At 28.3% G+C, this 60,385-nt stretch overlaps 1 protein-coding gene across 4 annotated transcripts; it reads right to left on the bottom strand.

The window, feature by feature from the left end:
* Window positions 1-4,435: 4,435 nt before the first annotated feature.
* On the bottom strand, window positions 4,436-59,386 carry LOC132919581 (myb-like protein AA). 4 transcript variants are annotated; one of them, XM_060981287.1, is made up of 19 exons: window positions 59,028-59,386; window positions 53,903-54,004; window positions 24,222-24,707; window positions 14,389-14,523; window positions 12,361-12,507; window positions 12,105-12,260; window positions 11,663-11,797; window positions 11,375-11,473; window positions 11,107-11,265; window positions 10,104-11,042; window positions 9,007-9,596; window positions 8,694-8,933; window positions 8,262-8,378; window positions 7,358-7,547; window positions 7,182-7,273; window positions 6,863-7,114; window positions 6,271-6,426; window positions 6,007-6,174; window positions 4,436-5,937 (listed from the first exon to the last, which is right to left on the bottom strand). In XM_060981287.1, the coding sequence occupies exons 1-19, from the start codon at window positions 59,044-59,046 to the stop codon at window positions 5,707-5,709; spliced, it is 4,413 nt and encodes a 1,470-aa protein (XP_060837270.1). In that variant the 5' UTR covers window positions 59,047-59,386; the 3' UTR covers window positions 4,436-5,706. The 4 variants fall into 4 exon arrangements, with proteins under 4 accessions (XP_060837270.1, XP_060837272.1, XP_060837271.1 ...); XM_060981289.1 differs by lacking the exons at window positions 53,903-54,004; window positions 59,028-59,386 and adding an exon at window positions 43,865-44,060; XM_060981288.1 differs by lacking the exons at window positions 53,903-54,004; window positions 59,028-59,386 and adding an exon at window positions 43,869-44,060.
* Between the last annotated feature and the right edge of the window lie 999 nt (window positions 59,387-60,385).

Genomic DNA, 60,385 nt, shown 5'->3' with positions numbered 1-60,385 from the left:
TTCACATTATATCTAATTATACCACCGTCAAACACAATTATATTATAATAACACTGCAGGGTTAGTTTAGGTTAATCTATTACACGTGATCTATATATATATATATATATATATATATACGTTATGGACCAAGTAGAAAAATTGAACATTGTAAACACTGACCACCGTAACTGGTCATTGTCTACAATGCACATAATATTTGGGCAATGTGAATTATAAATATTTATTTTCCATATAGACTGGTCATAGTATACAATGCTAAAACTGGTACGGTCATTGTGTAGGTATAACAGGTAGGTTCAAAAAGTATAAGTTTATTTCAGTACCTTATCATAAGAGACAATTTGTATCGATTTTAACTGTGAGAAATATAATTTAATAATCAGGTTAAATATTTGTGAACTTACGCGCCCTTTGACTCATAAACGTGCCGAGGAAGTTGATTATGTGTTATCGGATATTTTTACCACTTTTGGTTTGATTTGTTTTGGTTTGCAGTGGAGACCGGAAATTACAAATTAGGAACAATCAAAGGTAAACTATAACATTATTACAGTAGAAATCAGTTAATAATTTGCAAGGAACAGTTTTTTAGTATTGATGATTTACCCGATATTAAATTATCAAGTAGCTAGGCTGTTTTCCAACATAGGAGACTGATGTTATAACTGCACTTGTGGTAAAAAATGCGAAATAAGGAGATGCAAGTAAAAAGTTGTTAGAATTATATGTGTCTCCAAATTTGATGGCAATACGTCTCAAAATAAATAAGTAAAAATTAATATTAATAAATAAATAAAAAATTTCAAATATTAATAAAATAAAATAAGTATTACTCACATTTAAACCTAATATTTTTATTATTATATTAAGCTTGTTATTAATTTTTTGCACTTGGCATAATCAGTCTGGTCATTGTATACAATGTCTAGTCTATGTATATAATTATCCACATGGCTTGAAAAGCTCGGGTATTGTATACAATTTCCGGTCAGTGTTTACAATGACCATTTATCCACCTGGACCGTAACATATATATAAATACACGACTATTTTACCTATTTAATTTTTATTTTTAGTGTTACTTGTATTGTCCTAATCTATAGTGTAGCGTGCTCAGCTTTTTTGAAAGTGGGGGATATTCGATTTTGAATTGTCACAGACCCTAATTTTTTTTTCTTGTAGATAATATATCATTACAAAAATATCCAATGACACCCTGATCACCCCCACCCGTGAGCATGCCACTTGATCTATACATATATACAATCAATATGATATACAATATATAGAGATGCATTATAATCCAATGTTGTATGTTGTAATTATTATAGACGTGTATGAAACTGTCGTTATCCTACAATGAACCAATGAATATTATAAGTGAATTATGTATATCCAACCTTTGAGAGCCACGTAGGTAATCCTCAGGAAATGGGTGTCACATTTTTTTCGGGCTAATGGTGATAATATGAATGCTGTTCGAATTTGTTCAAGACTCGTTTCGGCAAAATTTAACACTATAGTATGTACCTAATATGCACTCGCGTTACACTGTTACAGCGGCCAGAAAAGCGTTGGTAAAAGATCGAAATTAAAATATTCTTCGCACACTGCACAACACTAGTTATTAATAATCGCACGCATACTCACGGATGGTAATACGATCAGTAGGCCCGAAAATCGTCGCGAATCGAACTTAGCAAAACGGACGCAGGGAAAACGAACAGGGCCGTTGTCATTCGCCAATGACAAGTATTACCGTAAGACTGGTGATGGTCCTGAGTAATGAGAATGACAGAAATAAAATTTTACGATATTTCGTCAGTAGAAGCTTATTAGAATTAACCGCAGTTGACGATTCATGGCAGAATCACGAGTTTATAGAATCTCACTGGGTATAATGTACGAGCGGATTTCGCGGACGTGAAATTATTGCCAAAAATATATTTTACATGCGAAATCCGGTGAGATTCTAGCTTAAGCGGTTTAGATCACGATAAGCATTACCTAAAATGATCACCGAACATATAATATATATTATTGTTTAAGATATGACTGACGGTAGACGGGTATTTACAATACTTTACAACGGGCGGTATTAATATGATGAAACGGTCGTTGCAGGATTTTTTTTTCAGAGCTTTTTCCTCGTCGCACACGGTAGTGTGTACTATAGGGTGGGTAGGTACCTACCTAATTTTTTAGCATTTTATCATTTATTTGATTTTATAGTTTTGAACTTGTCGCCATAAATAAACGAGCTAATCAGAGCAACTCTATTCACAACTCTAATAGGTATAGAAAAGTACCGTCTTGCCGACGTGAATAATAAAATAATAATTCCAGACGTGAATCTCGATCTGTATAATAATAATAAATAATTTTTATGTCTTCGTTTGCAAGTGCGTAATATGTTTATTATATATTAATAGAATACGAGTATTATAGACAGTCTATAAACATAATATAATAGTGTTGCGAAATACGGTGTAGGTACTGACCAAATTGGCACCGACTGCAAGCTAGGATACTGTGATCCATCACCCTTTTCTCTAAATGATATAAATACACTTACCTGAATTAATCTACTTAAAATTAATATGAATTTTAAATGAGAAAGTTATCGAAAGAAAGTTATTTTTCTCTCATAAATTCACGAATCTATTTCTTATAAAATAACTATACAGTTACCATAAATAATACATTTGTAATTTACAGTAGGTAGCCAATAAGAGAGTTTACGTTAAACTAGTTAAGCAGCTATTTTATATAATATTTACTTTATTATATATTTATATAGTATTATAACATTATTTTGTTATTTACCCTAAAATTATGTACTTAACATTCTATGCCTTTTTTCACTAGTCCTCGCCTGCAGGTACCGTCAACTCCGGTCCGACATTACGTGTCGCCTGTTTCCCGAGAACACATGCAGACGCATGTAGTACGCACCACGCACAAAGCCACCTATATAGTATTATACAGTATACACAGCTAGGTTCCTTGAAAGATTAGACAGTTTCATGGAAAAAAGCGCAACTATAGCCGTTATTTAAAAATTACTAACTATTAATTGTATCTTTTACACTGTAGGTAATTCAAACTTAGCATTTAATAAATAATTGGACCAAATCTATAACTATGAAAACCAATTATAGCCGAACATGCAATATGATGAGAACCTAAAATAGTTTTGGTGAGTTAGAAATTGCAGCACTGACCCAAATATTGAAATATGTATTGCATCTCAGCCTTGCAAGACTTAGATCTGTGACTAACTATACGGATCTGTATTAATACTATTAAATTATTATGGTTTATAAGGTTTTAGGTACCTAATTTTGATTTAAAAAATTGCACTACCCACTCATCTCACTCTACACCAACAAAGTTTGTCTTCATGGAACTCTGTATTTATTATCAATTATCATTCGAATAATAATTATTAATTGTCGTATGAAGTGCGTAGAATATGTACTGACTAGTGCGGAGTGCATCACTGTGATTGTCAATGTCAAGTATAGGCTACTAGGTATAGTATACAGAATTATAAATAATATAAAAGAAAGATTAAAAACAAATTAAAAAAATAAATTTTCAATTCAGTGGCAAATTAAATTTCAATTAACCATCGTCATCGTAGACTCATTTTCCAGATCAGAAACAAACTCATTCCTGTATGCAGACTGCGTTAAGTACAAAAAAAAAAAATAATAATTCGGTGCGGTAAGAAAGTCTTAAGTAGGTAGGTACTGTTCAGAAAATTTGCAACCGTGGTACTGGTTAATACTGTTAATAATTTATATATTTCACACCACTATGTATTTCGATTACGCACATATGCAATATGCTCATACGCGCTAAAGCAACGGCGCATTGTGTCATCGTTCAAAATCAATTTCATAATGTAAGTACTTACCACATCTCACCGGCACGCAAATACACAATGATCTGGCGCCCTGACATATTATCTTTAACTTAAAAACAATTACTTCAACAAATAATAGAAAATATTGTAATAATCTAGGTATAATGAACGCATATAATGACATAAAATTTCGATGAAAACAAAAATTATTTAAACTGTTATTGAAGTGTGATAATATGATGATCCCATTTCCGAATTTCTAATTAATATTATTGAACTACATTTATAAAACTAAAATTCTAAACGTTCTTATTTCTTGTGTCAAGAAACTTTATTGTTATTGATATTATACTTAAATAATTAAAATATTGATGTTTGTTTCCCAGTGTAAATACATACATTACACAATGTAATAAATTGTAGTTATTTTAAATAACATAAATCTTTCAATTAAAAATAAAAAGTGAACGATCACATCAAAATGTATATGTACCTATGATACGATTTAGCTTTAGCAGATGGATAGGTGATCTTCAATAAAATATAATTAAATGAACAAAATATGCTAATTCTGTTTTATTATTAGTTACAAATAATAACAATTCATTACGATAATAATATATAGGTATTATAATGGCATAATATGATAGTTAATAAAATACAAATAGTGTCGAATTTTTATTACATATTATATTAAAGTCGACAATTTATGTATTCCAAAATACATATTATTATTATATTTATTATTATAAATGATAATAAAGTACATTGTATACATTGTGTATCGTATAACTTACATAAAATAAAATATAATAAGAATATATTATGAATATCTACTTCAAAAAGGTTTGTAAATTTCAAAATATAAACTTAAAATATGACTTATTTTGTGGTTATACTTAGTACCAAATAAAACAAAAGAAATGCAACACACTAGTTACTTTCCAATTTTTAACAACTTAAAAAAAAATTAATACAAAATGATTTCATAATACAATGTTATATGTTATTAGCTATTACATATAAATTATAATACAATAAGTAAAACTAAATAATAATAAAAAAAACCGCTAAATACTATGTATCAAACACATGTTAAATGTGTAAAAAAAAATTAAAGCAATATATAAGACATAAATACAATTTTAGAGAAGCTAACATTCTCAATAAAAACTGAATCGTGTAAACAATTAGGTAATATTGCAATTATAAAATTAGTTTAGTAGACTTTTACTGCAATGGTGGGATTTTAGATGAAATAATTTATAACTTATGGCAAAAAAAATTGCAACCAAATAAAAATACAGCCAGAAATAAAAAAAAAATAAAATCCAGGAATTTGAATATTCTTTGTTATAAACAAATTATAAAAATTTGTTGATTCTTTAGTAATATAAAACACGATTACAATTTATTAGGAACCAAACATATTACGATTTTACAATGGCTCATCTGAAGAAAAAAAGAGATCTACATAAAACATAAAATTACAATATACATGCATATAATACCACATTAACTATGTTCAATAGTAATATATGTACAACTTGTATTTAAAATACAACTGAAAAAAACTAATAAAAAAAGTTGTCTAACTTTCACATTTTGGAGCCAAATATTAGTCTTTAAACAGAGTTTTAACAGGTAACAAAAAACTAATAAGATTAAAAATAAAACCAAAATAATAAATAGTTATGTATTATAAAAATAATAATGATAAATATATATAAATATAAATATGAGTATACATAGTGACATTATAAATAAACAATATTAATGAGTATAAATAATTAATAAATTATATTTTTTTTAAATGGCTGTTAACGAGTAGATCATGTATTACTCGGTGTCAACACTACACCATCACTGAAGTTAATCATTTTCATGACTGGCTCATAGTCTCCGGCTAAATAGAACAGATCATTATTTACATAAATATTCTTCAACCGTTTAGCATCCTTTTCAATAATCGAACTGAACTCTTCTATTGATACCACTTGACACCCATTCATAATGCTTTGTACATCATTAATGTCATTATGAGGTGATTTAAACAATGCTCCCTATAGTGTTATACAAAATAATAAAAATTCACTGTGATCATAATAAAAACTTGAGTATATTATACTAACTGGATATGGTAGATTTCCAGTAAAGTCATTGGCAGTCTCTTCAGGATGATAAAACCAAAATACTTTTACTTGCATTTTTTCTTGGTTAGTCTCCCACATACAGTCGACTTTACCGATAAAAGGTCGATCCAATTGACCAGAAGACAAAAACACAGCACAATCACCAATCTGATTACAAATAAAAAAATATATATTATATAATAATTGCAAATCAATCAAACAAATCAAAAATATATTAGAATTGTACACAACAATACAACATACACTTATGGTTTCGTCTCCTCTACTGATGGACCTGTAAAAGGTTTTTTTATTGCCACCACGACCTGGACGCTTATAACTGTCACCTGACCACTTCCATATTTGTTGATCAGACAGAAATGCTGGTACATCACTGCTTTCAACTTCACTGGAGTCATTCTAAAACATTTCAATTATATTAATTTTTATAATTTCTAATTTTCTACTACATGTTTTTACTTTTTACCATAACAATTACAAATAATGTCAGTTTAAAATGTATAATTAAGTTCATTATACTTTACATTTTATTTACTTATGCTTATATATTTATATATATCCAATAAGCTATAACACGCAAATAAAACTAATTGTTAAGTAAGCTCCGCTTTTGAAAAGAGAACCAATGTACGAAATGTATTTTCTTTTGTTACTCATAAATTGTCTTTAACTTTTAATTTGGTACCAATAAATATTATTATTATTATTATTCAATAAATCAATATAATTATGTGATTCAGAGAATTGAATAATTCTACATTATTAAATTAAATTGTTAAATAATTAAATATTAAAATTGGAGATTTAGTTTTTAATTAATAACGATTTTACATACTTCTTTAGATTTACAATCATCATTATCATCGTCGTCATCGTCATCTTCAATGGTGTCTTCAATAAGTCTTTGAGGGGATAGAGTGGGTGGCTCAGATACAGAAAGGTCTAGTTCGGAATCTCTATGTCGCTTATGCTTTTTGTGATGTTTTTTATGATGTTTATGCTTATGTTTGGTTCTTGATTCATCGTGACTGTGTTTGTGTTTCCTATGTTTGCGTTTCTTTTTTAGTCTTCTTCTTTCATGATCATCCTAAAAATTCAAATAATAATTAAAAAAAACAATTCACACAACTATATAATAGTAACGAGACACTCACATCGACGGTAGTTATTTCTACATTCGGTCGACTCGGACTGACGGGTATGCATTGTCGTTCAGCGAGTTCGACCGTAGTAGAACTATCCCGTTCTGAAACCACCAATGAACACAACATATAATCCAAAATCCAAAATTACCCATCACCATTCATAATTATAAGTACTAAATACTAACCTTCATTAGTAAGTGCAAGAGAATTATCAGAAGACTCTGAAGTTTGACTTCTCACTGGAACAGAACTATATGATGTTTCCCTTTGCGGAAATAAAGTTGCATCATCTAAACTATCTATACTGTCTAAAGATGTATTTGAAAACATTCTCTTCTTAGGGATCACTGCTGGCTTATTGACAGTACAGGGAGACTATAAAAAACATTTAATGATCATTAACTTCTCAAAATTATATATAATATAATGTATGTGTCTGTGTGTATAAGTGAATGTATATTTTTGAATACATTATACACACACACACACACACACACACACAGAAATATAATAAATATAATAATAATAAATAAAATATAATAAAAATGTATGCAAATATTTCAAAAATTAAAAAAATGTCTGTTTCAAAAAAATATTAGTTTTTAAAAATATATACTATAAATGTATTTGTTGGCTTTGTCACTTAGAATCATTTTTAAATACCTATGAAAATAATAAAATAGTAAACTTGAAATGTATGTTTAATAAATATTTATATTTTAAACTAAGTAACTGCATGAAGTGTTTTATATATTTTTTTCATTTATATAAGTAGGTACTTAAAAATTTTATTTTATTTTATTTTTTACTTTTATTTGAAAATCGTTTTATTGATATAAATTTACAAAAGAGCATAGTTATTATTGATTAATATTTCTATGGACTGAGAAATTATTTTCAGTTGCATTTATAACCAGATGTGTAACTTATTCTAAAATGAGTTAATTTAGTTAAAATGATAAAATATGAATAAAATGTACAGTGTACTAAAGTATTTGAAATCATTGATATAAAAAAGTTAATATTAAATAAAATTCTATAAGTATATTTGTGTTAGATATTATTTGATATATTTTAGTAATTACTTACCACTCTATGCAATGCATCAGCTATTTGACGTTTTTTACACACATATTCTGGCAAACCTAATATATCGTCTTGGTCTTGAATCTCATCATCTTCATCCTCCACGTCCCAATGTTTAATCTGTAAATTCATCAGTGAATTAAATAATTAATATTAAAACACAAACAAATCATTTTCAGTATTAATAGTTCATACTTGAAGGTTTAACATTTGTTATTTGAGAATACAATTATGTTTTAATATGAATAAGTAGATTTTATTTTAACTAATGAATTCAGAATTTCTTTAAAAAAATATATATATTTAATGATTGATATAAATATTTCTGAAAAAACTGTTAAAAAATTTTAATTTATTCCAAGACATTTGTTAACAATATTAATATATTATTAACTTAGATATTGTTATATTAAACTTATAATTGTAATAACTTACTTTAACTTCAGCTTTTAACTTGGGTTTTATTTTGTACTGGCTGCAAGACGGTGTTTCTATTTTATTAATTTTAATTGTTGAAACACTGCTTAACAAGCCTGGTGATAAAGAAAGTTGTTTATCTTTCTTTGGACTTTGAGACAGATGTTTTTTAATGACTTCATCAAACGGATTTGGATTTTTTCTTGGTCGGCCAACTTTTCGTTTCTTTAAAGGTGGTCTAAATTCATCTTCACTAGTCTAATAAATAAAACAATGAATTAAAATCTTTAAAGTAGAAATACAATTAGTTCAATAGAAATATATTGCATACCACATTTGATGATGTACAGCGTTTTTTGACAATTTTTTTCTGATAGAACTTATCATCATCCAATAATTTTTGATTATCAGACAATTTAACCCCTGATGAAACTGGTGATAATGTGGGTGGGGTATGTGTAGAAATCTTTCTAGGTGAAAAAGGACTCCACGGTTCCAACACCGGAGGAGAGAGATCTGAAGATGAGGAACTAGAAGTCTTATGTTTGGTATTTGAACTGCAATCCAATTTTAACCGTTTTTCTTTTATATCTTGTTCATTATTACCATTATTGTTATTTCCATCATCACATTTCAATACTTTTTTTGGACGACCTGGTCCACGTTTTACTTGACCGGACGATGATGATAAACTTGAGTCAGACATTTTTCGATTTTGAACTTTGACATTAGAGTATTTAGGTGACTTTTTGATTGTATCTAATTTTGAGTTAAATTTTAATTTATCAACTGACTGGAAAGTATTGCTACTCTGAGAAAATGATTTCTTAGAGTAAACTTTTTTAATGCCGTTTTTATTTATTGTCACTTCAAGTGGTTTAGTGTTATTTTCTTCAAACTCATAACTGCATACTTTTTCTTCTAAAGTTAAACAAAAACATATGTAAATTAATGAATTTACGAATACATACTCATATATATCATGTAATAGAATTTGAGCTATGTATTATTTCGCTACTCACTAGCATGTACATGTTCAAAATTATATATATTATTTTATTTTTAGATTTATTATGACTTTACTAATGAAATATTAAAAAAATGTATTGAATAATTTTGCAACTTAAAGATTTTAATTTTTAATCCATATTTTTGATTTTAGAATTTTTAATACATGTTTGATGGTTGTTATAACTTAAATAATTATATGGTTAAAACCTTGATTATCAATGTGTAGAGAAGAAAAATTAACTTACTATATATTTCAAAGTAAAAACATGAAAATGTAATACAAAAAAAAGTCCTATCTTTTTGTTTTATAAGCAAATCTTTGCTTAATTAATTGCATAACTATATGCTAATACTTTTTTAAACTATTAAAGGTCAAGCCTTAATAAAATGTAAATATAACTTAATTACCACACTTACCAGTTAAATTATTATTGTTTGAGCAACTCTTATTGGCATTGTCTTGTTCAGAAGTCTCACTAGATTTTTCAGTTTCCAAAAACTGTTCAGCCAATAAAAGCAAATCAATCTTGTTCACACCTTTTTCTTCTGTTTCCTCAGTAGTATTTACATCAGTATCAAGTGTTTGAACATTGTCCTGTTCTAAAGTATTCGACACAACTTCCTGAGTATGATAACTATCCAATTGTTCACTAGAATTTCGTTTTTCAAACTGTTCAATGCTGTTCAACAACAGCTCCAGTCCAGTAATATCCGGTGTATTAGAATTTTCGACTATAGACAAAACAGTAGTTTGAGTAGTGCTTTCAGTCAAAGTCTGGCCATTATTTGTACAGTCTTGTGCGCTCTCAGTGAAATTCGGTTCTTTGCTCTCTTCAATCAATGGATGAAAAGTTTCATCTTCAGTTTGAATATCTGTTTGATTGCTAGCATCATGTGATATAATCGCTTCAGATTCCGAGAGTTGTTCTGGTGCTGGAAAATCTTGTTTTAAGTCTTTTTCTGGTTCACTAATAGTAGTGTTACAATAATCCAATGAAATTGACACATTTTCTTCTGTATGTCTTGAAATTGTACTCTTCTCAGTAATAGATTGCTGTACTAGTTTTGTTTGAACAGTTACAGACTCAGATACTGTTTGTATATCGTTGATTTGATTTTGACATCCAGCTTGCATTTGAGTTGCAATAGTAAGCCCCGCGTGTGGCGGTTGAAGATGACCTATTAGTGGTTGAGCCACAATAGCTGATTGTTGTTGGTTGAAAATTATCATCTGATTTTCAGGTGATGTCAATTGTATTAACGGTTGTTGGTGTGTACTGTTGTCGGTTAGTTGATGATGAGTGTTTATGAGGGCCGGAGGAGTGGAAGAACTGACTTGTTGAATCAAAAATGAACCTAGACAAAATCATAACAAATTATTTCACAATCAGAGAAACAGTTCGCAAATAAAAATATTTACCCGAACTAGCAATAGACGTGTACTGCGGATGGTGGTTTATGATCGGTGATATAGTAGTCATCTGCTGCTGTGGTTGTTGGATTAGAGTATAACCTTGATTAGGTTGATGGTGATTTTGTGCTTCCGACTTGCAATAATCAAACGGCATAGCCATTAAACCTACGTAATAACATTTAAATTAATGAAATATCTTAGTTCTGCGTAACAATTAATAAATAATAATTTGTAGCGAATATATCCGCACTTGTAATTATTTGTTTTTACTAACCAGCAATAGAGTTTTGAGGTAAAAGAAAATATTGGCCGGATTGATCTTGGACTAGTTGATATCCGACCGGTTGCACAGTCTGCTGTTCCAAAGCAGGAGCTTTACAAAAAATATATATATATATATATTATATGAGACACTTTTAAATTATTCATAATACTAAATATAATATTGGAAGAGAGAAAAATCATTTCGAAAGAAATTTAATATGAATGAAAAAACGTTTCTAGTGTGATAGAGAATAAGTAAAATAATCAAGTAATATTGTTTAGCGTGTCTAAAGTGTACCTCTTAACGTAGTGTTTTGAAAACTCCATTGGCTTCCAATAGTGTTTTGAGGAATGCTACAGCTCCCAGACGATGGCCATCGGTTTATACCTGTTGTTGATCCAGTCGTCATGGAACAATCGTTGTAGGACAACACTAATGGACATAAACCAAGTTAACATAAATAATATAACACCTAGTTCCAGTGGTTTATTTATTATTAATTAGTTGTATATGAGCAATTTAATTCGAATGGTTAAAATAATATTTAATACTATAAACATTAAGCACTGTATAATATTTTTTTTGTTTTTGTTTTTTAGTAATCAAATATTAATTTGTAGAAGGATCTTAAATGTGGCCACATATTGTCTAGACATAAAAATGTCTGACTAAACACCACTAATAGTGATGATACAGTTTTATATTATAATAGTTTTAAATACGTCTGGCGTCTGTTTACCCATTGTCTGCATTGGAGACTGATGAACGACTTCAGGCATAGATACAGTTGTTGTAGTGGTCTCTCGTTGCCTTTGAACTTCCGTGTTAGAAGAACTTTGAGTATACCTTTGTCTGGCGACGGCTATGCCCACCGGTATATTTCCACTAACGCCAGCTAAATCGAATTACGTTCATAAAAAAAATGTTAAACGGAATGGGAAGGGCATATATTATGATGAGTTAACATGCAGTAAAATAACAACTTAATAGCGTACTTTTGATGGTTGTTGTTTGACTGCATTGAACAGTGGAATCTTTTTTCTTCAACACCAGCGCTGGATTGGTCTGCGACGCATACGTAGTATATTTGGTCGAGTTAATAGAGTCTTCATTTCGGGTTGTTGCTATCGGAGTGGGAGCAACTAGGTACATTGGAAGAACAAATCAAATATTGAATTACAGATATTGCAAATAATAAAAATATACACTTTTAGATCTATATAAGTAATATATATAATGTAGATAATAGAAACACGTATAGTAAAACGTAAATGTTGGTATAATAATACCATTATTTGTATATAATTTATATTCTCTTTCAGTGTTTACTAAAATAATTATGTATATAAGCTGATAAATTATCGGGAAATAAATCTATCCGGTTTCCATTGTACTATGAACTTCCGTGGTTAAATTGATGATGCTAAAAACAAGATTGAAATCCGTCATTCGCATTAATTCTCACCACCCTCCCGACCCATAATACACAGTTTATAACACACAAACGTACTGCTATCTATTGATTACTGTATACGAAATATTTAGACAAAAAACCGACATGGACAAAAATTCACTACAAAATTTTAAAATGTGAACATATTATTATGTATTAATACTATTATTATATATTTAACACATTTTTCTATATTTGAAATTGGTAAATGATTATTTTTCGGGAAGACTCAAATAAAGAATCGCCCAGTTACGGAGAAAAGTTTTAAAAGATTTTTTTAATTATGACTCATGAATTATTTAAGTAAAACCATAATACCTTTATTGTTCGATTAAACGTATGCGTTAACATACAAAATGTATTCAATTAATTTATAAATTAATGGTTTAAAACGGTACAATTATTATTAAATAAAAGAAAGTAAATAAATATTGTACGTACATTGCAAAAATATAAAAATAAAACGATTTAAAAAAAATAAATGCTTATATACTTACTTTTATAGCTTAAATACATATATCTATATAAATATTTATATTTTATACAACTTAATTTAATAGTGAATCATAAAAACAGTTAAATATATTAGAATTACTTTTCGTAAAGTTTTTATATTATGCACTATAGAGGGCAAATATATAATCTGTGTGTTATTATTATTTTTTTTTTAAGTGACGCTGTACCAAATCAATCGGAACAATAATCGGTTTTCGCAAATGTTTTTTGCATTTAAATAGTGTAATTTATATTCTTATTTAAATAAAAATGTAAGTATTTAATTATTTAGTAGACAAACCGGAATATTAATACTCAAAATGATGAGTTTTACTTTTACATATTAAGTTTCAATTTATTATTATCTATATTTTTTTAACAACAATAAAACGATACATTGTTTTATTAGTATAATAATTTGTATACAATGGAAAAATAAGATAATAAATAATAATATTAAAACTGAATTATTCTATGTACAGTACACTACAGTGTTGTCCGGAAATGTCATCATTCGACGAGGGCAACTGCATTATAATAAGCGTGAAAGATAAACGTCTTGGGTGACGTTATAATACTCAAATCACGAAATCATAAAAAATCAAAGTGACTACATTTGCATAATTCACATTACAAAAGCAAAACGAAAATAATATTCGTTCATACTAGAAAGATTTTATTCAGCTAAAACACCAAGTCAAATAAGCATATAATATAAATAAATAATAAAAATAATCATTAAAACTAGCGGCACATCAACACACCAGTAGAATAGCATTTTTTTATAGTATAGGTATTTGAAAAATGAAGAAGACAGTAAACGTTTTTTTACTGTTACGTTTTGTAATCAAATAATAACGAGTAACGACTGCCTACAAAAGACATTTATTTTCTGTTAAAATATTAATAGTAGCAGATGTCATCAAAAACATATTTGTAACTGTGTTTCATATAGTAGACCCTATTTCAATATTGAACTATTTATTATGTTATTGTCTCGTTATTTTATACTTATTAATAACAATATCTACAGGTATGGTATAATGTTATATTTTAATTACAACTTCAATCTTACCTATCGTCAACGGTTTACTGGTTACTAAAGCGTGGCTTTTCCCAATCGGCCTTTTTCTTTTTTTTGATTCTTGTAACGGCAACCTGTCTGCTGATCCATTGGGAGCAAGTTTCACCAATTTCGGCATTTCTTTCACTGTAACCAAAATATTAATTTACTGTTTAATCAAATATTGAATACATTTTACACGATCAATTTAGTATTTAAGTATAAATCCAAAAAAACCTATAAAAAATTGAAGATCTGTGAATATAATAATATATATATATATATATATATAAAGATGAACTAATGAATCATGATTTATGAATGCTATGATTATCGCTTTTAAATGTAATTAACAGCTGCTGTACCCTCTGTAGGTATACACTCGTCAACTATTTACACAGGCATTTGTCGAGAATGTTCGGTTTTTATACACCATGTTTTGAATTTTCCACTACAGTTAATTAAAGTATTAATATTAGATTGAAAATCTTTAATTTTTTTTTAATAATACAGTATAAGATAATTAAGATAATTTTTTTCAGAGAAATAGAATTGTTTAAAAATATAACTTTATTTGATGAACATTTACAAAATAACCATAAATTATAAACATATAACATACATGCATATAATATATTTTTAATATGTGTAAAAGTGTAAAACCCAACCTTAATTTGATAAATACATATTTAGTTAAAAATCAAATGAAAAAATGTAATTTAACATTGAAAATAAATAATTAACTAAAATAACCATCAATTAGTAATTATTCTGTCAAAAAGAAACCTGCTATTATTGAAATATATATTAAACCACTTCTATAAAAATAAAATACATGTTACAATAATGTTTATAAATAATTTATTTTAAAAATATAAATAACATCGAATATTCAAAATTACAATATCAAAATATTTTAAAGAATGAATACAATAATATTCATTTTTAACAAGGTAGTATTTGAGGTATATTTGATAGTTATATTATGATACAAAATATATTTTATATTTTTCTTTATGTTTCGAGATTGCCGTTTATAAAATTTTCTCATTTATTTTTCTTAAAAAATATAATGGATTTTTTATTTTTTTATTGAAGCTTCAGAACGCGAATCCTTCAAAATGCAAACATCTCTCACATTTTAAACGATTGATCGAAACACCACCAATAGAAGGCTTCAGAGGGTAATAAATTACGGGCATGACCGTTTCGACCAGAAACGTACGCTTCCCTTTTCGACTAAATTTAAAAAAACCTCGATTTCCCTTTTCAGCCAAAAACATACCCTTTTCTTTTCGACCGATTCACTTTCCGGCCAAAACAAAAAGTTAAATATATTATACTTAACCTCATATTATTAATTATATTTTAAATAATTTACTATCTTTTATTTTACAACATTTTAAACAACTTAAATTTTTAATAATTTTCTATTTAATACAATTATTTATAACTTTTAAAAAAATGGATTTTATTGAAGAAAAAATTATCAAAGCTCTTTCTTATTTTTGTTGATAAAAGAAGTATTTGGAATACATTTTTCTGCAACAGAAACGGCTGAAGTATTCGTGTAATTTGTAAAAAAAAAACAGAAAATATATTTACCTCGCATAAATATTAAATACACGCTATAATATTATGCTGCAGAAGAGCTACTCTCAGCATAATAAAATATTTAAAATATTTATTATTAGATTTTCTGTTATTGAATGTAATCAAACCAAATTAAATCTATAATCACGTGAGAAGGTTTAAAAGGCAATTTTTAGTTTCGTATACTTTCAAGTGGAATGGGGTTTGTCTCACCCCTAAGGACGAAGACAATTTAAACCAAACCAATAAAAAAATAATAAATTTTTTTTCAGCTGTAAGACTAATACAGTTTATATAATGATTATAAGTAGGTACAATATAAAAGTATAATAAAATAAACAATAATTTGGAGAAAAAATTCACAAAAAAAATACAACTAACGTTTAGGTACTCGTACTCATTTTGTATTTTCGTAAATTATAAACTTAAAACAATCAAAATTCGAAAATTAAGCCATGATAACGATTATTATTTACAATAAAATTTATTGTATTTAATACAATAAACCGTAGTGAAAACGCCATCGCCATCTCCGCAAACCTTATTAAGACCCTTCATGAGATACGTATACAAAATATTTATTAATATGTGGTATACTAATATATTTTGATTTGTTTTATCGAAATATATATGTAATATATACTAGATTCCAACATGGTAAATTCGTAAACACCGTAATATACGTATGTCATTCAATCGCGATTATTGTCACGAAACGAATTGCGGTTCGAGGCAATACACAATCACGCGCACTGATATGCAGCAACTCGCACAGCCTCGTAGATAACGCGCTATACAATCACCGAATGAAACGTAAGTAATATAAAGTAACGAACGACAGCAGCGAAGTTTGACGAGCGAAAGCGGTGGCGGCGGCGTGGTCGATCGGATCTCCGCAGGGCGGAGAAACGGGAATAAAATCACGAAAAGGGGGCGAATAAAAACAGTGTTAAATTACGTTTTGGCACAAGCTTATCAACATCAGTTCGCCGGATGACCTCGACGCAGTGTGCGCAGGCACACTATCGCACAATTTTTATCGTCTGCTATATATTATATACGATACCTGTACGTTATACTTAAACATTTAAGTAATATATGCGATACCTACTTTTATGGGCACTACAAAAAGCATAAACGGCGGATCTCCTCAATAGCAGACTATAGATACAGCTAAACAACGGTGGATGAAAAACAATGTATACAATAATATATACATATTACATAGGTACCAGCAATATATTAACAATTATATTATTTTTCTTATTCAAATTTTACTATTATACTTTATTTAAGACAGTACACGGTAATAATATTGTTGATAACCAAAATTGAGATTATTTTATGCGCTCGCTATAAGGAATTTAAATTATAATATATTTTATATAATAAGATTGTGTATAGGTTATGTAGACTGGTTCATGATAAGGGGCCAGAAAAATGTTTCCGTGTCAAGTGAATTGGAAAAAATGATATTATCTTTAATTTATATCAACATTGTTTTTTTTCAAATACGTAGCCAGACAAGAGACAATCAAAAATCGAAATAGTATTGGAAGGTTACAGTATAGCTTTGCTACAGTATACAAACAACACGAAATACGAATATACGATACCTTCAGGTTTAAATTTTTTACCGTGTCTCGCAATCGCATTATTACTATTATTTTTATTGAACTTTTTTAGGTTAAGTACTGGGATAGCAACAGGGATACCTATGACTATTTTATTACTCTTATTCGATTTACATTTTTGCTTAAACGGATAAAAATAAATAAGTAAGGTAACAACATTGACATAATAATTTTTTTCCATACATTTTAATTTTTTGGTACTACGGATTGATCGAAAATTTATCGGACTACCAGCATCTATATCATACTATTTTTGCATATTTTGAATTATATTTTAATTTTTAATATATTCATTTTGTACATTAAATCATTAAACTCTGCATAATATCACTATTCATTAATGTATACAATATTATCAGAAAAAAATAAAATAATATAGGTACAATATAATAATCATAAATTCATAAATAAAGCGAATAGCCATTGTAAACGATACAGGGTTTTTTTCCAAAGTAATGGAAAACCTACATATTTTATATAATTTTATTAGTAAATTAATATATTCTACAAATATACAAATAATAGTGATAATACATATAATAAATAATATTTACCATCAGTCTTAACTACTAATACTACTATAATTTTTTCACTTTATAGTCTGCAACAGACTATAGCTATGTAGCTAGGTAAATCCACTTAGAACGTACCATATAGTAAAAATTACTCTATTGCGCACAACTCAAACACTCAACACCACTGTTTAGGACCCGATTTCCCGGCTACTACGGCGATTTTCTGACCTTAAGCGACCGTGAATATTGTTATGACGGTTGTTATAAATAGAACACACCATACTACTAGTGTACACAATATTTATATATTTCTATACGCCACACACGACACACATCAGCCAAAATAGTAACTTACTATACTTCACGCGATGCAGTTTTATACTATTAAACGTAAAGAAAAATGCCGTTTTAACAATCTATAGTACAATTTTATATATTTTCGTTAACCGTTGATAGGTATTAGTGTATTACTGAGATTATAGCAGCAATGGTCGTCATTATACTATTATAATACACATCACAGTTATTATTATTATGTCTGCTGTAAGATTCCGATACGGGTAGTTTATTTTTGAAATTAAAAATTCTCTCCAACTGGAATTTTTACGTTACTCGTATTAATGATACTTGTTACATGTTAATGTAACTTTAACTTTATCCGATTTGGTGGTTCGAAATGAATTCGATATCAACAGTATTTACGCGTACTTAAACATTAAATTTTGTATTAGAATTAAGAATCAACCACAGGAAGTTGCTCCGCTATAAGTATTAGTTTATGATATGATTACATACAACATATATATATGAGTTTCGTTTGATAAAAAGTAATTAAATCCATTAACTATAACTGTACATAGGCAACGACAATTAAATGCAGATATTTCTCGATAATATTTTTTCAATGTACATAATAAAGTAAAACTATTTAATAACCAAATAGTAATTTTCATTTTTGTCATTAAGCCTAAACAGAAAACATTTAATCGTATAATTAATAAAAAATAATTCTTGTAATATACACATAATTAAATTAATGTAAAATAAAGATGTGGGTACTACATAGTATAATATTATAGTTTTTTAGTAGCCCCACTACTACACTTTTTTAGTAGTAAGTCATACTGGCATTTAAAAATTATTTTAAATCATTGAGTATATGTTTAATTATAACAAACATTAATAACTGATTAAAAATGAGTTGTAGGTACACCATGAATAACAAAAAATATATTTATAATATTTTGTAATAATACAATATTTTAATTTTTAAATCGCATTTTACTAATATCATACAATGTACTATTATACTCTGTCTCAAAGTAGAATATACCAGGCAACGACCGATTTCCGTCCGGTGACTCGCATCTCCTATACATAACGGCTAGGTAGTAATCGGTATAAGGGGAAAAATTGCGCAGAAATGGTGTATTCTACTTGGAGATAGATGGAACTGTTTATCGTGATGTTATTTAACCATAATCTAAGTAGTTATTATTTCTATTATTTAGCAATCCAAAAAACGTAAAACTTATATTTTTGCACAGAATTTTATAAACTTGGAAAATACAGCTATTTCAAATGTTTTTTTAATTTTTTTATGGAACAAAATCAAAATGATTATAAATAGACGAGTAGTATTAAATAGGAATAGTATCATCATGGTAACCGGTAGGTATAGTTATTTTCAATATTGAACTGATAAAAAAATAGATAAAAGCATTTAAGAAATAAGAGGCATATAAACGACCGCACCGGATGAACTAATATATGGGTTTCAAAGTTAAAAGTTTAAGCCCGCAGCTACCCACCCTATATATGCGTACAGCGTAGATATAATAATACATAATAGCACACTTGCACTGCGTATTTTGTACACGGAGATCCGATTTCGTTTATTATTGTTTACACACAAGCCACTGGGAGCATAGTAAAAAAAAAACGCGAAAATTATCATTGTTCAGCAAAATATCAAATGTTTGTTATCGTAAAAATTGTACAACTATGATAAAATAAATAAAAATATCAACAACAATATAATATTCCAAGAAACTAAAATATATACGCTGTGTGTAGTAGTCGTAACGTAATATTGTAATACTATTAAGGCGCGCTAAAATAATATAATAATAATTATTATTATTATATCAAACATTTTATTATCTCCCGAAGTTGCCGCGGCGCAAACGAGAAAAAAGATTTCGCACGGCCTTAGCTAAACATTATATCTCGTGCTCGTATGTTTTATTATATATGTATATATTGCGATCGAACGGTTCGGCGGTTCGGCCTATAATCGCAAAAACTATGCAATTACGCGGACTTGTAGATAAACAGTCCGGAAAACATAGTACGCGCGCTCACAATACTTAATATTTATTATCACCACCTATGAATATTAATATCATTAAAAATCGGCACGGTACAAAAATTCGTAATATCATAATATCATTTTGATCATACCTATCGATTATTCGACAAACGAACGATAAAATAATAATACACGGCTATTTGTTTAGCGTGCACGACCGACACAATCATTATATTTCGTGAGCAAATCTCAGAAACACTCGGAAAAAAAACCCCTTAACCAGGCTAGTTAAAAGTATACCTATAGGTGTGCATTAAAGACCGGCTCGCTGCAGCTACGACGTCTGTTGTGTCGTGTTTAAAAGTTGAACTCGAAACAACTCTGGAAATCTTTCGGTAAATTGTAGTTAGTGAATATAATACCGTGATTTTTATTATTGTTATAATTTTTATTTAATGAGATTTTAACATAAATTATTGTATCTTAACTATTAACAATACATAACTATATAAATATTATAATAATTACAAATACCATGATTACAAACGCCAACAGACATCAATAAATCGTATACGATACACGACAGACGACGGCGTCGTGTCGTTTCTAAGGGCGATACTAACAGTTATACATAAATATATACATATTATATTCTAAAGTTCAAATTTTGTATACGGGGCGTTAATATTATTATAAGTAAGTTATAGAGGCATGACTTAAAGTCTTAAAAAAAATATATAGATTTTATTTTTTCTTTAAACATAATATTATATGATCGATTAAATATAATTTATGTTGAATACTTAAATTATATACCTACTATACGTATTATTAAACCAGTGGTGTAGCAATGGGGGGTAGTAGACCATGGTCCCCTCCATCGGCTGTATATCAACTTAATATAAAAATGAACTGATATTGTTAATTGTTGATTATGTTTTTTTAGTATTTTGGGTTTCCCCTCCCCCCACATTTTGAAATCCTGGCTACGCTACTATATTAAACTAACTTTTATAATTTAAGTAGGTATTACAAAAAAAAATTCAATGAATATTATGTATTAGTGATAAACTGATAACTAATAAGTCAATGAAACGAAATTATAGTAAGTTGATCAAAATAAAATGTTTGTGTATTAAAATTATTTTGATCAACTAATAATCCTCTTTCGATTTATTTATAAAAATTACACGACAATACGATAATAAGCTTTTTAACAGGTGAACACCAAACAATTTGGTAGGAGAAGCTATTCACCCTATACCCAATGCGTATATATATAATAATTGAAAAAAATCCATATGGACGATACGTATTACACGGTCTCAATTTCCATTTGTCAAAGATAAGTTTTGTAAGTTTTTTTAAGTTTTTTAATCGAAATTATTATTATTATGTTGTTACTTTGTCCAGTATCGTAATTTGAAATAAAAATAATAATCTATTATTAAATAAGAGTACTACCACAAAATGATTCAACAATACGCAGAAATTGCAGAGCATTGCAAATTCAAAAGTATACAAACCAAAAGTTTTGTAAGAACTGTACATAGTGGTATCATATTCAAACGAAACTAATGGAAAAGTCATATATATATATATATTCGTATTTATCTCGACATACAAGAATAGTAGAGCGGTGGGCTTTACTACCGCGCGTATACCAATTACCCTTTGAAACCACGGGCGAATGGAAAAGTAATCGAAAATTTAACCCTTGGCCGTATAACTAATAATAATTATTATTATTATCATACATATTCGACGAGTTTCCTGCAAAACTTATATCGCTTGATACGCATATCAATTGTATATGTGTATTATATATTATAGCCGAAATGAGTACCTGGACATATTAAACAAAAAATATAATACCACAAGGAACAAATGTTATATAACCTTGATTTTCGGCGAGCACCTATTATAAACGTGAACTCTTCAAATTCAAGGACGACTATTGATTTTTCCCACCAAGCATTGCCGTCGTACATTGCAGCGACGCTGGGGACCGACCCTAAAATAGAACAGAATCTGGCGGTGGCGTTATATTAAACCGCCGTGGCGGTACGCCATAGGGCACTGGAACGCTATATATGCTTTTACGTCGAGATGAACACCCCACGATAGATTTCCGTACAACTCGATAACTTAATATTTTATACATATGTGCGTATATTTAAGTATGGTCGTAACCAAAACTTTTAAAATTTAGCTCCTCTATCACTTGAGGGGTTTAGCAAACGTGTAAACTACGCTATGTATACACCATATGTTTCGTGTGAATCATCTCCATTAATACAAGTTAAATATTTGATATTATATAGGCCATTAAAAGTTTAACTTATTATAGGCATATATATCTTTCCGATGAAAATACGCTGAAATTTAATATACCAAGAATATCGGCAATATTCAAGTGATGATTATTGAAAAGTATAAATATTTATAAATAATAATTTGTAGGGCGTCATTTCAATTTTTTTTTTTTAATACGCATATTTTGATACTGTAGCTCACAAACCTTGTCTAAAATGTATTCATTTTTCAGGGCCAAAAAATGTTTAAGAGGAAATCAAAATAATATTTGATTTTAAATACGCAAATATATATTATATACGCGGTTCAACTGACGATACTCGTAGTACTAGTTCTATATAATTATTATATGTTTACTAATTAATTATACGTTAATGTTTGATAGGATGCAACCGATTATTGGTTTGTTTATTGTGTGCTGAGTGATAAGTTTCGTTCAATTATTATAAATATATGTATATTTATAACGTAAAACTGTTCATCCATACTGAGAAGAAAAAATATTATATTATAGGTCTAATCATAAAATGAAGAATAATATTAGCTTGATATTATCAGAACAAAAAACAAATAACGCTTCGTACAATACTATGTTAAAGACATTAGTATACAGTGCAACAAAAAAAAGTACGTCTGGCAACCAATCATATTAAACATATGTATATAATATATATTATACATTAGGTACATAAGAAGTCATAAAGTGGTCGTAAACTCGTATGGTTGCATGTATCTCTCGCGGTGTCACAAACTTGCCCCTCTGGATAATTTTTTGATAATACAACCCCCCGCCCCACCAATACTCAATCACACGACGACAAGAAAGGCTTAGGGAAATCACAGATTTAGAATTTTTTCTCTCGTCGTAAAATGAGCAATTCAATAAACTTAATATTACATATTAGTTTTTGGTCTTCCACTCTTGAAACGACGAAATTTTTAAATTCCGTCGAAAAATAATAATTAAATAAACGTATAGGAAGGTACGTCAAGTAATAACGGATAATATAACGATAATGGTTGTAAAACGAGACGACGGCGATGAATTATTATTATTATTATGTTAACGGTTCGTTTAAGAGAAGCGAGACCAAAGAAGGGCGCACATCACGAGGGGCAAATGTGACACACGCCGGTGGGGCGGCGACGGCACAAAAGTCTGTGTCAGCCATTTTGTCCGTCCGTATTATTCATACATATTATAAGCATTGCGCATACGCAACAGCCTATATTATGTTCGTTAAAACCGCACGCACCCGAGCGCGACCATACATTATAATACCAAAATTATTAAAAAAAAAAAAAAAATCAAAAACCCAATTTCGGCTTACTTGCGTCGTTGGTATTTTTATGAATTTTTTTTTTTTTAAACCACGATATCCGTTATTCAAAAAAAAAAAATTGAGTAAAAATTCAAGGCGTGGCGGCGAGTGTGCGAAAAAAAAAATAAACTGAATAAAATCGAAATTAAATTACTTTTGCCAGCGGCGGACGTCCCGGCGACAACGGTCGATGATTGTTGTGCGGACGAAACGGCTACGATCGACGGCAGCGTCGACGAAGCGGCGGCGATAGCGCGCACCACGGAACAATTGATGGCCGCAGAGACCGACTGCTGCTGCTGCTGCTGTTGTTGTTGCTGCTGCTGTTGCTGTTGCTGCTGATTGAGATGGTGTAGTGGGAGGAGGTGATGGTGGTGGTGGTGGTGTTGTTGTTGTTGGTGCTGCTGCTGGTGCGTGACGGCGGCGGCCGACTGAATGCCGGTAAAGTGCGCCTGCGCGCCAACAGAATGCGGCGGCAACGGGGCGCCGCCGCACGAGGGCGCCACCGAAATGGTTCCGGTGCCCGAGGCGGCGGTCGCCGTGCTAGCGAAAAACGAATACATCTCGAACCCGGTGGCCGTGGCGTTGGCCGCTGCTGTTATGCCGCTGCCGTTTGAACCGCCGACGATGGTGCTCCGGTCTGCGAAACAACATTTTAAGTTTTATTTTTTTTTTTCATATTATAATATATACATACGAAAATAATGCGATAATTATTATAGTGCGACCAGCACGTGCGTTTAAATAATAATAGTAATAGTAATAATAATATGTAATCTATAAAATTCGTAAGTCATCTCCAACAAACTGAAGTAGTCACCCGCCCGAAACCGTTTAAATCGTTTGAAGTCCTTTTTCTCTCTCTTCCTCTCTCTCTCTCTATATATATATATATACATATATATACATATATCTCGTCCTCTCCACACGACACCACGACCGAGTCGAATTTGGTTCGCGTGCGCGATTCTGGATCGATGACGATACACCGATTAATCGAAAAGTATCGATTTTCGTGTTTGATACATCGATGTTTATTAATATCACTACAGTAACTTTCTATGTAATTGGAAATTTAACTTGGATACTTTTTTAAATTATTATTATATAATATTTAATGTTTATGAATTATAAAACGTCTAAGATCCAGAGTAACTATATTCATTAAATGACTACCTTTAATTGTCTACCTTACTACAATTCGGTAAATTATATGCAATAAATATATAATTTATATGTTATAAAAATTTACAAATGTTCTACATTTATACAAACTTGTATATGCGTTATTTAGTGCAATATATGTTTGTATAAAAATAGATGTACGGAGTAAGAATATTGTTTTCGAAACAGCTATAATTATTACGATTTAACCGTGTAGTAATCGATGAAACTTTATACAAACATCGATTATTACTTGCGATCTCTGTACGTAAGATTCTGGACCGACAACAAAAATATGTGGAACGTCCTCCGCCGCGTTTGCCCCGCATGTTTTTTCTGGCGACAGACATATTTATAATAACATTGAGTTACGACATAAAAGAAAATAATATTAAGTATCGCGAACAGAATGCTAACACCAGTGTGTTTTTCTACGTTTAGTGTACCTCTTTAGATACTAACCTATATCGCTCCTATATAGATATTTGAATTTATAGTGTTTTACTCAACGAATTGATCCATACAAATACACACGTCAGAAGTATCTGAAAAGTATATAATATAACACTATATCACCAATATAATATAGTTTTGATTGTATAGGCACATTTAAATTATTGAATATCTGAGTAGTATACATGTACATTATAAGGGGTTGTAGCATAATATTGTTCATACTTAATTACATATTACAAATATTAAACTTGTTTATGGATATGGTGATATTTTAAATATACAAACGACTATAAGAAAGACTGCAGGTTAAACACAAACGTTCAATAAAGTTCTATTAGGAAAATAAAGTTAATATACGCAATAAACTTGTACTATTGCATGAGCGTTCAATAATTTTTAGTTTATTCGTGTATATGAGTTACCGTGTAAATAAGTTATTGATTCCATTCGTAGTCTAAACATAATGTATTGGCCACATTAAACAAATTAATTTACTTTATAAAATTGCATTATGCGTATGATGTAATATTTATTTTCATATATGAATTCATTGCAGGGTATTTATGATATTATATAGTAATATAACTATTATTACTCTTAAGGAATGCATAATAAATTATTTAATTGATGTTGTTATGCAATGAAATCATAGAATATTTCTTAAAATTTTCCTTAAAAAAAGAAAAATAGTTTTAAATAATACTGTGTTTATCTATTTTTATTATATTGTGTTTTATATTGATTATCTTGTCAAGAATAACTGTATGAGTAAATCTAAATAGGTATATACATATAATATACAACAATTATTTCAAAAGATTGATGATAAAAATTAATCTAGTCATATAAATATGTATATGTAAATATATATAATATGCATTTGAAAGATGATTTTAAGATAAACTTATATTGACGAAATCGTGACTACTTAAAATCACACTTGAAGTAAATTCCTCATGATCGATGAACTAAAAAATTTTAAAAAAACCATCGCAATTAAAGCTGATGATGTCTTAAAGGTTATCGTGACCAGATTATATTATATTTTAATAGCAAAAAAATTTTAAAGTTCAGATAAATCTAAACTTCAAACCAGTTTTAAAAAAATACAACTACACTCTACTGCAGTATCAATTATACACCTCATATACATATCAGCTCCTGGGCATTAGCCTATTGGCTACACATGTATCTAACGATGACTTTCTAAATTGCAATTAAACAAAATTGCATTCAAATTAATAAATGAGTACCTAATGATTAAAATTACAAGTATATGATTTTATAGTATTTAAGATACATTTCCATCGTCGATACATAACTGAACAATTACGTAAGTACAGTTTTCCGCATATACTTTTGGAACTAAACTTGACACGTATAAAAGAAAATATAGAAAATAAAAAAAGCTTTTGAAACGACATTTTTTGAATAGAATATCTCAAAAATCCTCAGGTTATTATATAATAATAATATAATATTGAAAAATTAATAAAATCAATAAGCTCAAAATTAATTTTGTAAACGAGTTGTTACGAATGCAATATACGGTATAGTAATTCATTCATAATAATTATGTTTTTATTAAGTACACATAATACTTCTGACTTCTGGAAAACAATATTATTAAACTCAGGCGAAGACGTCATCACATGTGCCGTTTATGTACTGCAGTATACCTTATACGCACTCTACACCTGCCGCTGTTACCAACCTTTTACTTTTTAGAAAACACACTCTACTCCAGTCCCCAATAAAATGCAGGCACCCTTATATTCGTTAAATTATATTGTTTTATTTATAGGTACCAATATACTTACATATTTATAGTATTAACTATATAATATAGTTAATAGTTATTAATAAGTATATTAATTAAAATCTGGAGTAGATAAAATACCGAAGTACCCAACAATTTTATAATGCTTTGTATATTATGTTTGTTTTTGGTCGATGCCTTATATTGAGTTATATAGTACCTGCAGGATTGTACGCGTAGTAAGTTTCATGTACCATTTCAAGAAAAAAAACACATTACTATATCATTAAAAACAATGTATACAATTTACTCGATTTCCAATAGTTTTTAATATATATTGTGAAATTAAAATAAAAATATTCTTTTTTTAAAAAATATTTTTTATCATTTTTTGTAAGTTAAATGCATACGTCAATATATGTTTCTATGCAACGAACTACTTATCCGCGGTGTTTGTCGTTGACGTATCAATATTAATATTTGTTTTATTAAATATATTTCATAATAATATAATATTTTGACCAATCAATAGGTACTGTGTTTAATTATATTGTTTTTACACACACACACACACACACACACACACACACACACACACACACACACACACACACACACACACACACACACACACACACACACACACTAATTTATAGATATTACATATTATTACAAAACGAATAGTTAATAACATAATATGCATAAAAATATTTTATTAAAATTATAAACCTGCAAAACACTAATTCAAAATTATGATACATCATCCAAATTTTAGGAATCACTGGTGTACAATGAACCTACATGAATAAATTCTCAGTTATTATATTATTGAATGTGCAATATTATAGAAGTAGAGGTAGAGAAACGTGGGTCGATGTATATACATAAAATTTATATTTCACTATATTGTAATGTGTAATTCAAGTGTTTCTATTATTTTCCCATAGGTAATAAAGAAATTAATTTTATTCACCACACTAAAATGCCTCGTTATAGAAGTCATATTAAAGTTTATTTTACATTTAAACGAACCACCATTCGTCCTTCTTCATACATGAGACCAATGAATATTTAATCTGTATATTAGCGCGATTGCGTTTAAAAATCACAAGCGAACCATTTCTTCGAAGCGCAGTTAAAATGCAAAAAATATTGGTTTGAATCAGTTTTAATTCACAATTGAAGTTTTTTCCACAAATTGTGTATTGTGCCTATATGTTTAAATTATATACTAACATATCAATATACACACATAAAATGTTAAAATTGAATACGAATTGACATAATTATTGTATAATATTATCTTTAGACGATATTAATGTATGACTACTTTTACAATTATTATAGACAGAGTTAAAATTGCTTCAATTTTTGCTATACTTCTGAAAAAAATCTTCCAAATGTCCATATTTTAAATCATTTTTTTACTTACGTGTTGCCGTATAGGTACGTATTAATTTATTCATAAACAATATTGTTTTCTGTGATTTAAATATCAATCTACAATAAGAAGAAAATAAGAAATACATTCCGATTCAAATAATTAAAAACTACACATTTGTAATCAAACCATAATTTTTACGATTATTTTTAACAGAAAATAATAAAGATAATTCATTAAATATTTATCATTCATACACACATAATATGCACGAAACACAAAATTACACATAATATTATATCAATATACTGAAATCATATTACATATATACTATTATATATATATTATAATATATAAAGCTAGCCGAAGCGTTCGCTTGATATATCAATATTAATAATAATATAATTACCGTATTTACACTGAGCAAAACGATAATAATTATATACCATATACATTTTCTTATTTTCTATAACATATAAACCACTACAACTACACACACATCTTTTATTTTGAACGTTATACACACAGATGATACGCATGAACTGTACATATATTATTATATACATCACGGGCGTTATATAAACGCGTCGGCCCATCAAATGTCGTAAATCAAATTGTCGATAATACGAGGACAAGATCTGTCGCCGTCGTTTAGAATACACAGACATGCCACTGAATATATATACAGGATGATTCACCAAACATACTCATCCCCATTTTTCCTTTAATAATGAATTTATTTAAAATTTTTATCTTTAGGATTCTTAAGTAAATTTTTAAGTACCATATTTTGAAATACATAATATTTAAAGAACGTCCTGCACCAATACCAATATTCTTAAGTTAACTTCTTTTTTTCAAATAAGGACTACTCTTTTCCTTGAAAATTATTAAATAACCGATGATTTTTTTCTTTTTTTGAAAAATGTAAACGAATAGTTTCTTAGTTATTAAAATGTATTAAATAAAAAGATGAAGTCCTTAAAAATGGTTTTACAAAAATATAAAATAGATATAATATTTAATAACAAATTATAAAATAATTACCATAATTTTCAAAACCATCATAATATAGTGCAATTATAATCTCAACCTATTACTGCGGTACCAATATTATATCCTAATTAGGTACAAATGTTAATAACTTGAAAACAACTCTTTCTTATTCAAATTTAGATAAGTACATCAAAATTTTCAAAAAAGTCTTCTACATGATAATAAACAGAAAAAGCGGTTGATTCTTATTCGAAAAAAATATTTTTATCGCCATTGAACTCCTTAAATGGTATAAGTAAACAAAATAAAAGTATATCAAAACATGATACTCGAGTTTATTTGAAAATCGTAGTAATCGTTTTTAAATGAAAAATTGGAATGATTGGTATATCACTCTGTATATTATGTATAATAACATGTGTTTATCTTATTATTACCATCCGTCCACCAGCAAACTTGTGCCTGGATGGGCTGGATGATTTGGAGACAAGAATGCGTATATGTACAAAAGGCAGTGTAATAGAATGGGTGGGTACCTATGCCTTTAAAATTACGGACTACGAACATAAAACCATAGGTATATTATATTAAACGAATCCGAATTCCAAGTATCCGTGATACGATATAATGCGTATATACATCTATTATTTTTATATATTATATATTATACCGTGTGTTAACAACCCAAATTAATAGAGCTCTCCGCACACACCCACCTGCGTCGTCACCAAGTGAATAGTGCGGCATATCTTTGGTACATACGCAGTGATGGCCACACATTTATACGGTTTATTGGACGTTTTATCGATACGCCCATGTGTTTATTGCATGGTTTTAAAAATCAAATAACACCACATGATGCGACAATATATTGCGCGAACGTAATCACTCAACAAATCTATACGTACCGCTCGACGTCGAATAACATTGAAAACGTTAATAATATCTGTTATGTCGGCGCTTTTATATCTAAACAATAATATTATATTTTGTATGTATGTAATATATTTGCCAACGTGAAGCGTTCACGTTCAATTCGATAGCTTACTTGAAGCATTTTAATATAATTATGAAAAAACGTCTCACCCGCATTTGTTGTCACCGTAGTCGTCTATTAGTGTGTAACGTGGCAAATTTACATTCAACTTTAGATTTAGTTTATTTGGTATCGTACCATACCATATCACGATCTAATGAAACGATAAGAATTCTTAAAACAAATTTGAAATATGTTATCAAGTAGTATGAGATTAATTTTCCATTATTTTTTAACCAAAAAAAAAATATATTAAAAAACTGTTAATAAACTTAAATTTCCAGAAAATCAAGAATGTTAAAAAAATCGATCTTAAGAAGATAAGATGACAAATTCAAATCTGATTTCAAAATTCTTATTACTACACTTGATTAATCGATATGTTATTGGTAGGTAATAGAATACATAATATGTCATCTAAATGATCATGTATTGATAGTATAGATACGTTTGTAGAACATGACAAAAAATCACCGCATTCAATCACCTAAGAGAGCGTAAATATATCACACCCTATGTTGGGTTGGCTCCATCATATATATGAACACAGAAAATTTGCTTTCAGAAATCCTAATTCTATGTTGTTAGATTGAATGTAAATACTATAAAGTATAATAGTATACCTACAGTGAATTTATATCTATGAACAAACTTGAAGGTAACAATAATATACCAATGACAACTATATTTTATCAGAGGTATTTTTTCGATATTTTCATTTCAATTCTAAAGTGAGTTTTAAGTGTATAAAACATTATTATTTCAAAATGATCAGAGACAATATTGTATAGGTATATGTAAAACATCAAACGTCAGCTTGATAAAGTTGATGGCAATATGGCATAACTGTCATTTTTATATCACTTATATTCGTATCAATATTTCAATAACTACAAATTCCATACGATTGATATTAAATAATATTTTAATATAGTCATTAAATTGATAAAAATACAATTATTAGTTATTACTATGTCATTATATGTATTATGATGAATATATATATATATATAGGTCAAAACCAATAATTTTATGTATGGTCGTGATAAGGGAGGTAATATAGATATATTATAATATACAAAAATATAAAATAGTCTAAAGACGAAGTGAAAAACTTTCGGTAATTTGTTAAAATAATATCCTGAAATCACTAGCATATACATAAATACAACTCAAAATATAATAAAAAAAAGGTCAACGAAATATATTAAATGCGCGTAAATAATTACATAGAATTTTAGTATAACCAATAACCATTGGTCTTACGTGATATATTTTTATGTATAATAAAATCAATGGTATAACATATCATACGTCTTAGTCATTACTCGTTACCCATTCAATAAGTGCAAACAATAAAAAAAAATACACGATGTATACTAGGTATATATATGATCGATTCATAAGAAAAAATTGCAATCTATCAACATTTCACACTAAATAATAAATACTGATTTCGAATATGCAATATAGCCACGTAGGCATGTATCATATATATACGTAATAAACTTATTTTTTTACTACAGTTTCAAATCCTATGGGCGTCCAACAATATTTTTTGTAAACGAAAACATAGCACAGGTCGTAACTAATAATGCTTGTGTAAAGATTGTTTAGTGATTGAAGACTATAAAGAGTTTTGAACGATTGTTCAAACTTTTAAATATACCGTGAAAAGTTTGAACTATGTATTATATTCAGAGTATGAAATAGTAAAAAAATGTACATAATAATATAAATAAGTGTATATTACATATATAGAGAGATGAAGGTTTGATATTATTGTTACGTTTGGAATTTGTTTCTTTACTGTTATCTATGTTAATCGTAATTTAAAATTTACAATAATGTAAAATACTTGCCTATTTATAAGTAATAGGTATACTAAAAATTAACATTGATCGATTTTCAGCAAGTATTGATACATTATCAATAATTGTTTTTTAATTGAATACTTGCTTAATTCGTGGCCAAATTTAAAACTATACATACGTATCACACTATATGTATTCACGATTTTTACATATTTTAACTTAATCAAAATATAAAATCTATCATATATGCTGTCATGCCTATATAGTACGTCTATAGAGTGTATGAACACTCAGTATAATAATACTAAAATAGTTTCCGTACAGTTTTTGTTGTTATTAAATATGCATTTTAATGCATTGCGACACTGCATTTTTATAATGCTGTTTAAAACTCTATATGTGGTGGGAACACCACACACGGAATGCATCATCATGATGCGTCATACTCCATCGCCGCTAAACTGATAATGGTATAGTAGGTACATTTACGACTCGATTCAGAGCGGCAACGATGACAAAATATTATCAAAGTTGGTTACGAATGCTAATAACTATTTTAGACTTTGACAATATATTTTTAATGGATACAATTAAACCAATGATTCCTAAAAAGTGCCGTAAAAATTTGACCTATCTTTTTAGGCCCATAAAAATAATATAATATATAACTTAAGATACAACATATAATTATTCAGAAATAAAATAATAATTAGAAAAATTTAAATTTAAATTATAATATTTTAGTGAATATAGTATACTCATATTTGTTTGGTCAGGAGCGTTTGTTTTTCCTGCGGTTAAAAATAGTAATGTAATCGAGAACTACGAAATGTTTATGAAAAGTGTGTCGTGACTTTTAGTAGATGGGCGGTAGGCATATATTTAACAATAAAGTGCGATACGTTGTAAAGAAAACAATTTGAGAAACCATTGATTTAACCATTTAGAGTATTTAGACTACGCTGTATAAACAGTGACATTTTGAGTTAAACGTACTTATTAGATTATTTTATATACGAATAACAAAAACCTTTTTAGTGTTAAAAATGTAAATGAATATAGATTAATAAACCTCCTATAGGTTATTATATATATATAGTGCAGTATTTGAACTAGCCTATATCCTAAATACATTAAATTACCATTTATTGCGCGGTATATGCATTTTTCTCAAAAATGTATAAGCAAGGGAAAGTTAAAAATTATTATTTCAAACCATTTCAAACAAAATCATAGAACATAAGGTATTTTGTCTATATAGTGAGTATTATTTTACCATTTTTTGTCTTTTAAATATATTCTATGAATATACTTTTTTTCCGAAGAATTCAACTTATATATATCTATATCATTTATTAGTCATTAGAAATCAATATTAATTTGGTCTGAAATGTTATTTGAAATTAAAAACATTAAAATAAATGTAGACAAGTAGTACTTAACAGTTATTTAAATTGCATAATTAAAATAATACCTATAATTAATACCTATTACTAATGAGTGAAAAAAGAACTTAATTGATGAATTATTTAACATATTTTTATAGTATTCTCTAAATGATGGATTTAAATGTTGTTTAAAACTACATAGATACGCAAGGTTAAACACATTATGTATTTTTAGTTACCAGTTTGGAAAAAATGGTTAAATATTCATATTGAAAAAAATAGTTTGCATAAAATACTTGACATCATATACGTTTAGAATAATGTAAAATAATGTACAATAGTAGAAAATATTTATTACATCAATTACTATCACAATAACTTATTATCATATGTTATGCCTTATTATAACAACAAGTTATCATGTACCGATGTCAATGAGCACTTGATATACTCGTATTAAATTATCCAAATACGAACACATCAATACACCACTGTTATAGTTTATCATTGCGTTAATATATATAAATAAATATTAATAAATTAGAAAACAACATTTTATTTTTGTGTCACATTCACTTACTATATTATAAGCTTTTTAACAATGGCTATAGCCAGTATATACTATATATAAGAACTTTAAAAGTTGAATTAAATCATCTACTCTTAAAACCACCTTAGAAAAAAAAATCATAAGAAATCTATGTATTTTTATTACAAAATAAATTATTCAATAAGGATTTGATTGATTTTACATCCTTAATCTAAAAATTACGATACCCACTTTCTGGTCATCTATATTAAGTATATTATAATTTATAAAAGATTTATGTTATACATTTTTTTTTAAATCCCTCCCTATAAATATTTGATAAAATAATGAGTTATTTATTACAGTTTTATGTTTATCATGATTCGTGACCACTTCAAAGAAAATGCGATACAACAATTTAAAAGATTTAAATTTTAAGTTTAAAGGAAAAACGTATTTTGTTGAACCAACTGAAATAAAAATATGACTAATTAATTACAAATTAAATGCTTTGCTTCTATAAGAATTTCATTGATGAATGATACAAATGAATGACAAACTTTATAACAATTAAAGGCTAAATAACATTTTTTACATATTCAATACCAACTTATCAAAATGTATACAAATTGAGTTTCCGGAATTGTGAAAACAGATACAAATATAAAACATTCAGACCATAACCAATGTTTATCGTGATATAGCACATTATATATCATTTTTTTATCTATTTAAAAATAACCATTTTCAAAAAATACATTACATAAATTGTTCTATATATTAATACAAAAAAATATACATAATTAATTTAATACTAACTTAAACTTTATAAAGGAGTTAAACATTATTGATCACGTGTTTATTGTGGTTAAAATGGTGTGGTATATTTTAAGAAAGTCGCCGTAATGGATATGATAAATTTTAACTAATTTCCTAAAGAACAATTACATATAAAAAACAGTTCTGAATTGAGATGATGACAACAGAATATTATTTTTCAATAAATCTTTATTTTATAATGTACCTACATTTTATTTTTTATATTAACTATAACTATAGTTAACAATTTATTTTTCTATTATTGATTATAATAATATAATATCATATCATATAATATTATCGTTATTAATGTTTGAAGTCAATATGACGTACTTTAGAACTATGTGAATAGAATAAATATATAAATATAACTATAAAGTATAAATATTTAAAAAATTTCATTGCTGGATAATTTAAGTAATAGTAGAATACACATACAATATCACATTGCCATTAAACTAGTTTTATTTTTCATTGTAAAAATAATTAAAATCGTTGAAGATTATTAAAAATTATTAAAATCATTACTAAAATATATTCAATATCGTCAACATTTGAACTATATAAAAGTACATAAAAAATCTAATTGGCTCTACAATAACTTAGTTTTTAAAAAATTCCAGGAAAAAATAGGTATACCTAAAGAGAAATTTTGCAAATAAATTTAAACTACAACATAATTTACAAATTTTCGCAATGTTTACAAATTGTATACAAATTTTAATTTTAAAGGATTATTAAAAAATTGTTACAACATATTTTAAAATTTAATTTTTTTTTTAAAGAAAACAACATAATAACATATTTAACTATTTATTGAATTATTATGCTTTTTGAATTTAAAAATTCGAATCCAAAAATACTAAAAAAAAAATTTTTCAAATGTTTATTAAATAGCTAAAACACATAAACTATTTTGATAGTTATATTATATTAAGAAAATGTTAATCTAAAAATGTTATGAAAATTAAATTGTCTAAAACAATTAATTTTTAAACTACAATAAAATCTATTTTTACAAAATCTGGTGCATCAATATTTGAAAAATATTTCAGATTTCCTGAAATTTAAATATTGAAGCATTTTTACTGTTCTATAAGACAAAATATGATAATACAAAAATTAATTCTCTAAATGAAAAAAACACATACCATTATTGTAAAATTAATACATTCATCGTTCCTCTCAGAATCTAAAAAGATAGATACAATTTTAGAATACAATAGACAATCCAATTTTTATAATATGTAATCACATTTGCTGTGAGACCAAAGGTAACCAACTCATTTTTCCATCGGATAAAATTATGGACAATGGACTTTTTAACTTTTTTTTAATAGCTTATATGTATATTATCGTATTATTTATTTGGATTTCACATTTTCGCAAATTAAACCTCGCAGCAAAATAAATAAATAACACCTACTATTTTTAAAACGCATTTATAACGTAAATCAAAAAAATATATTGTTCAACACTAAGATTATAATTAAACCGACAAGTATATAATAATTTATAAAATATTAAAAATTATGCATCAATCATTATACATTTTAGATATTTAATCTATATTTTATAAATCATAGTTTTTAAATATATATGTAGTAAAACTATGTTAAAGTATACAACATTAGTTTTTTTTTATTAATTTAATATAGATAATTATTATAATTTAGTTCATAAATTGAATACTATACTTCCAAGTTATTTTACCCTTATAGTTTATACTAGGTATAAAACAACTGTACAAAAGTGATAACATCCATGCATTCACTCAAATTTTAGGCATATGCCTACAAATTATAATGCCATTAAATACTATTCAGAGAAAATATTATAAACAATTACCAAATACCGAACTACAACACAGTAGTCGATTCTCGTATTATCCAAAAAGCCGTAATTAAACACTGCATACCGCTCATATACATTTTATAGCTATCCCACTCGACCAAAATTTATAATAATATTATTCGTCGAACGAATCCAAAGCAGTGGGGTGCACCTAAAAATTTGGAAAATTATTCGATCGGAACAGTATTTTAATTGGAAAATATCTAGTTAGAAACACATACTGTTAGAATTTTATTTTTATTTTCTATTGAATCATATTACTTTGAAATCGTAATCCGTTTGAAATATATTATGTCGGAAATTAATGCGCTCGGCAACGTTATTTTATGAAAAATATTCTGTTGCAAAATATGTTGATTGAACAGTAGTAAACTGATCAATATTTTTTTTCAGAATCGTATTTGCTCAAAAACGTATTTTCACAGAAAATATTTTGTTGAAAATGTATATTATTGGGTTGTAGCAGTTGTATAGTATACAGTGTATACGGTTCCGTACAAATAGTTCTCAAACGGAATAAATTTTAGTATAAATATTTTATGGACAAAATATACTTCCAAATCAATACAGCTTCACGTAAATACAATTCAGAAAAAAATATTTTCCAAATTGTACGTTCCAGCCTATTATTTTCCAACTTAATATAGCCCTCCAAGACTCCAACGCGCACGAACATGAGTCCGATCCAAATGCGTACCCCATTATGAATAGAAAAAACTAAAAAATAAATAAATAAATAATGTTCGAAACGAAACGAAAACCGTTTCAGACCAATTTCCGCGTAGAGTGATGTGTTATAATGCACGACAATAACATACTTAAAAAAGTAAAAATATAAACAGAGGTCGTAGGTTATAGGTACATCAATATTGAATATACCATATACCTATTTAATTTAACAAAACGAATAATAAATAATAATTAGAATAATATTAGAAGAAGGCGAAGAAATAAGAAAGAGCGTTCGGGCCCGTGCTATTGGTACCACTGACTGCCGCCGCGCCGGTGTATAATCTGCTTAACAGCAGGCGTATGTATATTGTAAATATATATATATATATATATATATATATATTACATATACATACACACACACACACACACACACACACCAGATAGCGACGACGACGATGACGGCGGCGGCGGTGTCTGTTTTAACGGCGCTGCCTGCTCGTCGTGATGTATACACTATACACGTACATGAAATTGTATTTAGTCCTGCGACGAGCGTGTAGCGCACGAGGAGTTAATCGAATATTAATTCGGCCCGTCAATCTCTCTATCGGACTGCTCGGCAGAATATTGAAACGACGTCCAAAATATCGTTTTACTTTTACAGTTGTTGTTGTACTATTAATTATTATTATTATAATTATAATAATCGTTGTCGTCGACAGGACATCGTGAGGCGGCCGTAAGTTTTGCACAAAAACGAACAAAACCGCATTCCGTAATGCGACCCCGACGGACCGGACGACATGACGAGTAACGCACCGCCTGACGAGATAACATTACAATATCATTCTTAATTATTGTATTCTCTAAACATATAAATTTGAAAAAAACGAGTTGCGTTACTAAATAAAAACAATAGTAGAAAATTCCACTTTCCGGCCAATCCTTTATTACATTATATTATTATGTTCGAGTTTTAAATTATTATAACTCTATCCATTCATACCACTACAGATACAGAACGAATACTGAACTGCCCAAAACAGCTTTTTATCGCGGAAAAAAAATAATAAAAATCGAAAACACAATTTAAAGAATATGATTTTGTTTATTGTGTTTTGTGGATTCCAATAGGCAATAATGTCAACCTCGTTCCAAAAATAAATAAATAACAAATATTTCAATAAACGAAATATTGTGCTTTATATTTAAAAAAACATTGAATAATTCCAAATAAATCTTTAAACCTTTTAAACATTAATATACAAAACTAATAGTATATGCGTTAACGTATCATTGTAAAAAATATACAATGTGTTACGTACTTTCGTATTATATACACATATATACTGGTTTATATATATTTATCCGTTTTAATTAAGTATAAATGACTTTGGAAACTGAATTTGGAAATAAAGGTACATAATATATATTATGCTACTTTTTATCATAACTATTAGCTACTACATTGTACATTTTTAGATAAGTTCTACATAATATCATAAAAACATATGTTATCTTATCAAATATAACTACTCGTACGTTGTACGTAAAAATAATATAAATGATATGGATACATTGTATTTTAAAAATAATTTATAAACTATTTTGGAATAACAGTTTATAGTATAATCATATAAAATGTATCCATTCATTCCATTCCAAACGCAAATACATAGATAATTTATAAAGTTAAGTAAAAATCGAGGTAAAAATATATAAGTTCCTATAGTATATTAATTAAAAAAAATTTCATATCATAATTTGGAAACTTCAAATACTATATCTATTTTCATCGCATAACTAATAATATGATTTATAATTTTATTATAATTTTATAGAAATACATAAATCAACATTGTCTAAAATAAGTAATATAAAGTAATGTATTATAAATATAAATTTAAGGAAATTCAATATTAAGCTAAATATGTATTTCGAAGAAAAAATATTTATTATAGGCGAGATTCAGGCAATCAATTTTCAGCAATATAAAACATGGCTTTTATATTTATGTTTCGACTATATTGTGGGTGGTCTAAATAGAATATTGTAGCACGTCTTTGACTTATCACTGAGCCGCATTTTCCCTTCAAAGAACAAAATAATAGCGTGTATCATTTCATTTTTTTACTTCCGGTTATATGCCTATATAATATTATACGGTTTTATAAACATTCTGCAGACTTAACATAAAATATCTTAAAAAGTACACGATATTTCGGAGAGATTCGATTGTAGAAAGACTCCCGTTAAAATTATTTTAATCGAAGAACAAAATCAATTTTGTATGAAGACGGGAGACGCAAAAAAAAATACCTATGCACATATTGCGTGAAATGTGTAGTAGAACTTTTTATATTTCTACTCTTTTTTCAGTAAGAATTTCGAATGCTATAACAAATAAATAAATCACCACTCGAACACACAGCTTCAGATATATATATAGCCTATAACTACATTCCCTAACGGCCACTTATCACTACCATCTTTTACAAAAATTAACCTTATATAGTAAATGCAATATTATAATACTATAATTTAGTTTTAGTTGTACATCTATAGTCTGTCCAGCGAGAAAACGTGCCGATTCTACGCAACCACCCGCGTCACCATTCTATAAAAACTGGTTCGCTTATGGCTGGGTATCATTGGGGATGCGCAGAAAAACTGATTTTGGTCGATTGCGGCGCGTTCTATCGCTGGACAGAGTATATATAAAGAAGTTTTCATAATTTAACAAAGTATGAAACGTCAATAAGAATTTCCAGTATAATAGATAAACTATTGAAACATTTATAAAAACATCATCATTACTATAATTATAAATTAAAATAATATTATAATCCAATAATCCCCAACAACAATGATATTGTTTACTATTTTAAAACCAATAAAAAGACTTCTTCTACTCCTGGCATGTCAACTCTTTTAGAGTTTTCGTCGCTACTACTACTTGTTACTATACACACTTCGTCACCTATATCTCTATCTTGAACTGTCTCTCTCCAGCAGTTTTCATCTCCTAGGGTTTTTAAATCTATTTCTACCATAATTAATTCATCTTTTTCTAAGTTTTTTTTTCTTGTGGTTTCCATATCAGTGCTACTCTAACTCTTTCGTGCTCTCCTCTTCTTATTATATGTGGCCTAACCGCCTAACCACGGTGTAGTGAGCCGGTCTCGGTGTATTAATTCTTTGGCCCTTAATAAAGCTTGTAACTGGTACTAGTTCCCCCCTTTATTGACGTTTTAACTACTATAGTAGATCTTACTATAAACTATTTGCGTCATTAGAAAATTATTTTAAATTAAAATTCTGCTCAAAATTATTTTAAAATTTACTTATTGGTATGTACATTGTACGTAAGTAAAACATCATGCATAATAATTAATTTTCATATTATATTATTATTATATCACTCTTGAGTTATGACATATTTAATTTAATTCGTAAAATTAATCTTTAATGCCAACAGAAGTTTATTTATTATTATTTATAAAATATGTACCTATATAAATGCTTATCTGTTTAAGCGAAATCATATTACTGCAGCATTCTTAAAAGTTAATTATAATTAATTTTTATCAACGTATTAAACAAGATAGCTATAGGTGTAATGTGCGTCGGAATACGTTAGCGTGTTTGTATTACTTTTTAAAATGGATAATTGTAATTATATTTAATATTAGTAGTTTTTGTTATCAACAGTTTTTTCTTATTAAAATATTAATGGAGTTAAGTATTTAATACACAAAATAACTTTATGATACCACAATTATAAAAGCTTTTTCAAAATTAAAACCGTAAAATTTCAATTTTAATAATTAAATAGATTTAGGAAATTTAAATACATAATTATTATACTGAGATAGATTATGAAAGTATATAATTGTTTATTTATGATAACATTTCAAAGCTATGATAACAAATAACAAGCAACCAGCTGGTATTTTGACGCATTTATTAATCGATAATCACACTTATAAAAGTGAGTAACAAAGTGTGAAATATTATTTGTCGAACATGTCAAATTTAATATCATAATGTACTTTGATCTCTTAAATGTTAAATAATTTATTATCAATAGAAAATAGGAATTTTTTCTTTGTAACTAATTATATACATAATAGATCTCAATATACTCAACTGTTTAATTTGTAATGTCACAAAAAAAAATATTAAATTTATTAATTTTATATTTTATAAATAACAAACGTAAAGACTGATAACCAAATACATATGAAAATATTATCAAAAAAAATTGTATATTAAAATATTTAAATCTATAATAATTTGTCTATACTCTATATTATAGAGTCTATAATATACTCTTTCTATGTATATAATATATAATATATAGCCCGAGCTGCTATTGTATACGACCCGTTTTAAATTTTAAAACGACGAATTTTTTTTTTTATACATTTCATTATTTTAAACTTTTAGGCAGTATTTTTTTTTCATAGTAAACAATTTAATTAATTATTCACTGACCACTGCTCTATATTATATATTATGTTTATGGGTAAAAACCATAATGTAATAGTTAATATTTTAATTGATTTTATTGACCTAAAATATTTAATACAGTTAGGTGATGTTTATTATCTGCTGTTAATAATTTTATTTTTAAATTGATAACTTTAATATAAATATCCATGTGCATATATAATTACTTCGCAAAGAACATTAAGAAAAAAATAATACATTATAGAAATAAAATCATGTATAAATGTATAATACGCGTATCAAAATTGTTTTTTTTTTCTTTTTTAATTATTTTTAACGGTATAATGTATATTATAATATATATTATGTTTATTCGTGGTATGTGTATTATGTACGAGCAGATAACAAAAGAAATATCAACCCAAAGTATTTTCTGTATCCGTTAAAATGTTTTATTGTTATCATTTATTAACGATTTACTGAGGCAATTTATTATTTAAACTTTTTTACTATCGTAAGCCATTTACCATGTCATTAAAATTAGTTTTAATAGTTACAGGCAAAAATCTTTTATAGGTACATTAATATTGCAGAAAAGTCAAAATCCGATTTTACTTTTTTCTAAATTAAGAGACAAATTGTCTGTTTAAAAACAACATATTATATGAAAATTTAATTCTGTAAAGTTTTGTATTTATTATTTTTATTTACAATTTAAATGTAAACATTATAGTTCCTTTGAACAAAATTACCAAGTAAAGGCTAAAATAAAAACAAAATAATATATACTTGTTTAATGCAACGATTGGACATAAAACGAATAGAAATCTGAACAAAAGCAATCAAATAGAAATACTATAAAATAAAATCATTTCTACCTAAAACACAATAAAGAATTGCTGAAATTGAAAAGACACTGTAAATAGAATTTTGTTTAAAAATTTAACGTATAAAATCCTTGTACAATAATAACAACAATAATAGTAACGTTTGTGCAATATTCAGTACCTACTTTATAAATTATAAATTATAAATTATATAAACGACCATTCAATATATTACTTAGAGAAACATTTTTTTTTTTATCACGAATAGAAAAATGTTTAATTTTTACTGAAAAGTGTTGATAATGACGACAGCATTCAAGATCGAAATATCCATTAGGTTTTAGCGACGGAATAGGCTGTGTTATGTAGTGTGAAACGCCCTCGGATATTATTATTATATTTACATACACGCGCGCGCGCGCACACACAGTGACCGATGATGCGCAGTACTTGCGATGGCAAGTTATACAAAAACTGAATATAGTAATAAGGTACTTATTGAAATAATTACAATATACGAAAATAATTTTTGAAAATTAACAACGTAATATAGTAATTGTTAATAAAATAAAAATTAAAAATTAAAGTTTAAATAATTAAATAAACCTGTTGAACAAAATATATGCGCTTATTATATATGTAAATACCTACTAAATGCGTTTGAAAATGTCATCAATGTATAAATCTGGTCGGTAGAGTAAAGCACGAAGCACTACATTGAGGCAAAATATTACGATGAAACTCTTTATAATAATAATAATCTACGATTTAGAAACTAGTGACCGCGCAACTCTGAGAAACACTACGCCGTACATCCGTTGCCGAGCGCACACTGACACTCTTCAACTTTTAAAAACACACACGAGCCAACTGTTCACCGACGAACAGCCGGGGCCCCTTGGATCGCTTCGAGCGGACAACCCTAGCGCACAGGGGTTCTCAGACCGTCGTCGCCACAGTAAATCGTTCGTTTACGCCGGCATAATAACACGGACACGATACACGCTCGCATTTATTATTACGATTATTACTACAACCATATACAGCCATATCATATTAATATATTTATTTATTATATAGTGCACACTAGTCGTTAAAACACGTCTCGACTAATTTTACCCACGTGATTTAAATAATATGTTTCGTTCACTATTTATCCACAGATGACATTTTTAAGCCTCTCCTTAATTAACTATAGCCTTTTTTTAGTTTTTAGTCGAACCCACGGAGTATTACGTCTTAATTATTATAATATATACATTTATTTAATTAAAATGCTATTATATGCCTAATGCCTTATACAATTTACAACTGATATGACCGATATTGGGACACATGCTTCGCCTGACGGTTATAAATAATAAATGAAAGCTATCACAACAGTATTTTATAAAACTATTATTGTATTATATACTATACAACATTGTGCATGCTTTCATATTATGAGCTGTAATGTTTAAGTCAACTTTGGTACCATTCATTTTGTATTCAACTTTGTTTTATGTATTTTTTTTTATAATATTAATTACATAATTTAGATTCAAATTATTGTATAATTTGCACACAATTGTTTATGATAATTTCAATTATTTAATTATAATTGACCACCAATTATATTTGTTCATATATAATAAAAAAAAATATTGTAAGAAAAGCGTAGATTTTATTAACAATAACTTTTCTAAATAAAAATGTATATGAATTTAAAACAGATTATAGGTTGTTTAAAAAAATAAATTAATTGTATGCATTTTAAAATAATGTTTTTTTTTTTATTATTGTTATAAGATTATTGATTAGATAGAATTTTATAAGTGATTAAATATTATTAAAACATATATATCTTTATTCCAGTAAACTATGAAATTCTGAAAAAAATAATTAAATTATTGTACTTAACTTTTATGTATAAAACAATTTCAATAGTTATGATAAATTAAATATAAAAATTACAACTAAGCAGGGGCGTCATTTGCGGTACGCAGGGTATAAATTTGTGTACCTCCTTCTAAATTGTAAATTTTGGCCCGCAAGGCACATCCACATGGCCCGCTCGGCCACATCACAATAATGTCAAATATGTGGAAAAATAAATAAATAGTGCCCTGCTCAATATTTTTGCGTACCAAAAAAAAATTGAAATGACGCCCCTGCAACTAAGCTATATTTCAAGTTTTTTGTGGCTTTCTATTCTATACCCAAGTTTTATTTCATAAACTATAAATAATTCACAAATGTGTAGGTAACAATTTCCATGTTAATAATATTTTATACCGTTATTTGTTATACATTATTATTTACGTATTTATTTTTAAATATCACAACACCTTTAGGCTTTAATTACATTTTGAGAAAATAAATGTTATAAAGGGCGCACAGCAGCTTTTGAAGTGCATCTGAGGCCATTCATCAACCGCCGGACCCTTGTTGTAAAACTATAAAAGAAGGGATATCTCCATCAAACCACCCCCTATATTATAACCACATCCTTCTTGTATTTCAACAATGCTTCGATGTTTGCTCAGCTGAAATCGTTTCAGGAGCCAATATCGAAAATAATTGTTTAAAACTTAAAAAATACCAAATACTACTATGATAAATTCGAAAGTATTTTGTTAATTGAAAAAAACAAAGAATTTTCTTCTTTATTAATAATCTATAAACCTACACGTAACAGAATGTTTTTTAATATTTATAATTGGTCATCGATATTTAAAAAGGTGTTTTTATATAGTAAGCAATATTTATATAAAATAAAGTTTTATAAATATAATATTACTGTACACAATCATATAAATAAACATTAAAACTATAAACGAGTAAAAAAAAAAAAGGAGAGGTACTATTTTACACAATAATAAATTCGTACATACCAGAAAAAATGGATTTTAATCAAATTAATTTTACTATTTTTAAATCCAATTCATTATTTTTTTAATTTAACACATTTGTGTAATGTTCACATTACGTAGATACGTGTATACTATGTATATATTACATAATATAAACTAATTTAACATTTTCCAATATAAAATTTTTTTTCTAGTATAATATATCAATTTAATAAGTGGTCTTATGATAATTGTCAGACCCGCAGTTGTATCTACTGTATATAGTGTATATATACAGACCGTGGGAAATAAGTTAACAGAATTACGAGTTCAGAGTTTGTCTTTTGATACGGGTTCAAATATAAACACTGGAATGAAAAACGGTTTATTAAATATTATTATTTAGGGCTAAAAAAGCATTTGTTCAACCGCCAGATTGAACTTGTCAAAAACACGTTATGAAATTAATCAGCGAAACACAAGGGCATTATAATAGCTGTTTTTTTATACTTCTGTAGTGTATATATAATATATACAACAAACTTAAATTTTCATTAAGTGTTGAATAAAGTTTTATAAAATTAGTACTTTCAGTCTTTAGAGTATAAATGAATTAATTTTATATGTAACATGTTTCTATACATCTTCGACGAGCAAATCATGGTGGCAGAACTTTTGACATGTTATTTCTGTTTTATTAGTATTTGAATAATTATTAATTTAATTTAATTAATTAAGCTTAATAAATTAAAACATTTATCGTTTAATAATATAATTAACAGCACAATTTCAATTTATTAAATACGGGCTAGGTCTAAAGTGCAATAAAATGTAACTAAAATAATGCAGGCAAGCGACAAGTCAGTAGAAGTGCAACGAAAACTGATACGATTAAGGTAATCATGATGGATAAATGTTATTAAGGCACATCATGTGGCGAACTGTATTATTCTAACTATAATAACTAATTAATGATGAGCAAAGGAAAGGCAAAAAGAGTGGTAGAATGGGTCAAACACGAAAGAACTCGAAAATAATGAAGGGAGGGAGCGAAGGTGCGTTGGCGGAACTATCGATGATATTACAGAGGAACTTCAAGTTGAAGTCAACTCTTCTATCGACTAGCGTTGAAAGACCAAGCTCACAGAGAATTGAAGAGTATAGTAATTCATCAATTGGGAAATATTCAAAACATGGACAGCATGTGATAAAAATCGCTTTTGGACTCGATCGATGATTGTAGAACCGGAAGATATGTGAGAATTACACAAGACTGAACCGTACTCAAGCAGGGGTCCCGCTAATGAAGAAAAGACAGTTTTCGCCGGGGAGGTAAGCATAAAGTCGGACAATATTTGCTTTACGTAACCTTGTAACTTATTGATAAAATGTGATGAAAATTAGCGTTACTGTTAAAGGTGAAAACGGAGTAAAACAGAACTCAGAAAACAAGTTAGAAATGTCTTGTGAACCAGAACACGAATATTCATCTAAGTGGCCAGAGTTAGGAATAGTAGTATCAGACTTAAGGTTATGATTTATGAATGAATTTCCAAAAGAAGCTGAGGTTATTTTTTAATGGAGATTCTGTACCGGCAATATACTCTTTATGACATATTTCGGACTCTGCAGATTTGTATTTTACACGGAGATTAGAGAATTGAGCATGAATGTATTTACATATATTTTAGATTAAACGAGGATAATGGTTATAGCTATATACATATTTGTAAGCCTATAATAATATATTTTTATATACCTAGTACCTACCTAAAAATCGATGAACAATAAATTATATTTTAAAAAGAATATTATGATTTTCATAACAAAAATCATTTACATATTTCAATTATTATACTTGTAATGTTTATTAAATTAATTGGTGAATATTAATTTTAATATTTTAAAAATAGTCCCAATGGAAAACATTGAACACTTAAAAATCTTTTGACTAAACATTAAATAATGCCTATTAGTTATTATTTTATTTCACTTATACAATAAGTACATAATATATGTAGCTGAAATATATATAATAAATTAAACTTTAATGTATAATAGGTAATTATAATATTCAGTGTCATGTTTCAAAAACAAAAATCGTACATCCTAATTAGAACTATTAAATAAATGATTTTGTGTTTAGTTAGTTTAATTAGTATATTTTTATAAGTTAGAACATCACGAAATAATAATAATTAATATACTATAAACTGCAATAAATTGATGTGGAGTTTTAATAACTAATTATATTTTTATTTTAAAAGAATCATTTACACGAAAACTTACAAAAATGTCGTTAAATATCACTGGTCATGGAAAAAACTTTGTTGTTGAAAATGATAAGAGATCTAATTGGATTACATCTGAGTCCTATAGTCTATACAACGTATAGTACTCTCACAAAAATACACAACATGCTGCATAATATATACAAATACACACACGCACATGCACATACACGCACACACACACACAATGACGCGGACGACAGCAGACCCAAACTCCCACCACTGGCAAGTATAGTAAGTACTCGGGATGAAAAAATATATATATATGTCGTAAATTACTACAAGGCGCAGCATGAGATCGGCGGGGGTGGGCGCAGTGTATAGCTGCATAATAACTGGCTAAATTATAGGCTAAGCTACTCTTCTCAGCATCCATCACAACTATTATATTATTACATATTACTTTTATTACTACAAGGCTTCATAATATATTATATATTTGTATATTATATACAAATGTATAAGTATACCTATTGTTTAATTTTAGTTATTTTATCAGAAAATAAAAGTAAAAAATGTAGGTTTCCCTCATTGTTCTTAAAGACAGAAGACTACGAACATTAATTCTGACACATGGTATCTATAGGTATAGGTACTATACTACCAAAGAAGACCATAAAATGCACATAATGGTCATAATGGAACAGGAACCAGAATTACTAAGTAGAAGCAATTTTTTATTTACTGAAAATATACCTATTATATTATATAACCATTTTAACTATAGTACGCGAGGCGAAAAGTGAGCCGCGATCGTCGCGCGCCAAGCGGTCATTTTTTCTGGTTTCAGGGGTTCTACGTTTGTGTGCAATGGAAACAGCTGCCGCGCATTTTAAAAACGGCAGGTGGTAATTTATTGTATAATTCATTGTATTTTGGAGACCAATTTATTTTCCTTTAGCAGTAGGCGCCAGTAGCTGCTGTTGCATACCACAATATTTTGTTAACGTTTGGTTAGTCATTCGACATTCGAGATACGAGTTTACACGTGTTTTTATTCGCTTATTATCTACGTTTGTAATCATATTTCCCGCGTTCTTACGTGGTTGGTTTTTAAAGTGCGCGCTTTTAAAGTTTGAATGTTTGTAATATTTTAATTATTTCTTTAATAATTACTCGTATACAAAAATAGTTTTAAAATGGCATATCAAGACACACATTCTCAAACGAAGAAAGTTATTTTTCATGTTTATAATTATTTCAAAACATTGGCTGGTGACAAAGGTAAGCCAGAAATTAGTAATTTTTTTCGTCAAACTCGTGAAATGACTGCTGAAGCGTGTGGCGTAAGTCTTGCTTGTGTTAAACGAGTTTGTGCTGAAGGGAAAAAATTATCTGTGGGTGAAAATCAACTAGCTGCCGAACCTTCTTCATTTAAGTCTCCAAGGAAAACTTATAAACGTGCCAAACCTATGACCAACTTGGACGATTTTGACAATGAAGTTGTCAGAAGAACAGTTCATAGTTTTTATGATAATGGTCAGTATCCAACTAGTGCAAAAATATTGGGAGCGTTGCATGAAAAAATTAATTATTCGGGTTCACAATGGTCCGTGCGACATATTTTGCGTAGTTTGAATTTCAAATACAAAAAATGTAATGATGGGCGTAAATTTCTAATGGAAAGAAATGATATTGTTTGTTCTCGGGTTAAGTTTTTGAGAAAAATGAACGAGTTTAGACGTAATAACGATACAAGGCCAATTGTTTACTTAGACGAAACATGGGTAAACCAAAATCATACGCGAGGACACATATGGCAAAACTCCGACAACACCGAAGGATTAAAAGTACCTATTGGTAAGGGCGGTCGGCTTATTGTGTGTCATGCTGGGTCACCTTCATTTGGTTTTGTCAAAAATTCAAAACTGGTTTTTCGTTGCAAGTCGGGATCGCAGGCTGACTATCATTCTCAAATGAACGCCACCGTTTTTCAAAAATGGTTTATAGATATGTTGGGCAATTTAGAAGAACCTTGTATAATTGTAATGGACAATGCCACATACCATTCTACCTTAACAGAAGAATATCCTAAGGCAAATACTCGAAAGGCAGATGTACAAAAATGGTTACAAGACAAATCTGTAGACTTTTCTCCAGTAGAGACATTAAGCGAACTACGGGGAAAAAGTCAAATTGACGATGCCAAAAGAAAAAAAATATAAATTGGACGAAATTGCACTACAAATGGGCCATGAAGTGGTAAGACTTCCTCCTTACCACTGCCAATATAACCCAATCGAATTAATCTGGGCGCAAGTTAAGGGTAAAGTCGCGGAAAAAAATAACACCTTCAAAATGGCAGATATAGAAGTGTTAGTAAATAGTGCTTTAGATGCAGTCACAACAGAAGATTGGGCAAAATGTGGCGATCACTGCGATAAAATTCAAGAAGACGATTTGGTAAAAGAAGGATTAAGAGATGAAATTTTGGAGCCTATTATAATGACAATTAATCCCGACGACAGTTCTACTGACGAAGACGATGATGAAGACGATATGATTAATTAAAAAAAATGTATTATATGTATTACTTGTGTTATTTGTATTTTATTATGTTTTTTTTTATTATAATTTATTAAAAACATCTACATTACGTCGTTTGAAATTACTTTATAGGCGGGAAAACAGTAGGAATAGGCGGAGTAACCCTGACGAAAAACAGCCGCTTGGCGCGCGACGATCGCGGCTCACTTTTCGCCTCGCGTACTATAAGCATGATATCCTAATATTTTTTACAACCTATTATAGTTTAATTAAAATTAATTAATAAATAAACAGTATTAAACTTCAACGAAGAAACAATTTAATCTTCAAAAAAATATGATAATTTAAAATAAATTTATACTTGAATTATACAATTTTATTAAATTTTATTTAAGTTTCAGAATTATTATTTCAATTGTAATTTAATTTGTATTCGTGTTAAACGGGAAATAAACTTATAACCAATAAAGAATAAAATTTAAGAAAATAAGTGACTTATCCCTCTAAAACGTATTTTTTTTATTTTATGGATACCAAAACCTGTTTGTATTAGGCTGAGTACGTTAGATAATATCTCAGATAATATGGTTGACGAGGGTTTTTTTTTCCCTTTAGGTCACTTGTTTACCCGATAACAACGATTCGATTGTTTGCCAGTTTCTACAAACGGCGACCTTTACATATTTGAATTAGATTATAGGCGGAAAAGGAATGTTAACAGTGCGTTGTATACACGGCAATGTTACCACCAGACTAACTGAATATCAAACACGGATAATACAATAGATTCCAAGCTACACACTGCGAGTACAATTATTAAGAAAATTATAACAAGTATTATTATATACTGAATACTTAATTGTAAGTAAAATAAAATCCATAAATTAATATTCAATATAATAATTAATATAATAAAATAATTCATAGTACCTGCATTATTTTTTTTTATTTAGTCGAAAATGATAATTAATACTTGGAGAAAATAAATCTAAGATAAATAATTATAAATTATGTTTTGATTATTTTTTAAATATGATTGAAAATACAATTTATTTAGCTCATTGACTATAATATAACGTATATAATAATGTATACACATAGGCTATATAGGCGGAACCAAGAGTTTAACCAGATGGGACACAATATTCCCCTCTATATAGGTTTTTTCGTTTTTATGTAGCTATTGCCCTTAGGAACCTTTTTGTAGGAGGGTTGAAATATAGTAGATTGCAAAATGTAACTTACATTATTATCTCCTTCTCTCTCACTCTCTCTCTCACTGTATATATATATATATATTTGCATCGAATCCAAATGCTTAACAGCAATTATAAATATTATATTTGAAAATAAAAAATATATTTATAAATTAACGAAATAAAAACTTTTTATTAAATGTAGATATTCCAATCGCCTATATTATAAAAATGGCTAATACATATAGATAATATAATGTATATACTTGTATGTACGGAAAATATAATGGGACAGGCGTCCTATTATTTTATGTGAAACACAAATTACTATAAAATATAATATTGTAGTGACGTTTAGTCGCGTAACAATGAATCACTAAGTATATTGGCTATATTGAATAATTTATTTGTACCTAAAGAGTATATAATATATCGTATAGAAAAACAAATTTAAATTAAGAACAATACAATCCTGGGAACGGTAATATATTTTTTTGAAGTAAATTCATTGCAGTCGGTGGTGTCTTGCAAACGAACATAATTTTATTAGGTATACGCCATAGTGCCGTACTAGTTAAGTATATATCTAATAAAGCTTATAACTATAATATTTAATAATTGATCATTCATAACCAATGTTATATTGTTATATTATATAACATTTATAACACATAAGCGAACCTTTTTAAAAATTAAAAAGTATATTTAGTTTAATCCTAGAATTCTTCAATTATCTCAATAGTGATTATGATTCATCAATTAATTCAAATTCCAGAGTGAATGTAAAATACTATTATGATAACTGAATAATTTGAAATCACGTCTCTAAAATAATTTCGTATAAACTATATAGGCAGACAAATCGTTAAATGCATATACTTTAGTCTATAATTTTCAGAGCATATTGTTAGTGCAAAACAGTTCTGGACGTACATCTGTTTAATCACGCTAATTACGCATGATTAAAAATTAATGCTTTTGCAGCAGTGCGCTCACAACCACCACGGGGAAAACGACACGACGTTGGGGAAGAAGTTGGGGTTTCATGACGGACACGCTGAGGGATTATTATATACACGGTATGGTGGCGGTGGTTCGCCTCAACGCAAAACTAATGGCCACTTCACCTGTCCCGACCAGAGGAATATAAGAGTTGCATAATAATAATAATAAATAAAAATATATATTAACGCACGTCATTCTGTATGTGTATAGTGCCAGAAGTACTATATTATGTTATATATTATATAGTTATAGGAGACGAGAGATAAATCAAATATCTCTGTAGCGACCTTATATATTATACATAATATAGCATCGTATACGCAGTATGCAGTGTTTTTTTCGTTCGATAGCCCTTGCGTATAGCCAACGTTGAAAAGTACTACGAGCGACACCCTGCCAAATAATATGTGTACGCACACCAAATATGTACTGTGTATAAATGATCGAATTGTGTATAGGGGATGAACGAGTTAGCGGGAAGTATTAATATGCCGCTATATGTTTTGCCGTTTTGCGCCCTCGCATGTATGTGACTCATGACGTATATTATAGGTAAATCATAAATATGGACCATACCCTAGCTAAATACACACTCGTTGTAGTTACGTCCACATCATATCATCACATACCACTGGATAATCAAGACACGATTAAAACATTATAATATTATTGTTCAATTTCGTTTAATCGTTTGTTTTGTTTTTGTTTATTACACATTAAATAAAAGCAAACATTACCGATAAATCAATATTATATATAATGCAGTGTACTTGATGATATCCGAGTAGTGATCAGTTAAAATAATTATATTTAATATAATATTAATTATTAAAAAACATATGACAAAAGTATTTAAGTATGTTATATTTACTCACGGTTAGGGTCACCGTTTTGAACCATAGGTGTACCAACTTGTCCGGACCGTATTTTGAATGCATCTTGAGTCATAAGTTGTTCGGTTGCATTACCGGGCGAAGCTACAAGTAAAATAAAAAAAAAACCAATAAATAAATAAATTTACATTAAGTAGAAAACTGTTTATTGAATTTTTATTTACGTCGAATAATATTATTGTAAAACGTATATACCTATAATTCTATAACGCACTTGGTGCGTAGACGGTATGGACCTATGACAAAGATTGTTTCATGCGTACAATCGTTCGACTAGATCTCCTTCTTGAATATAGGTACTAACTACTAATTTATATATATATATATATATATATATATAAATTACGGTTGTTATAACCATAACAGAAGCCAGCCGGGTTCCTACAGAAAGGAATTTAGTGCATTTTTCTTTTCAAAGATCACAGGGCGGTCTACCCTTATTCAACAGTAGATTTTAACGCTTTTACATTTACGTTAATTTACAGACACCATCATGTGTTACATAATATAAAATGATATTTTAAATTTAAATTGATTACAGCACATGTCTACTAATTGGAAATTTTATCTATTTTGGACTGAAACACCATGATGGATTTTTTTTTTTTTTTTTGACATCATAGATTCACTTATAATTAAAATAAAAATTAAATAAAATAGTAAAATAGCCTGTTATATAAGTTATAAACGAAATTATTTTAGTTATAATTTGTAATTACCTAAAAGAAATAAAATCGTATTTAAATTAGAAATTTCAACAGGTTTTTACTTGGGTTTTTAGTTTCAGTATTATACTTAGTTACATAGAATCTTTACAAATTTTAAAATTATTTATTATTAATTTATATTACGAGGAACTTAAACATTTAAATAATTCTATAAACATTAATATTATACACTATAATAAGCAAAAATTCACTTAAGTATAATAATTTTTAATTTCATTCTAATCTATTATAAATAATAATATGCAATACTAATATATCATGCATTAGTATAAGACAAATGTCTAATATCGGTTTTTAATACTAACTGCATTTTTAACTCGATTAAACGTTTTTTAAAAGATTATAAAATATTAGTAATATATTATAATGTCTTACTTTTAAGTGTTTAGTCATAGTTCTTACTTAAATCAAACAAGAGTTTCGATAAATTGTCATTTCAAGAAATACAATTTTATATAAACGAATTTTTTTGATAATTTATTAAAAATATAACTACTTAGGTCTTAGATAATAAATATTATTACTTTTGAGTATCAACATTTGATTGTTATTTGCATATATTTAAATAAATGCTAATTAAAACTTTCAAGAGTTAATAATAACTATCAGTAATAACTATCAGTACTGATAAATAGTAATATAACTATATGCCTAGGTATACATTATGTTTAAATTATTCTTTTGAATAATATCATCATAACTAAACGAGTATAATAATTTCTATGAATCATTGAAATATAATTAATAATTATATATAAAAAAAACAATTGTATCATTTTTAAGTATTTATTGTGTTATAGTTTGAATTTATTTAATATAATAATAATCGTTTACTATTATAAATATTATATTATGTAATATATATAATCGTTTACTATTATAAATATTATATTAAATAATATATTGTATCTAATTCATTTTTTTTAAATTATTATTATTATATTAAATTTGATGTACATTAATTAATATTATTTAATATATTATTGTAATGAAGAATTTAATATTTTAATAGAATCCATTTTGAAAATAAAAGTAAAACAATTTTTTTTAATTTATTTTTTTTTTAAATGTTTTTAGCAATAAATAAAGACAATAATTAATATATTTATTTTTTTTAAAAACGAATCGGAATGGATTAATTTATATTTTTTATTGATAACGAGTATAGCATAATAATTAATAAACTACACAGAAAATCATTAAAAACTTCTAACAATGTATTATGTATAGTATTTACATAACATGAATACAAAAAACAGAAATTGATAAACAATAAAAAAAATCAATGTTTTTATATAACTAGATATGGTTAAAAAAAAATGCATCTATAATTATATAAAAAGTATAAAATACAGATTTTAGTCAACTTCATACTTTTAGTCTATGTTAATAGATACTACGCTGTATATAATATTATCTACTCTTTAATACAAAAATTAATTTAATACATATATTTAAATATAGCCATTTCATAAACAAACATTATTTTGCATAATGCATTAATATGTACATAAATAATAAAGTAAAAAAGTAAATCTTTTTGAAATCAGTTAACAGTAATATGGTTAAATTTGATGAAATAGTCTTCTGAAATTATAAGATATATATCAACAACATTTATGATTCATTATTATGTGATACGAATATACGATATAGTAATAGTAATAGTAAATAATGGTAATAACAGAGATAATACAGTGTAAAAATAAATATTTCCAATTATTAACTATAAATAAAATAAAATTCTTGTAGGTATTTACTTACTAAGTTTAACTTAAGGGCTATGTTTAATAAACACAGGCTTTGATTCGTGTGACATAAAAATTAAAAATAAATTATTTAGTAGGTATTTTAGTAGGTACTTATATTAAAAAGTATATTATATTCAATTGTATTTACAAAATCAATAATACTAATTATAGGTATATACATAAATTTCTGTAATTAAGATGTAGTAGTGCAACGTCCAATTGTCCCAAAAATTATTTAATTTAACATATTATTCTAAAATATAAATATCCACAGTGAATTTAAAACAAATGCTTTCAAAATATCAAATGGTTAAAGTGTTTGTATTATTTCTTTTCTTTTATGTATGTTAAAACAATTTTACTAATGGATTTTTTTTTATACCACATACTACATTAACAATTTAACCATTATTCTTACATTTTTATATTTATGTTATCTTGAGACTTATTAATTTATATAATCCTTAATTAAACTTGGTGATTTTTCTTAACCAACAAACGCAAAAACACATGTTTATGACAGAATTTAAAAAAAAAAAACGAACAAATGTAGTTTTAAATATTATATTAGAAGTTAAATTATCAATAACCAACCATTGCAATGGCTAATCACTTTTAGATCATTTTTAATTTATTCTAAATTACATTATTTATTTAAAATGTTGTACTTTGAAATAAAATTATTTTATCCTATAGCATCGTATATGCTTTATGTACTTTCCAACGTAACAAAATATTTTCGATTTGATCGAAAAAATGTATAATGTATATTATAGTTATATATTAATATTAAAGTACAAAATACAAATACAATATTGTATAACTATTTCGCACTTGCAAGTATTATATGTAGATGGTAGTCACGAAATAAAATAAATAGGTACTAAATAAGTATTCTAAATATAAAACATGTTTTATAAATATATACGTAAATGCGATAATAAAAACAATTAAAAAACTCAAAATTGGCTAAATATTTAAATAGAAACTCGGTAAACGACGAAAAACAATAAATATATACAAGACACGATGTGTGTGTCGTATACGAGTTATTATTATTATTATTATTATTGTTATTCCGTATGGGGCTGTGTAGCAACGCATAACTGTGGGAGAGTGACGCTGTTGAGGAAGTGACCGACGGGTGGAGCCGGTGGAGGGGGGTGAACAAGTCAAGCATGTGCGTGTGTGTGCGTGCGATAACTCCTCTGTGGTCGGGCTCAACACTCAACAGTGTCGGCCAGAGTCTGTCTGGCCCGTCGTCCGGGACAGCGGAGATTGTATTATTAAAAAGGAAAATAATCAACAAAAAGCTACCGAATGTTAATCGCAAAATTATACACAGAAATTACATTATCAAACGAACGACATTAATATGTTAGATAATACAAGACAGCAAAAAAACGACCGAACCAAGTTCAACAATATTTTTAATGTCTAATAATATCGTTATCGTCGACCGAACGATATGATAACAAGAACGCCAAAATAATGACAAATACTCGAATGTGGCATTACCTATAGGTAGATAGAAATTATAGTTATAAATAGGTTCAATATTTAAGCGTAATAAAAATAATTATAATAGCACGCGCGTCGTTTGTGTGGACGTCCGTCGCATATAATACGCATAATGATAATAATTCATTTATTCAGTAAGTTGTATATATATATTTATATTACATACATAATAATATAGTGTTGTCGCAGTTAGTGCATCACGACGCGCACTAACGCAGTCTATACCACACGGCGTACGCGGGTATAAACCGCGACGGAATAAAAAAAAAAAACATAGCCACTCGTAGGCAGGTATATAATATTATAGGTATACGTTTTTAAACACATTTACATAACACATTTTCGTATGCATTACCCGTGCGTGCACGTGCCCGCCCGCAAACGAGATAAATTACACCGCGGGTTTTCCGCGTAGGTACCTAAACTGTTTTCGAAGGCACGCGCGAGCACGAGACTACAGGCGTCGGAGGGATTTCAATCCGCGATGGATACGATCCTCGTACAACTCTAATTGCAGTTTCAAACGAACAAGTACATAGATATATGAATTTCGTTAACAAATGCCGAGAAAAAAAGATAAAAAAAAAAAAAAAAAACCAGACAATTTGAGACGAAAACAAATACTCCACATCCATACACGGAACCTCGTAAAATGGGCGTTTTTGGGGTGGCCCGTGAGGGGGGGGGTCGTGTTTTTCTCCCCTCTCAATAGCGCGCTTACGCATTGTTGATCGGCTATATACTTTCGAAAAACTACGGTCGCGACTGCAGCAGTCTTGTCTACAACGGTTTTCTTTTCTCGACTACTTAAAAAACTAGTATTCACGTAATCAACGCCAGTAGTGTTGTTGGCACACGCGCACTGTATATATAATAATATGTATGTACGACCAATGACCATAGGTATATAATAATAATATGACCTAATAATAACACTTTATACAGTATATCATATACACCTCAGCCCGTAGTACGAAACACGTCGTTCAACCAATAGCGTACGCGACGACAATAATAATAATAATATTAACGACGACGACGACGACGTTTTGGGTCGGCGAAAAAAAAATAAGGTAATAATATAGTAAAATAAATCTCCAACAATACCACAAAAGAAGAACGCCATGTCCGCGGGTCTCTGGTGCCACTACTGATGCGCGTGAGAACGAAATTCGGGTTCCGATTTTATTTTTGCTTATTATATTAATATATACCCCAAAACCGGACGACGGATTTTTCGGAGTTTAGTGTTTCATTATTTTCGTCATTCCGTACGCGTTTTTCGAAACGCACTCGCCGGCCATTCGGATCATGGCTACGACATTTTAGCCGAACACACGTTTGACTCGACGACAATCGACCAGAGCCACCGTGCGATGAACGTTGGGTAGCGAACGGACAAAGAACGCGAAACCGACACAACGCGACACAACAAATGACATTAGCGCACAAACGACTGCTACGTACTGACGGCGATGACGGTACTGCGGTAGAGCGGCGGCGGGTCGGCGGGCGACGCGTGCCGAGCCTCACCGACGAGCCACGATCGTTCGGCTGACGGGCGTGTCGGGCGCCGCCCCGGGAGGGCGTGTTCCGAACTTGCCATTCGTTGGCCGCATCGATCGCGCCGGTCGCTGGACCGCGCCCGCTGCTCGATACCCCGACCGCGGACACACTTGGCGGTGGCAGCGGCGGGTATCGTCTTAACGGTGAGAATTTGGAACGAAAAAATCCACACAAAAACGCGTTACTAATGCGCGAGCGACGGTTAGTGTTTGAGCGGATTCGATTTATGTCGGACGTGATGACATCGCGCCCCTATTTTTTCTCTGAATACGAAAACACGGTTTCGTGATACCAATATAATAATATATAGATACCTAGCTAGTACCTATACCTAACTACAACTCGTCCATATACATCGATAAAATATATCTTCTATATTATTTACATATAAGTGCATATATTTATATATATATAGTGCAGGTCAAGTTGTATACACCTATATATATTAATGTAATTTAGTGTCGAAATCTTTTAATTGAGAGCCTTCTAATGTAATATAATGTAGCCTCTTTGAAGGTGTAATGCACCCATCACCAACATTTCCGCCATAGTTGAGTTACTCACCTGTAGCCTATCTCAAAAACTCAAGTCACTTATTATGTTGTTATAGGTATACCATAATCATAATACGAATTTGCTTCGTAAATATTATTATATATTTATATTATTATTTATATAGAATATATAGGTATAGGTATATTTACTTGTTTCGATACGTATTTACAGGTTTACAGGTTTACCCAATAGCTTAGGCAGAATTTTTAAAATATATTAATATAATATAAATATATATGATGGTAAACGCCTTAACACCTATTATAATATATACCTGTATAATATACCTATATTAAATATAGTCTTTCTTATTTATTTGTCTGTATACTACCCTTGTATAATAA

Source organism: Rhopalosiphum padi, chromosome 2 (genome assembly GCF_020882245.1).
Source record: "Rhopalosiphum padi isolate XX-2018 chromosome 2, ASM2088224v1, whole genome shotgun sequence".
NCBI classification, from domain to species: Eukaryota; Metazoa; Arthropoda; class Insecta; order Hemiptera; family Aphididae; genus Rhopalosiphum; species Rhopalosiphum padi.
This window is presented reverse-complemented; position numbering and strand designations above follow the sequence as displayed.

Excerpts from the sequence above, each read along its gene's own strand:
- LOC132919581 (XM_060981287.1), bottom strand. Across the intron at positions 24,708-53,902 it reads TCAAAACGGTGACCCTAACC|ACCGGAGCACCATCGTCGGC; the intron begins GTGAGTAAATAT and ends GTTGTTTCGCAG. Across the intron at positions 11,474-11,662 it reads TCAAAACACTACGTTAAGAG|CTCCTGCTTTGGAACAGCAG; the intron begins GTACACTTTAGA and ends TTTTTTGTAAAG.